General features: G+C 40.3%; 3 protein-coding genes across 4 annotated transcripts; 2 read left to right on the top strand and 1 right to left on the bottom strand.

The window, feature by feature from the left end:
- The first annotated feature begins 3,841 nt into the window (after positions 1-3,841).
- On the top strand, positions 3,842-36,548 carry tspan1 (tetraspanin 1). The gene is made up of 8 exons (XM_003448850.4): positions 3,842-3,972; positions 4,129-4,191; positions 10,654-10,860; positions 11,961-12,035; positions 26,130-26,228; positions 35,284-35,427; positions 36,125-36,208; positions 36,288-36,548. The coding sequence occupies exons 2-8, from the start codon at positions 4,135-4,137 to the stop codon at positions 36,345-36,347; spliced, it is 726 nt and encodes a 241-aa protein (XP_003448898.1). The 5' UTR covers positions 3,842-3,972; positions 4,129-4,134; the 3' UTR covers positions 36,348-36,548.
- A 6,300-nt stretch (positions 36,549-42,848) lies between these two features.
- On the bottom strand, positions 42,849-62,334 carry pomgnt1 (protein O-linked mannose N-acetylglucosaminyltransferase 1 (beta 1,2-)). Of its 2 annotated transcripts, XM_005475627.4 has the most exons (22): positions 62,083-62,334; positions 61,791-61,970; positions 60,868-60,970; positions 59,926-60,041; positions 59,125-59,190; positions 58,667-58,780; positions 58,442-58,559; positions 57,749-57,847; positions 56,144-56,271; positions 55,285-55,355; positions 55,059-55,134; positions 54,046-54,129; positions 53,843-53,884; positions 53,296-53,354; positions 48,625-48,697; positions 48,349-48,477; positions 47,868-47,993; positions 47,644-47,708; positions 47,510-47,554; positions 47,286-47,421; positions 47,088-47,197; positions 42,849-45,332 (listed from the first exon to the last, which is right to left on the bottom strand). In XM_005475627.4, exons 2-22 carry the CDS (start codon positions 61,908-61,910, stop codon positions 45,251-45,253), a joined length of 1,962 nt encoding a protein of 653 aa, XP_005475684.1. In that variant the 5' UTR covers positions 61,911-61,970; positions 62,083-62,334; the 3' UTR covers positions 42,849-45,250. The 2 variants fall into 2 exon arrangements, with proteins under 2 accessions (XP_005475684.1, XP_003448829.1); XM_003448781.5 differs by having other exon boundaries at positions 61,791-62,334.
- A 773-nt stretch (positions 62,335-63,107) lies between these two features.
- LOC100691013 (interferon-induced protein with tetratricopeptide repeats 2-like) lies at positions 63,108-67,062 on the top strand. The gene is made up of 2 exons (XM_005475770.4): positions 63,108-64,149; positions 64,266-67,062. Exons 1-2 carry the CDS (start codon positions 64,145-64,147, stop codon positions 65,563-65,565), a joined length of 1,305 nt encoding a protein of 434 aa, XP_005475827.1. The 5' UTR covers positions 63,108-64,144; the 3' UTR covers positions 65,566-67,062.
- The last annotated feature ends 5,027 nt before the right edge of the window (positions 67,063-72,089 follow it).

The following is a 72,089-nucleotide window of genomic DNA, read 5'->3' on the forward strand; positions in this document are numbered from 1 at the left end:
TTCCCCAGATCCCAATTCGATCAAGCATCTGTGGCATGTGCCTGAACAAGCCCAATCCACTGAGGCTCCACCCTAGAATTTAATGGATCTGCTGCCAATTTCTCTGTTTCAGACACCACAGGAGATGCCCTAACAGTCCTAACAGCTGTTTTGGGGGGCATAATATTAGGTGCAAGATTTTGATTCTGTGGATGGTCAATGTGCATATCAAAACTGTACTTAAATGGTAATATAATAATGCAGTAATATAGTAACAGTCAAAAGTTGGAACACACTCATGGTAGTTCTGAAAAATAGCGTGTGCCAAGAAATGCGTAATAATAACAGGAATATGCTTTGAGAAAGGTTTAATTGTACGAGGCCAAAATTTGTAACAATATTCCATCAAAATTATTCTTTTCTTTTCTTTTGTTTTCATCTTTTAGGTGAGTCATCCATGCATCCATCTAACTCTCTTTTTTCTAGAGAAGCAGAGATGTGCAGACCCCAGTCACCTCATTCAGTGGTGTAGCAATGCATGCTCAAGGCAGCTAAGAGACAACAGCGAGCCTGCCCTGTGTCTGCGTCAGAGCCTCCTCCTGTTTGGACATGCAGGAAACACCTGATATTCTGTAGGAGGTGTTCAAGGGGTTATAGTCGTTTGCCCATATCAGCTCACGTAGCTCATTTCCATGTGAAGAAGTAAGTGCCTGTACTCTCCCATATGACCAAGCCTCTCTTGAAGGGCTGAGATCAACCCCAGGGGAAGACATGCTTTCAGGCTGAGGCTGGTTTTCAAGGCACTGATACTTAATACTGTAACAATAATGGTTTGATAAACAAACAGTGCTGCTTTTTAGACTGAATGGTACACTGTCATTATTCGACTGACGTAATGTTGCGGATGCCCATGGGTGTTCAATCAGGTGTGCAGTCAGTGTTTTGCATTTTAGCTTGAGAATTGTCATACTGTCTTTGCAATAGCCTTTGCTGAGCTGTTATGTATTTTTTCCCACAGTGATTATCTACTCTGCCTTCTTAATTATCCCCCTGTTATAATATTTGACAGATTTTTTTTAATGTTATTTGGAGCCTAAATGTTATGATCATTTTTTAACACAAAGTGACTCCTGTAAAAGACACCAACCATAGATACTTCTCCCAGTATTTCCACCGTTGACATAAAAGTTATTAACTAATCTTTGTAATCAAACATGTTGTTTCGCAACATACAACGAAACCGTCAGGGCCAAAAAATACATTTCCCAAAACTTACAGGTACAGGATATTTTTATGTCTCGCCAACAAATTATAGGTACGGCTCTGCAATTTAGTGTCATAATTTATCTCTAGACTGAAACTCCATCGAGGATTCTGAGAACTTTTAATGAGCATAGGATCACGTACTGGCTGATATTACATCAATTTTAAAATCAAGGTAAAAGATGAGTCAGTGCTCACATGGGATTTACAAGGTATACATGTTATGGCAACAGCCCAGCAACAGCAGATGTATAGCTGTGGTGGCTGCCCTGGAGGGCCACTGATAATACTCAGTCTAAATGACCTCATTAAGAGACCTTTGTTTTTTACCTTTTTCATCTCACTGAGACATCTACAAAGCTGCCACTTCTTTCATCAAACGTGATGAAAAATCACCATTTCTTTTTCCACACACAGCTTCTGCAGAGTGCCTGCGTTCTTGGACGTGAGCAGAGATTATTAACAGTTTAATGGCTAACAAAACCTGACAGGTGCTTCACTCACTGAGATTAAGGGCCAGTAGGTTAACGACCCTGTGGGTGAGATTGTCATAACTCACAATAAGACCATTAAAGTGATATTACTGAGAAAGACTTTGGCTGATATGGACTCAACTTCCCAACAAGGTGGCACTAGATGGAGGATTCCTGTCATTTTTCTTTTTTCCCCCCTCTTCCCTGTAGCGCTGTAGAAATGTGTTTCAAATAAAGACTATCAGAAAGAAACAAAGGAAGACAAGGAAGCTTTTGTTCTTTAAACATAATAGACAATACAGGAAAACTGTCAACATACAACATTCCTAATTATATACTAGGTTTTATTTTAGAGAAGTATTATTTAGACAATTTCATTTGATTGGCTGCTAAAGGTGCACACAACTAGTCAAAATGAAGAACAAAGACAAAGGGAGGCACATTCTTGCACTCAAAGAAAGACCAATTAGCCAGTAAAAGTTGCAGGACAATAGAGACAAAGCTCTGACAGGTACCTCTGCAGTTCACTGCTCCCCTCTGGTGGTCAGGATGGGATGCTGCAGTGCTTAGTAAGAAACAGAACAAAGAAAGCAGAGATGAACAATAGAGTTGACAGCAGGCAGCAGTAACAGAGATCAGATACTGCTGATCTCTGGCTCTGATAGTAACCATTAAACAGCAAAGACAAGGAGAGTGCCAACAAGTGTGGGCAACGTTTTAATGTGGTGACGGTAATTGAACATATGCAGAGTGTGGTTCATCATATAAAATAAGTATACTTTGTGAAGCCCTGTAATAATATTTCCAAAAGGTGCGAGAGAGCGGCTGTGTACAATGTAATGCCGAACAGAGCAGTTTGCAAATCAATTTGTAAATAATGCAAACCTACGAATGTTGAAAACATCAACAACAGGAGCAATAAAATAATGGAACAATTGTATAGTTTATTTGTTCATTTATTAGGATTTACTGATTTCTTAAGACTCTGACCTATTTAGCTGCACAGCCTTCCAAAGTAAAATTGCAAAGAATTTGTGGCTTTCATCATAAACAGTCAACAGTCTTGGTCATTAAAAGGGTCGCATAATCTGGAGAAAGAGAGAAGACTGAAAATCAATGCTGAATTTCAAAAAGTTTAAATTGATGATTATATTGTATGAATTGTATGAATAACTTGCACATCTGTGAAGACACCATTAATGTAGACTGACATATGCAACATATGTTGAGGTTGAGATAACTTCTTCTACAGGGCAGGTCTTGCTTATACAGATGGACTCAAAAATGATGGATGTGGCTGAGGAGATGGAGCAAGTCATCTTGAAGGATCCTGGGGCAAGATAGTGAACCCTAAGCTGGCCTGATGCATCTGTGTGTGTGTCAGCAGATTCACCTTGCTTATTATGCTCTGATTTCAAACACCAAGATGGGAACGGTAAAAATGTTCAGCTCAAGAGTACAAATGGGACCTCAGAGTTGGATGGTAAAGCATATGAACAGCTCAAACATCAACAAGTTTCACACAGCGTGACACAGCTGCAAGTTTTGACGAGCTAGAATTGAAAGGTTCTGACTTCCAAAGTTGAATACTGCACTACCTACATCACCTTTCAGTCTTCACAATAATCTGTTGTCTTAAGATTTGTGGATTGTTTTGATCTTTTCACAGGTCTAAAAGGTCTATTGAAAATTCATTTTTCAATGCTGTGAAAAAACACAAACACATACGTCAAGCCACAATCTAAAAAAAACCTCAATAACAAATGAGTAAACAAGTTAATGACCTCTATCAGTCAGGAAAGGGTTGCAAAACACATTTCTAAGGAGCTGGGACTCTAGCAAACCACATGGACAGCCATTATCCACAAATGAAGGAGATGTAAATGATATATGCAAGTGTGACGAATATGTAAAAAACGGAAAAAAGGAAAAAAAGGAAATCCTCTGCTTTGAATGTGTCCCTGCCCCCTGCAGGGTTCACAGCTGCTACCTAAGCAGCACCACACCTTCACCTGCTGTCACCTGTATCCTCCAAGACACACCCAGCACTCCTCTCACTCCACCAAGAGGAAACAAATTTCAGATTTGTGATCTCAGACACGCACTTTTTACCTCCATCTCTGGATGTTCCTGGAAAGAGATAATCTAAAGAGACAGATGATCATTTGTATTTAAGTTTCTGCTGCATTTTTAGTCACTATTTAATTCAGAAACCCAACTAGTTTAATTTTTCTCTACTTTGGTTTTACAGAAAGAGGTAAGATCGCTGCCACTTTTGAACACTATCTTTTCTCTAATTTTCCTTTTCTGTTTTCCATAACCTTCCAATAACATTTGCGTGTGTGAGTGTGTTAGGTACGAGTCCTCAATAATGTAAGTACAAAACCCTAAAATTAATTTCCTCCTTTTGCAGATTAAAATGTGCTCCTTCATGTTTCTCAAATTCATGATGGTGTTATTCAACCTCTTTATCTTTGTAAGTATGTTTCCACTCTGATTACACATACAGCATGACTAGGAAGAAGATGTTGTGGCGTGATTGTGAGACACTGATTTACTGAGTGACATTCGTACACAAAAAGTAAAAAACAAACAACCTGGAAAATAATTTCCCCTTCCCATTCAATGCAAACAGAGATGTTACATAATCATCTCTGACCACTCTGAAGGCCTAAATAATATTCTTTCTATACCAAAGATTTTACCTGGTTGTTGCAATTTTTATCTCATTAACTTTAAAGGCTGTACATTAATTATGCCACGTACATCTTCACCTCAGTCTTACCAATGTTAAGATAAGTTTGCTTGGGGTCTGGGCTCACTTGGGTTCTTGCTGTTAAAGGTGAGCTATAGATGAGATATAGCATGAGCCATTTTCCTCAAAATGGAAATCTTCAGCTGAGTGCTCCTTGATAAATTTGGTGCAGCAGCTCTCAAGGTGCAGCGATTGTGATGTCCCTCTGAAATCTAAGACAGCACAGGAGAATGATGTAACAGTTATTTACAGGTCATAAAGATCTTGCTTTAATGTGAACGCTCAAACATATTTTTGCAACTGCAGCTCCCTTCAAAACATATCTAAAGCAGACACTTTTTCAAGAACTAAGCCCTGTTGTTTATAGTGGTAGGAGAAAACTGTAAATAAGTGAACACGTATAGGAACATTAAAGGATAGCAACTCAGACTGTGTTTCCTTATCTTCAGTGAAAAATAAATAGTGTGCATGCAAATGCATAAGTAATAAATGTAGTAAAAGCGAGAGCTATGAGCACACAAGCCCCACCCTGCTGTTTAGGTGCATGCAAGGTCCAGGTAATCAAATGCTAGTTAAAGAGAGATAAATCTCATAGGGAACAGGAAAGCAGCTAAAATATTACTTCGGACAGAGAAGTGAACTGAGGGCAGCTCAAAAGCCCAGTTATTTCAAAATGCTAATCATGCAAAAACTACAATAGTAGAGTCCAAAAAAAGATATGAATCTCACACTTAATAATCAAAGTGTTTAACTGCTCAAGATTGTGGGCGACTGTGGCTCAGGGGGTTGGGAAGCGCACCTGTAACCGGAAGGTCACTGGTTCGATCCCCGGCCTTTCTGTCCTGGTCGTTGTGTCCTTGGGCAAGACACTTTACCCTACTGCCTACTGGTGTTGGCCAGAGGGGGCCGATGGCGTGATATGGCAGCCTCGCCTCTGTCAGTCTGCCCCAGGGCAGCTGTGGCTACAACCGTAGCTTGCCTCCACCAGTGTATGAATGTGAGCGTGAATGAATAATGGGTGCCTTGCGGTTGCGCTATATAAATCCAATCCATTATTATTATTATCTTAACATATGATTTGTACTTCTCCACTGAATCTTCTAATCTGTGAATGTGTTGCTCATGATCAAAACACTAGTTAGTGGTGGAGTTTCTTACTTTGAGTTCATTCACTCTTTTTCCACTCAATTCAGATAAATTCATGTTGCAGAACGTCATATATAGACTAAGAAATGTGTTAGGAATTAAAATGTGCCACATTGTTTGGTGGAAATCAAAATTATGAACTAACAGAGCACTGAATTCAAAGACACCCCTGAAATGAAACTGAAAAAAGTAGTAGTTTGTATGGCCCCCATATGCTTGTATGGATAGCTGACAATGTTGATCCATGCTCCTAATGAGATAACAAATGGTCTCCTCGGCGTCCTCCTACTACAACTCAGCCAGATCATCACAGAGCTCCTGGATACTGGACTGAATGGATCAATTCTTATATAGCACTTTTCTGCGGCAGCACTCATCCTGTTGCGCAGAAGAGGAGATGCCTATCCTGCCGATGGGTTTAGGACCCTCTACAGCCCCAACTAACTCCTTGATTAACTGCATTTCTCACTGAATCTCCTCCATGCTCTTGAGAGTGTGCTAGGAGAAACAGCAAGCCTCCAGGATGGCACATCAATATGTTGCATTGTCAGGAGTTGGACTACCTGTCCAATGTCTGTAGAGTCCACGTAACACCTCATGCTATCAGTAGTTACAGCGGCCCTAAATGGAAAACTGGTGAACTAGTGGGGTTATCTCATTGTCCCACCTCTAGTGAACCCGTTGTTAATTTTATAAACACCAAAGAAGCTGAAATGTATTAACAACCCTTTCTGCTACCAAAATGACCACATCAGTACTGACTGATGGTATACTCTGAATAATAATTGAGATATTGCACACATGCAAGAATGTAGTCCTACACAGTTGTTTAATGTTCGCATTGAAGGAGATATCCTGGTTAAAAATGACTCCAAGATTTCTCACAGTGTTACTGGAAGCCCAGGTAATGCCATCCACCATGTGTACACCAGGTTTTTATACACCAAGACTTTTAGGGAAGAGTAGAATACTCATGGTTTTATCTGAATTTTGAAACAGGAAATTAGAGCATCTAGGTAGGAATGTCTTAAAGACATAACTTTAAGACTTTCCTTTAGTTTAAGTATTTGATGTGCTTCATTGATAGATAAAGCTATTCATCATCTGCATAGCAATGAAAATGTATGCTACATCTTCTAATGATACGGCCTTAAGGGTCTTAGCACAGATACCTGTTAACCTCAGTGTGTGAAGAAAACTCCCCATTTACATGAAAAAACTGGAGTCTATAGATGGATATGATTCAAAACACTGCAGTGCAGCAACTTTATTACCTATGACATGTTCTAATCTCTGTAATAAAATATTATGGTCAACAGTGATGAAAGCTGCACTGACCTCTAGCAGGACAAACATAGAGATGAGTCCACTGTCAGAAGCCATAAGCAGATAATTTTTCATCTTCACTATTGCATTTTCTGTATGTGATGAGTTCGATCAAATCAGTTAGCTGTTTTACAAGTACTCTATAATTTACCTTATAATTAGGCCAATATCCAAAATTATAACTCCCGGGTCAAGTGATGGCTTTTTAATGCTGCCACCTTAAAGGCCTGTGGTGCATAGCCCATTAATATAGATACATCTATCGGTCTATCCTACTATCACTTTCCAAGCTTTTCAAAGTGAACTAATTCCCCTGAGGTTGTTCTTTTTCACTCCCACTGTAGCTTTCTCTCACTTCACTCTCCCCTTATTGGAGCCTTTATTTCTCATTCGGCAGCCTATTATTCAGTCACAGTCCACTAACTGTAAGACTCTTTCTATCTCTATGACAAAGACATTGTTTCTCCACCACTACCACCAATTCTCAGTCTCATAAAACCTAGTTTACTCCCAATCCCTTTGCAATGTAGCTCCTGAAAAAGACATCCAAATGCATACAGCACACCGTCAAAGGTCTCAAAAAGGTGAAAACTGTGCCAGCTATGATACGTGTATTTATAGATGGCACACTTTTCACCTTTTTGTAGATGGGGCATGTTTCTTGCATCACATTTAGTTGACAATGCTATGATGTACTGAACAGGTTGAAGAGACACCCCAGAGTAAGAGGTGGAGAGTGAAAACAAGAATAAATGAGAGAGTCAAAAACAAAGAGAATGTGCAGGAAAGACAAAGACAGGAAGCAGGAGATTTTTCCCATAAGGGACATGTCAGTGTCTGACAGATGTGGAGTGCTGGTTCCTGATGTGGAGCAGAAGGGGGTCCCATGACTGAAACCAGTCTGATAGAGCCTGACTGCTCATATGAGGCTTCAAAGTAGGGTGAGTGGAGGGTGAAATACACAGAGGGGATGAAGAAGGTTAAAAGGGTATAAAAGAAAGTGAAGAGAAAGTCAAAGATGGAGAGATGAAGGAGAAGCCGGAGAGATCATGGCAATGACATTTTATTTATAGAGCACATTTCATCATACATACGTATAGTTAGAGTTCTGCAAAGATAGCATTACAGTAGTCTGTTAGCAAATGCAGATAGAAACAAAGTACAACAGCTATCTGGTGAACAGAAATTCACCAGAAAGTATCACACAGCAGTGTAATCAGCAATTGAATAGACTACTGACTTATGACAGCAAGACTGTAATATGAAATGTGATCCAATTCTAAATTTGCCATGACTCTTTGTCATGTTAATGAAAGTGTATTATATATTTTTTCATCATTAATACAGCAGCAGAACAACATCACATTTAGCCCTTATCATATTGACCTTTTTTCACTTGTTATCCATATTTACCTATCTCACTCACCCAGACCTAGAGACTAATAGTCACTGGGCTTCCCTTTGATGTTGTGTTGTAAATAACCTGGAGATAACAGTTTCTGTGAAGTAGCGCTGTTAACTACTAAGCTATTCGGTGAATGCCCATGGGGATACTGGACACATACGTAGTGTCCAGTTTTTGTAAAGCTGAAGATGGAAAAATTACACTGCAGTCCATAAAATTAATGGAAGATGGTAACATTCTCTCTTTGTTACTGGCAAAGCCGTAATCCTGGAGCCCTCCTCCAGAAACCTGAAGGCTGGCTTTCTCAAACAGCATTAGATGGTTATTGAATCGGTTCCTGTTCAATGAGCCTGTGCGAAATAAAGGTAGTGACATAAAGATGCTGTCATTTTGTTCACACAGTTTTAAAAAAGGTGAAGTTTTGACTTGACCCAAGTCCATAATAGGAAGCTCTGGCAGCAGCAAAGTTAACAACAACAACAACAACAAAAAATAAAAAACAGCAAACGCAGATGCCTTCACGCAGGTCAGAGAAACCCAGAGGGAAACTGAGTTGTCAGAGCAACAAATTTACAACAAATATCAAGCACTCATATAAAATGAGTGTAGAAACAGAGATATTGATAGAATAAATATTAAGAATTTTTAAGAATATTAATTGTTAAGATAAACAGATAAATAGAGATAGGTATAAATATAAAAATACATAAAAATAAGAGCAGCGGGAAGGAACGACCTACTGTAACGTTCCCTCAGACAGCGAGGTTGAAGGAACCTGTTCCTGAAACTGCTCTTCATATTGTCCAGTGTGTTATGGAGGGGAGTCATTGTCCATCATTGCCTGCAGTCTTGCCAGCATTCTGTCACTGATCACCTCCTCCAGGGTGGCGAGCTTCATGCCAAGTCTGCCTTCTTGATGAGTTTGTTCAGTCTGTTTGCGTCCTTTGCTTTGATGCCTGCACCCCAGCACGCTACAGCCAAGAAGATGGTGCTTGCAACAACAGACTGATAAAACATATAGAGCAGCCTGCTGCATACATTGAAGGATCTGAGCCTTCGTAGAAAGGACCCTTTTGTAGGCAGTGTCCTTGTTGGCAGACCACTCCAGCTTGTGATCCAGTTGAACTCCCAGATACTAAGGCCGGCTCCATGGTACAGTTAATTGGGATTTATATAATATGGAAAGAGGAAAAGAACTTTTATTTTTACCCTTAGGGGCTGCTGGCATGAAATCTACACACAAAGACTACTAGACTGTCTAGTGACATCTCTATTTGGATTTATAAGACATCATTAAATAGTCAAAAATTGTGGTTGAAAGAATGCATCTGCTGTCTGTAATGCTCACGCATCACTCTAATTGGTGCAGCATGTAATGTGATGTAATGTGGTCTTTCAAGTAACAGCAATGGCTATATCCATAGGGAGGCTTACTTGATTGAGACACTACAGGTTGAAATCTTAAAATCTTCATGAATCAAGCAGGGTTTTTTTCATATTTTAAGCTGGTTTCCTTCTATTAGGCTACATAGCCATTTTTCCCATTAGCGCAAAGAAATATCCAAGATACACATTTGGGTACTTATTTGACTTCACTCTGTGTATTGGAAATATATGCAAATTAGTGCATAATAATGATGATGGCCTTATTTGCCTTTTCAAACATAAAAAATGCAGGAAACATAAGGAATGGTACAGGTAAGTTTCATCGTAGTAGTTATTTCATAATTTCTTTTTACCTGTAAATACTACTTTACAGTAAACATTACAATGCATAGCTTAAGCTACAGTCACCCTGGGGGAAGCAGTAATCTGATATAACAACAAGATCAGTGTGAGGCTGTCTGTCTGAGATTATAACTTGGTTGTTTTATCAGCTCTGTAAAAAACAATGTAACTAATTAATGTATCCAATGATACAATTTAAATGATTCTGTACTAGTAGAATAAAAAATGACAACACTAACGAGACAAAGCTGATCAGACAGTTAAAGGGAAATAATATTAATTATTAAAAATACACCATATTATACTAATAAGTGCACAAACATTACCCAACAAATCTTACATTGAAAATAACAGTGAGAGTGGGTGAAATAGAAACTGATATACTCTGTTAAAATTGATGCACTGCGCTTGACACATGGCTAAGTAAATGCAGAAGTCAATGAAGAAATAAAAAAGTGAACTGAACAGATTGTCCCATCTTCAGTTAAACAACTGAATGTACTTATTTTTGTCAAATGGGAATAACTTGCACATACTTGACAGACATTTGCACATGGACACAATTGTTTCTCCTACAGATGGGTGGCCTCTCTCTGCTGGCCTTGGGGAGCTGGGTGAGCAGTGATGGGGGTTCCTTGCTCCAGATCTTGGGACCTTTCTCCAAACAAAGTACCCCGGTGGTCAATGTTGGCTTCTTTTGCATTGTCATCGGGGCTGTGCTGGTGATGCTGGGACTCTTGGGCTGTTATGCAGCCCATAAGAAGAGCAAGTGTCTACTCCTTACAGTAAGTGGACAACTCCTGCTTTAGACCGTGGCTAATAAAATAGACAAAAGGACAATAAAGATGCATGAGTAACTGAACACTGGCGTAACAAATGAGTGTGTAGCAAACAGTAACAAAAAGGAAAAGAACAAAGACAGGAAGGAAAACCATAGCGTACACCCAGAGTCACTCCCTGTGTGCATTCAGACGGAGAAACTCACTTGGTGTGCAGAACTTTTAAGCTGATAATGAGTCGCTAACAGATTTCCCGGGCTCTAGGTGCCTAGACAGTCTTCTAATATTTTTACTACCCTGTCATGTCAGTCACTAATATCATGCACAGTTTCTGGTAGTCATTTCAGTCTGTCTTCAGAGTTAATAAAAATTTGTCACCTGTAATTGCTTAAATATTATTTCAGTGGAATCATATCTCAATCATATCTAAATGGAAAGTTTGAGCAACTAAAGAAATACGACTGAATGTTAAACTTCAATTCATTAGATGGAATCAAACAGCAATCATGGATTGATAATCTATATATGTATTGCCTCACTGCTTTTAAATGAGGACACTGATATTAAGATCAAAATCACTAAAAATGATACTGTGTGGTTTCATGAAGTGGCCCACATATTTTGGTATCCCACCCATCCTTGCATTTACACTGGGTTCATCAGTGGCTCAGCACAGCCACCCTCCTTCCTCATCCATATCAGCAACACCACCAACCCTTGTACAACACATTGTACATTATTACACTCATTAGTGAAGATGTTAACTACCTCTTAGCCCACTGCCGTGAGTAATGAGAAGCACAGGCAGCACATTTTCCCCCTGCAGAGCCCCCATCATGTCTACATCTCCTGGCGAGTTGAATGACAGCAGAGGAGTATATTCTACAACTGACATCACAGTTAACAGCACATATTTGGCTTACCTGAGAAACTGCTGTAATGAACTAAACATAGAAAACGAGGATGGATCATCAGCTCTGTCCTTTTAGCATAGACCTGTGTACTCACTGTACATTGATTTTACAACAATACGATTTTAGATAAGCTTTTTTTATCAGTATATTTGAAAAACCTTGACACATTCCCCTTTTCTTCTCTCCCTGCAGTTCGCCTCCATCATGCTCATCATATTCATTTCTGAAGTGGCTGCTGGAGTCGTAGCTTTGACCTACACCTCGTTTGTAAGTTTTCATTTCCTGCATCCATCCCTTTTCTCTTTGTCCATTGCTCTCATTCCTTTTTCTTTTGTCTTTTCAATTTTTTTCATCTAGTTCTGCTTTTTCTCCCACCCTTTCACCTCATTGTACCATTCTCTGAATTTTATCTCCATATAAATTTTCTATCTTAGCAGTGGGCTCTTATTGAATTATGGGCTTTATGTCCACCTCACTACATTTCTGCTACTTAATGACTCTGGAATAGCCTGGGGCTGTGTGCGCTGTCTCTCACTTTGAACAATATATTACTCTGAAATATAAAACCTAAAGCATTTTATATGCAAAACAGCCTATTTAGATATGTGTTCCCCTCTGTCTGCCTTCTCTCTCTCTATCTTTCACTCACATACACACACACTCACACACACACGCCTGCATACATGCATGCTCCATTCTCATTTAGTGCCACACCAAGTAAAAATTAAAAGGAATTCAAAGGAGCTGTGAAAAGGGAGGTTAGTGAAGACTGGGGTCCTAAGAGAAAATCGGTTGTGCCTGAAATTCTAGAAGCAAGAATGGTAATCTAATACATGGCTTTCTGCAGCTGGGAAATGAGGAACAGAGCTGAGGGAACTCTGCAGTGCTTGGAAATTTCATTTAATTTGTTTGAACTTCTGCTGTTGATAAACCAGTTTAAGCTGCAGGTACACACTGCAAAAGGTATCACAAAAAGGGACAAAAAAACAAGCAAAAACAAACAAAACAAGCAAAAGAAAGTCCTGTAGATTATAACTGCTGAAATATTTCCCAAAACCAAAAACTGGAGGACGTATGACTTTTTGGTAGTCTTACGTAGCTACAACACATGTTACACCCTGATCAAATCATTGCTGGTTTGAACACAAAAAGTGATCAGACTTAGGAAGTGAATACTAAGTTCAGTTTGACTGGCTCATTATGATTTGCCAAGTGGCTGCTGTATTTATTTCTTTAACTTACTCTAAATTTCTACTGATTCTTCTCTACTAATTCACTCAATCACACACACATTCATACAGTGCTTACTATTCTATGACATAACATTCTCATACTCTCATTCTCACACACACTGACTCCAATGAATGTGGTTGTAACTCAGAGGGCAACTCATTATTTTGCCCAAGGATACTTCAACATGCAGACTGATCCAACCATATGTTCCAATTAGCTGATGACCTACTGTACTGAGCCAGAGCTGCCCCATATCATTGGATAATCCAGTGAAAACAACTATCTCATGTAGAGGCCTGCTGATGATGTCAAATGGTGTGCTGCCTGGCTAACATTTAAAATTGGTGACAAAGGGCATCTGTGGTGGAAACCAAGCAGACTTATTGTTGGCCATTATAATTTACCATTAGCCAGCCAGCAGGCCCATTTCACAAGCTCTTTTTAAATGACCATAACTCTGTTACTGTTTTTGAGACAAAATGCTTTGGAAAGAGGAAAAAGTGAGCTTTATGGGAATATTGTGTATATCATGGTAACAGAAGACATTCACAAGCTAGTACTGTGAACATGGATGGGAAAAAAATCAGGTCTGATTAGATTATTTCACATGCGCTTCAGGTTTTCATATTCCTCAACCATCTTGGGCTAGAGAGAAAATTCAAATGGTTCCTTAAAGATTTAATTATTTTTTCATTTTGCACCCAAAATAACAAAATAATTCCATTGGACCTGTACAAATCTTGGCCAATAAAGGATAAACTACCTCAGTGAGGAGCACCCCCTGTACATCCCTGATTTTTTGGCTTCAGCTACTGCTGAGCCACATTCTGTTTGGCTTGCCTGTACCCATGAGCTACCTCTGAAGTCCTACAGGGTAACCCGCTGTTCCGACCAGTTACACCCCTCCAGGTCTCACTCTTGTTGCCCTCAGTGTTGAAGTCTCCCAGTAGGAACACTAGATGGAGCACGCTTGAGCACCCCGCTCAGTGACTCCAAGAAGGTTGGGTATTCTGAACTGTCATTCCATGCATAAGCACAAATGACAGAACCCATTCTCTGACCCGAAAGGCAAAGGGAAGCGACCTTCTCGTTCACTGGCGTATGTGTGTACAAACTAACCTGACAAAAATTCTTTCAAACTGAGGCTTTTGAATCAGCAGTTTTTGAACTAAATTGATACATATACATATATATACACATATACATACATACATATATATATATATATATATACATATATATATATATATATATATATATATATATATATATATATACATTTTTTGTTGAGTGATTTTAAATTTTTATGCAGTTGCGCTAATGATCTGTTAAAGATTATCTTTTGCAGTGTCCAGGTCTGCATTTAACTTCTTTCTCTGGGTGGAATCCAATATATTATGTTCCTGTTCAATCCTGAGTGTGCCACCTATCAAACACAGAAGCTATAGGCAAGTGTAGCGGTGGTGGTTGTCCTTGGAGACTGAACAGGGAGCTGCTCTCCTGCTGTCGTTCTCTGAGTATGTTAAATTCAATCTCTCCGCTCTCATTTTCAAAAGTTGAGCAAACCAAAGCCAGCCATGTAAACGACAAGTGGTGAGTGACGCTTTGACAACACAGAGCATGCCTGTCTAGGGAAAGTGAGGAGTGGGTCCAAGCTATTGCCTGAACCCCCATTAAATGTAAGACATAACTCAGCTTTGTTCTCATTAAGACGACTTAATGTGCTCTTTGCTATCTTTAGCGCCATTTGTTCATTGCAGACATGGTGAGTTCCATCGTGGATATTAATGTGTGAGACCAGCTGTCCATCTCCTGCTTATCATAAGACACAATAAACACTATACCAGTGGAATAATGAAAATGGACAACATACATCTAATATGCATATATATAGCTGCCTGTGTAAATATGTAAGAGACAGAGGTGGGTACAAATAAATTAGGATATAAATAAAGCCCTGATCTATCCTGTATTACTTATCTGCAGCATAAATCTGCCTTTCGGTTTCTGGGTCTCTGCCCCCCATCTAACCGGAAGTCAATAACCTTCAGGTAGTCAGAGTAACTGAGATTTCCAGCATGTATTATGAGAAGCTATCAGTGGTCATTCTCATGGTTCTGTTTGTACAAAGTGACCAAAGTGGAGATATATTACAGGGCTGATATGATATGAGTTTTGAGTACATTAGTGAAATAGATGTGCTGTGATGTTTGGTGAGACCACAGCTGCGCCACTTTAATTCTTATTAGTTAACCTTCCTTAGAAAATGCTTGAAAACCAAACGCCTCAAAATAAAACAAAAAAGAAAAACAAGAGGAATAGAAATGTATGTTGTACTGATACATGTACAACAGATTTTTTAAAAAGTATTGAACATGCCACTAACATGAAATTCTGATTAGATATTGGTAACAGCCATTGTAACCCACACATGCATTAAACCAAAACATACATCTCCATAAATTAAGTATTGAGTGCATGAAGAAAGGGAGGTGTGAAAAGGCATGGAAAGCCATGACACCAGCTGAAATATATCAGTAATCATGAATGAAAGCCTGCCACTTAGTGCAAATTAACATCAGCTGGTTCAGTCCCAACTATTAACCTGTAAAAAGTTGTCTCATTACCAACGTTTGACACAAGAAACATCTCATGATGGGAAAAATCAAGACCTCGTCTTTCAAGATCTTCACAACCTTATTTTTGGAAAACATACTGATGGCACTGGTTACAGAATTACAGAATTTCTGGTTCCTGTGAGCACTGTTGGGACCATATTCTGGAAGTCAAAAGAACATAATCTCACCATAAACCACCCATGATCAGGTGTTCCCCACAAGATTTCACACAGAGCAGTGAACAGAATTATCAGAAGAGTTTTCCAAGAATCAAGGACTACTTCTGGAAAGCTACTTCTTGCTGGCACGTATGGACGTATCCAGTGGCACAGTACTCCCAACTACGGTGCACCTTTTTGTGTTTTTTATGCCTTTTTATTGCATCTTCCAGCAATGCACTGATCACTTTTAGACACTGACCTCAGATAGAACCCAGACTTTACTTTGGATTGGACAGACAGTTTGTGAGACCACCGAGTGCTCTGTGGGTTGTTGTCGGAACAGAAGGCAACGCAGATGGCGCAGGGAGAGGAAACAAAAACAAGGATGCAGAACTGGCTATTGTATCCAGCTGTGAAAACAACAACACACACCCGTGCTTCCATCCATTTTCCATCCACCCCTGCCATGGCGAGATGTTCCTCTCCTCCAGCTACAGGACTGTTTTGATCTGACAGACTAGTCCAGGGGTCGGCCGCATGCGGCTCTTTAGTCCTTATACTGCGGCTCCGCCTGGTTTGGGCAAATAAATTAGAAGTATTTAGCACAAGTATATCTTTCAGACTGCAAAAGAAATTTCTCTCGTACCGACCATAGCTGGACTGGCCATCGAGCATACCGGGCATTTGCCCGGTGGGCTGATGGTGATTTTTCGTTTTTATGGGCCGATGGGGTTTTTTTTCTAACGGTATGAACAATGAAAGGTGGTGGATTGGCCAGATGCTGGCCGATGTGTAAAAATAACTCAGTTGTTTGGTGGTGGCTGTGGCGGAGCTTCCTCATAGGCCAGCAGGTGGATGAGGGAAAGGGCAGGCAGGAGGAGGAGAGACCCGAGGCGGCCGCCGGTCCGAGTGTCAGGTGAACTGAACTTCAGGTAAGAAGTTATGAACTGCAGTCTATCTGGGTCAGATATAAACCAAGTTTAGGTGTAGTTTATTTTTGTTGTGCTGACTTTTTACAGTCAGTTACAATAACTCGTACTGCGTACTGGCTAGCATGACGGAGTTTCTATACAGCTGGGTGGGTGCTATGATGTTATGATAGTGAACTTTATTTTGTTCATAAGGTTAGTTAGTAGAGTTGCCAACCGTCCCGTAAAAAACGGAATCGTCCCGCATTCAGAGAAAATATTACGCCTTTCGTATTGAGGTGAAAAGGAACACAGTTTGTCCCGCACTTCAGCTAGGATGGAAAAAGACAAAGCTGGAGTTATTATGCGTCTTTACCTTGAGCAGCTGCCTCTTCTCCTCTCATTCTCTCCCCCTCCCTCTTCTGTTGCTACTTCAATCATGAAACTGATCAATGATCAGCTGATCGGCTTTTCTCTCTTGTTTGTTTATCTCCCACTTTGCGCCAGAAAGAGGAAACCAGCAGATGTCGCGCTAAACAACAGCAGTACGTTTAAGCTTGATCAGCTGTTGTTAAAATTTATTTAATATTAATTTCTAGTATCAGTTGATGTTTGCTGGAGCCACAGCTGTAAAAGCTGCTGGTCATGATATTGGTTTGGACATGTGGTGAGAGGGAAACATGAAGATGAAACCAGGAGATGTCCTTACTGAATCATCAGAGCTGAACAGGTGATGGAGAAACAGGTTAACTTTTTAGGTGACATGAATGAGTTGAAGGGAAGGTATGAACTGTTTCTGAGAGACAAATAACACCAGGATCCTTTTCTATGTAGCTGAAAGCTGGTAACTGTGCAGGGGCGGGTCTAGCAAAGTTTTGCCAGGTGGGCCAGGTAGGGCATTAACAGGGAAAGGGGGGCACAAAGAAATATTTTCTTTCTTATTCTCATTTAAAATGTCTAGCTTTTAATAAATAATTATCTGAATCTTACAACCAAAGTTTTTATCTGATGTAAAATGTATAGAAATCATACATATACCAACAAGACAGTGTACATCACTGTCACAACAGCGTTCGTTTTCATTCAAAGGCTTTATGGTTTTTCCTATAATACCTGGTGGGCCGATCTCTAGTCAAAATGCTGGGGCCAATTTTATGTTTCTTTAAGCAAGTTTTTCATAACTGAGCCAAGTGTCCTCTTTTTTGGAAATCAAAATATGGTCACCCTACCATCGGGGAGAGCTACTTGAGTATGGTCTTTGTAGACTACACCTCAGTATTCAACACCATAATACCAAACATCCTCACCACCAAACTGGACCACCTTCAGGTTCCCCTGCCACCTGCTCCTGGATCAAAGACTTCCTTACAAACTGGCCTCAATCAGTCCCACTCGGCCCCCTAACTCTCTCCTCCACTGTCACTCAGCAACAGATCCCCACAGGGGATCCACCTAACGTTAATTTTCTTTGTTACTTCATTATTTTCTTTAAGTTAACATTACTCAGAAATAATGAGTACAGTGGTCCCTCACTATAATGCGGTTCACCTTTCGCAGCCTTGCTGTTTCGCGGTTTTTTTGTGCAATTTTGCATGTTTTTTTTTTAAACAGCACATTGTGTTCTGCGTCCTGATTGGTTGTAGACCATTGTCAATCAATCTCGTGCCGTGTCTCCAGTACAGAATGCGTTCATCTTGTCAAATTTACATAAATCTTCGATTACTAGCAGTGTGACTCTGAAGTGCTGTACTGTATGTTTGTAAGTTTTCTCCCCAACAAACGCAACAATGTCGACAAAACGTTTTGCACTGTCAAAGACACCTGTGGTAGCACCCAAAAGGCAGCGTAAGATGCTAACCATTGCACAAAAAGTTGGACTTCTGGACCTGCTAAAGGAAGGTAGAAGTTACCCTATTTTCCAGATTATGAGGCGTAATAACCGAAACAAAACAGTCAGATAAGTCAAACTTCACTCAACTCATTCTTCTTGCTTCCTCTACTTCCATACCATTGAGTCATTAATGTTTAATTCTCTAGCAGCTGCTCTGTTCCCACGTTCTGGACCTAAAAACAGGGTTTGATCTATGGTTTCATTCTATAATACTGGACTTATTTTTCTACGAAGGTTTGAACTTTGAGGGTGCTTAAACAAGAGAGAAAAATGTGAAAATGTTCATGCCTGTCTGAGAAAAGTGTATGAAGTGTGTAGTGAGGGGTTTTACAGCCTTAAAACATCTATAATAATTGTAAAAAATAAAGCTGGCTACTTTGCGGAGTTCCCCTATGGCAGGTAATTTTTAGAACGTAACTCCCTCAATAAACAAGGGACCACTGTAATATGCTATTTTTACCACACAATCAACAGTAACTTATTAAAAGCTAATAAAAAGCATATATTTTCCATTTCCAAGTAAGCTACTGGAATTTTCTGTGTACAGTAACAAAACAGAGTCAAAACTGAACTATTTAAAGAAAAATTTTAAATTTGCAACCAGACGCTAACCTAGTGGTTCCCAAACTTTTTTTACTCGGCCCCCCTTTGTTTTACAAGAAAATCGTCACTTTCTTCAATAGAAGAAGTTAATAAAAGATGACGGTGGAGATTTTGATCATGTCTAAAATGTGTTCATACCACTCTACATTAATAGATGTACAGTGCTAACACCTCCTGCATCACTGAACTGTGTATTACTTCAAGCTCCTTGTTGCTGGGGGGGCGCTCGTGTACACTGATGGAGTAGGACGCACTCTTCTCAGCTCCGCACTTTTCTTCTTATTTTCCAACACTTAACGTGACACCCTGCCTCTTTACTTAACTGTTCAACAGCCCTTCTGATCTGCATCGACTACGATAAAGACTGGTCGACATGCCGCCTAAAAAAGACGCAACACACTGCCAGAAAGCAGTAGCTGAAAACTCTGCTAGCACCGACGCCATTTTAGCAGCTATCGCTAGCCTAAAAATGTCTATGGAGACCCGCCTTGACACAATTGAGTCTACTTTGTCTAAGCTCCAGGCAGATATCCGGTCATCCGAACAGCGTCTAGATGTTATCGATGAGTCGCTTACTACAATGGACGGCCGTGTTTGCATGCTTGAAGCTACGTGCAAGGAACTAATGGCGGCCACCGACAACCTGCGTGACAAGCTAGGCCAGATGGAGGCGCGCTCGCGTCGGGCCAACATTAGGATTGTTGGAGTGAAGGAAGGTGCTGAGGGCGGTAAGCCTGCGGACTTTGTTTCATCCCTGCTGCTGGATGTGTTGGGGAAAGACAACTTTATTAAGCCGATAAAAGTGGAGAGGGCACACCGCACCCTTAGACCAAAACCAACGGCTGGCCAGCGACCGAGGGCTATCATAGCCAAGTTGCATCATGAGAAAGACGTGTGGCATGTCTTGCGTCTGGCACGCCAACGTGCACCGTTGAGCTGCGATGGAGAGAGTCTGTCCATCTTCCCCGACTACACTGCGGAGGTCCTTGCGCAGCGGATGGCCTTCAATTCGGTCAGGAAAAAGCTTAGCGCTTCCGGAGCGACGTGCAGTCTGCGCTACCCGGCCCAGCTTCGGGTAGTTCACAACAACATCACTAACACGTTCAAGTCTCCTGCTGAAGCTGAACGTTTTGCGGACTCACTGTAATCGTGACCTGGTAATGTACTTGTTCATGTTGTTGATGCGGCTGTGTTGTTGAACATTCTCACTCTTCTCTTCCTATAGTGAGAGTCGCGATTCGTTCAATCTTTTTTTGAATGCTTCTGTGGTGATAGTTTTCTATCATGTTTTTTGTTTTTTGTTACGACGTCTTAAAACTTTGATCTATCGTGAAGTACTGAGATCGTTTATATTATAAATTTGGTTATACACAAGTCATTTTATATGTTGGCGTCTTTTTTTTCTAACCCAATCAGTCGATTTATGGGTGTAACTATTGTTTTGATTAATGGAGTCTGGTGCGGAGCTGCCCGATCCGAAGGATGTTTTTTTCTCTTTTTCTTTTTTGTTTTTTTGTGCTCCTCTTCCCGGCAGTCCCCTTAATGCACGCTGGGATGGGCCGCAGTGGTTCTTGTTCTTTTTTGCGGCCTTTTTCTTTTTGGGGGATGGGGTTCAGTGTTCTTGTTGTTAATTTTGTTTTAACTGTTTTTTTGCCAGTCCTTTGTATTATTTGTCACCTGTCCATATGTCACTCCACCTCTCATTTAGATGCGGGGTAACAATGCTACTGGTTTTGGAACATGTCCTTTGACATTTACATCCTGGAATTGCAAGGGCTTGGGCAGAGCTTTGAAACGTGGGAAGGTTATGTCACATTTGAAGCATTTATCTTCTGATATAATTTTTCTTCAGGAAACTCATATTCACGCCAATGAACAGAGACGTTTAAGAGCAAATTGGGTGTCGCAGGTCTACCAGTCCACTTTCACATCTAAGGCCAGAGGTGTTGCTATACTCATAAGGAAAACCACTCCATTTATATTTGGATCCGTCGTTACTGATCCGGGTGGGAGATTTGTTTTGGTCTCTGGGTCCATTAACTCTTTTCCACTGGTTTTGCTAAATATCTATGCCCCTAATTTTGACTGTCCTGACTTCTTTTCCAAAATATTTGACCTAATTTCTGAATATAATATGTCTAATATAATAATTGGTGGCGATTTTAACTGCTATTTTGATCCTGTTTTGGATAGATCATCTACAAAAATAGCCCCCACTACTAGATCCACGGCAGTTTTGAACAACCTGGTGAAGTTACACAACATGGTTGACGTTTGGAGGCTTCAGCATCCAAATGATAGGCAATATTCTTTTTTTTCACCTGTACATCGTAGCTTTACCAGAATAGATTACTTTGTTACAGATTCTAGACTATTACCCAGTATTATCAGCTCTGCTTATCATCAAATCTTGATTTCTGACCATGCCCCACTTACCATGAAAATAGATTTTAATTTACAGCCTCGAATTTTCAATTGGAAATTCAATTCTACCCTTCTGTCAGACAAAACTTTCTCCACTTATGTTTCCACTGAGATTTCAGATTTCTTAAAACACAACGACAACGGGGAGGTCTCTGATTCCACTCTTTGGGAATCATTTAAGGCAGTATTGCGTGGCAAGATCATCTCCTTTCAAACATTTTCGAAAAGAACTAGATTAAATCGTCTGTCCCAAATTGAGTCTGAATTATCAACATTAGAGGAGGCACTTCGCCAATCTGATACTGAAGGCATATCTAATGCCATTCTAAAACTAAAACTTGAATACAATCATATTTTGGGTACCCAAGTCGGAAGCGATATTATTAAATTGAAACAAAGACACTTTGAGTTGGGAGATAAACCCCATAAATTACTTGCCAGACAATTAAAAGATGTGCAAGCCCATCGGACCATACACAAAATTGCCTCCTCTACTGGTGAATTAATTACTGATCCTAAGCTGATTAATGACAGATTTGTTGAGTTTTTCAGCACACTGTACTCTTCTAAATCTAACGCTACTGACTCTGAGCTTTTTAGCTTTCTTAACTCTCTGAGCATTCCGACCCTTACAGAATCTGCCGCCCAAGCGCTTGATGCTGACTTCAGCATCACAGAAGTCAGAGCTGCTATCCTTTCTTTCCCTAGTGGTAAAGCCTGCGGGCCGGATGGGTTCAACATAGAATTTTATAAAGCCCATATTGATATAATCGCTCCACTTTTACTCAGAATGGTGAACTGCTCTATTGCACGGGGCTCTTTCCCTGATAGCATATATGATGCCCACGTTTGTCTTCTCCCTAAGAAGGACAGAGACCCCACCAATGTGACTTCATATCGCCCACTTAGTTTATTAAACTGTGATCAAAAAATCATTGCAAAAGTCTTGTCTTCACGTCTTAATAAATATTTGGGCACTTTAATTCAACACGATCAAACTGGGTTTATCCCAGACAGATTTGCTTTCTCTAATACCCGTCGTCTATTGAATGTATTGTATGGAACAAATTCTCCAAATTCAGCTGTTATTTCATTAGATGCACAACAAGCTTTTGATCAAATTGAGTGGAAATACCTGTTTGCTACGCTTGAGAAATTTGGCTTTGGTAATAATTTTACAACTTTGGTACGTATGCTTTATGCTCGGCCAAGATCATCGGTACTGACAAATTTTGATAGATCACATCCGTTTCTACTTCACCGGGGGACTAGGCAGGGCTGCTGTTTATCTCCACTGCTCTTTGCTCTAGCTATGGAGCCTCTGGCCATTGCAGTTAGAAGCAGCTCTGATATTGTAGGTATATCCTGTGGTCCTGTCAACTCTACTATAACTCTATATGCAGATGATGTGGCTCTAACACTGTCTGATGCCAGGGTCTCCTTGCCTCCCCTGCTTCATCTCATTAACAAATTTGGACAACTCTCTGGTTTCACAATTAATTGGGACAAGTCCATTTTTATGCCACTGGCAGATGGGCTTGACTCTAGCTTCATCTCTAGCTTACCTTTTAAAACCACCAGCAGTCACTTTAAATACCTAGGTATTAACATTCCCAGAAACCGTAAGCTGCTATTTAAATTGAATTTTCAGGTCCTCGTTGATAGTATTAAAGCTAAGATAGATAAATGGACTCTTCTTCCACTCTCTTTGATTGGACGTGTCAATATTATTAAAATGGTAGTGCTTCCTAAATTTATTCATCTTTTCCAAAACATACCCATCTTTCTCACTTCATCCTTTTTTAAAACTATTGACTCTATCATTTTGTCTTTCATCTGGGCAAATAAACCCCATAGAATTTCAAAGGCACACTTGCAGAAACCCTCCTCTGAGGGCGGATTAGGCCTCCCAGTTTTCAGGCACTACTATTGGGCTTGCAATGCCAGAACATGGGTTTTTTGGAACAGTGTTTCTGCTGTTCAGAAGGGATGCGGTCCTTCTTGGCCTTTGATAGAGGCACACAATGCTAAATCAATTTTTGGTACATCACTTGTTGCTATTCTGTTTTCTAAGCCCAACATACCTACCAAACTTTTAAGTAATGATTTTGTCCTAGGTCATTCTCTTAGGATCTTAAAGCAAGTTAGGGGTGCTATGTGCCTTCCAGACCTATCCATTTTTGCTCCCATAACTGAAAACCTTTCTTTTTCACCTGGCTTGATGGACCCTGTGTTTAAGCTTTGGTCAGCATTAGGTCTTCACACTATTAAGGACCTCTACATCGACAATTGTTTTGCTTCATTTGCTCAGCTGCAATCAAAATTTATGCTCCCCTCTGCTCATTTATTTAGATACTTACAAATTAGGAATTTTGTTAAACAGTCTTTTGCCCATCTGGATAAGCCCCCTGCTCATAGTGACTTTTATGATTATTTGATTAAAAATCCCACTTCCAAACACCTAATCAGCCAGTTTACTACACTTTTTACACTTACAGCACCTACTAACCACATCAAGGATGCTTGGGTTAAGGACTTGGAAGTAGACATATCGGATGCTTTGTGGGCCAATGGGTTGAAGAATATTAAAGAATGCTCTGTTAATGTCAGACTACAACTTATACAGTTCAAGGTCCTTCATCGTTTGCATTTTTCTAAAACAAAGCTATGCAGCATTTTTCCGTCTCTTTCGTCTTTGTGTGACAGATGCAAAGCATTGGATGGAACCCTTGGTCACCTTTTCTGGTCTTGCCCCACACTCAGGAGTTTCTGGGCAGAGATATTTAATATATATAACCGGGTTTATGACTTAAAATTAGAGCCGGATGGTGTACTTGCAGTGCTAGGCTGCTCCCTGACCTCATTGGCACTTAGACGTCCTCTTCAGAAAGCTTTAATGTTTGGCATGATTGTAGCTAAAAGACTTATTCTTAGAGCCTGGAAATCACCATCTCCTCCATTGTTCAGGGTTTGGCTACGTGAGATGATTGCATGTTTGTATATTGAAGAGGTTCGTTATCGTTTGGCTGACACCCATGTTAAGTTTGTCGAAATCTGGGGCCCTTTTCTCAATCATATTGATGGGAATTCAACATAAATTTTAACTCATTTGACTGCACTTTGTGTGAAACTGCACTTCTGCCGGACCCTGATTTCTTCCTGGACTTGTTTTCCACATCTTTTGGTCTTGGTGAACTCTCTGTTGCCCTGTCTAAACTCACACAGTAGATCATCTTTTTGGACAATGGTGTTTCTTTTGTACTTTTGATTTGTACTGGCTAACTGGTTTATTTATTTATTTTTTTCTTTTCTTTCCTGTTTTCCTGTTTGCGGTTTTTTTTTGTTTGTTTGTTTTTTTTGTGTATTTGGTTTTTGGTTTTTGTTTTCTGTTTTTTATTTTCTTTTTTTTTCTGTGCTTAAATATTATTGTTTTTGAATCTTATGTCATTTGTCTGGTGTGATGTTATGTAACTTTGAACTTAAAATCTTATAAATAAACATTTAAAAAAAAAAAAAAAAAAGCTCCTTGTTGCTTATCCACTGTGTGTGTGTGTGTGTGTGTGTGTGTGTGTGTGTATGTGTGGGCGGATGCACATGCACGCACCCAACAGAATGTGACAAGGTGCAGGGCAATTGACAGTGTTAAATTAGCCTCCTAGTAATATATCTTTCTGATCGTAGCCTCACTTGGGGGCCAAGTTTAATTGTGACTCATATCACAGCATCCCCTTGGGATACCCCATGTATCCCATTCACTGTGCACGCATTCAAACATGTCCACGCACACAGAGAAGCTAAAAAGAAAAAAAAATACAGCTGTACATGGCTACATGCATTTAAGGTATATTTCTGACCCTCCCAACCCATCAATTAGGTCTTTGTGACAGTACTTGATAGGATTATTTATCAAAACAGAAAGAGCAATCTGCAAAGGAAAGGAAAAAAAGAGGGGAGGGCATGCGGGCAAGCTATCCTTGTCATGATGCGGCTGTGTGCAGGCAGTACAAGACTCAATCGCAGACTACATGGTGTACTCAAAAGGCAGCTTTATTGCTGCCACAAGGGGAAAATGGTACAAAACTAAACTAGGAAAATATAAACTAAACACACGGAGAGGAACACAAGGAAACACACAGCCATGGATAGTGACAATGAGCACAGGAAGACACAGACACTAAATACAAGAGGATAACGAAGGAAGTGAGGACACACGGGGACACAGATTATCTAGACACCACAAGACACTAAAACTAAACATAACAACCTAGGGAGTATAGAATAAACTTTAGACTAACAAGATAGACTCAAAGCATAATACATAATGACAAAACACAAGAAACTCAAAACGCTGGTTCAAATGACCCAGGATCGTGACGGGATTCTTTCCAACAAAGGAATCTCTCTTGTCTCAAACCTAAGTGCTCCCTTCCACTTTAGAAACAAAATATAAAATTCAGACTAGGTGTGTCCAGTGAGGATATATTTGTTTATATATGATGTCAGTAAATCTTTTTTTTTTACAGGCTGAGGGGATCTTGAGAGCGTGGGCGACTCCTGCTCTACAGAAGCAATATGGTCATGATCCTGCTGTCACTAAGCTCTGGAACAGCACCATGACACAGGTACAGGATATTGGAAATTCTGTGTGTTTTCATATTCTTGTTATATGTGTTTAGAACTTTATATATGAGCTGTATATACATTCACTACTGATTTATGTATACCTGCTCTGTTCTGCCAATCACATGACAGAAACAAATGCATTTAGTCATGTACAAAAGTGGTTTAAGTGACTTGAACATGGCATAGCTGCTGATGCCAGACGGGCTGGTCTGAGTATTTTAGAAATCACTGATTTACCTGTATTTTAGAACATAGTCATCCTACAGACAGTGATCTTCAAAAGAGAAAATATCCAGTGAGTGAAATTCCTTGTTAATGTTGGAAGTCAGACACAGTTGGCGGGGTTGCTTTGAGCAAGGCTTCTACAGACAAAAACATGGCTGTGCCATGGGCTCCCCTGTGTCACCTATTGTAGCCAACTTTTACATGGAGGAAGTGGAAAGGAAGGCTCTTGGCTCTTTCAAAGGAAGAGCACCCAGCCACTGGTACAGATACGTAGATGACACCTGGGTCAAAATCAAGACACAAGAAGTGGAATCCTTCACTGCGCACATTAACGCCGTGGATAAAAACATCAAGTTCACCAGGGAAGACACAAAGGATAACTGTTTGCCTTTCCTGGACTGCGCCGTGCACATTGAAGAGAATGGCAACCTCAACATCGAAGTTTACCGGAAGCCCACACACATGGACCAGTACCTCCTCTTTGACTCCCATCACCCTCTGGAACACAAACTTGGAGTAATTAGGACCCTACACCACCGGGCAGAACATGTTCCCTCTAAGCCTGAGGGAAAAAAGAAGGAACACACACACGTAAAGGAAGCACTCAAAACATGCGGTTATCCTAACTGGGCGTTCATAAAGTCAGCAAAGAGGCACAGAAAAGAAGATCAGACACCAGCGAGGGAGGATAAGAAGGACAGACGCAACAACATTGTCATCCCCTATGTAGCCGGTGTATCAGAGAAACTCAGGAGAGTTTTCTCCAAGCACGACATCCCAGTGTACTTCAGACCCAGCAACACACTCAGACAGAAACTGGTTCACCCGAAAGACAAAACTCCAAAACACAGACTTAACAACGTGGTGTATGCTGTACAGTGCAGTGAGGAATGCCCAGACCTCTACATTGGCGAGACCAAACAGCCACTTCACAAGCGCATGGCACAACATAGAAGAGCCACCTCCACAGGACAAGACTCAGCAGTCCATCTGCATCTTAAGGATAAAGGTCGTCAAAGGAGTTTGCAAAGAAAAGCGTCTGGACTTCTTTAAGTTGCTTGAAGACGTTTCACCTCTCATCCGAGAAGCTTCTTCAGTTCTAAGGTCAAATGGCCGAGAGTCCCAGATTTAAACCCAGTGGGAGTATGCCCCCAAGGAGGCCAGGTTTCACAATGGGCTCACCCGAAACCCTGGCTGATTAGGTCCCACACCCGCTTTCACACTTGGGCGCATGTGATTAGAGGATCACCAGGGGGTCCTTTGTCCGTCCTTGGGGGGATACTCCCACTGGGTTTAAATCTGGGACTCTCGGCCATTTGACCTTAGAACTGAAGAAGCTTCTCGGATGAGAGGTGAAACGTCTTCAAGCAACTTAAAGAAGTCCAGACGCTTTTCTTTGCAAACTCCTTTGACTACAATGACCTGGATGACTGAGAACCTTCACAGACAAGGATAAAGGTCACTCTTTCGAGGATGCCAATGTTCACATTTTGGACAGAGAGGACAGATGGTTTGAAAGAGGAGTGAAAGAGGCCATCTATGTCCACTGTAAGCGACCATCTTTGAACAGAGGTGGCGGTTTACGACACCAACTGTCTGCCATCTATAATCCAGTTTTGAGTTCCCTCCCCAGACGCCTTAACGCCCACTCACATCCTGGGCCATCTGACCTCAGGAATTCACATGACAAGGTGCGGCCAGGTTTCACAATGAGCTCACCCAAAACCCTGGCTGATTAGGTACCACACCCGCTTTCACACCTTGGCGCATGTGACTAGAGGATCACCAGGGGGTCCTTTGTCCCTCTTTGGGGGGATACTCCCACTGGGTTTAAATCTGGGACTCTCGGCCATTTGACCTTAGAACTGAAGAAGCTTCTCGGATGAGAGGTGAAACGTCTTCAAGCAACTCAAAGAAGTCCAGATGCTTTTCTTTGCAAACTCCTTTGACGAGCTGGTAGGAAAGCAACACTAACTCAAATAACAGACAATTGGAAACACATTGTCTTGTCGGATGAGTCTGCATTTCTGCTGCTTGAACAGGATCTAGTAACCATCACAGTGTCAAACATCCAACAAAGAGTCTCAAGCATGTCTCAAGAATGAACAGCACGAGTTGGACAGTACCATGCCCCAACTTGATTCACATCTGCTTGCTGAAGAACTAACAGCACTCCATGAGCACCTGGCAGCAGAAATGAACCGGTTGCTAATGGACAAGACGTAGCTGGAATGGCTAACTGAAGGCTGGACAGTGCTGATCATCAGAGGGGCAAAGCATCAGCTACTGGTAGACAGAGCAGTTGTTCAAGATGCTCTGCCCCCACTGTTGTTCTCCATATGCTGAACTCTTTCATCCCAGGTGATTGACAGGACTGATTACACACACTGCCAGTGACAGTGACATTGGAATGCTATTCGAACTGGAGAGGGAACAAACAAAGAGAGTGAAGGTAGTCAGAACTGAGGGGATTGCAAAACCAAAAGGGAACATTGCAGACACCAAGGATAGCGACAATTACCTGGCAATCTCACAGGGATATGGGAATCACGGAGAGACTGCCAGGAAAGTTGCAACCACCAAATACCTGCAGAGAGTAAGGCAAGTCCTGAAGAGTCAGCTGAAAGGGAAAAATGAGATTCAGGCAAGTAACACCTACACCCTGCTGGAATATGTGTCCAAAAGAGGAGATTGAAACCACTAGCATCAAGACAAGAAAGTGTCTTACCATGCATGGAGGGTGAAAACCTCCATGCATGTCCAGCACACTGAGATTGTACACCAAGAAGAAAGAAGTAGGCTGAGGAGTGTTGAGTCCCAGTCCCACTGTCCACAATCCAGGATGAGATTGATGAGCAAGAAGAGGAGTAAGAATAACCATCATGAAAAGACAGATCCCTGCATAGCATATACTACATGCAGATAGAAGAACTGGCTGATCTCAAGAAATCATACCAGTGGCTGGACTAACCTCTACTGAAAGACAGCACAGAGGCACTTATCATGGCAGAGCAGGAACACCCCCTAAGAAGAGATTAAAAAAAGAAAATGCTATGTAAAGTTTCCTGTCATTAACACTGACAGATTTGAGTGTGTGGAGAGCTGTCTGTCAATAGAAGAAATAAAGAAGTACCTATGGAAGTGAAGATATTGACAAGAGCGATATAAGGCAAGGCAAGGCAAGTTTATTTATATAGCACAATTCAACAACAAGGTGATTCAAAGTGCTTTACAGAGACATTAAAAACAAAAACAAATAAAAAGCATGATTTAAATTTGATTAAAACAAACAAACAAACAAACAGACAAACAAAACAGTAAATAAAATCAAATATCAAAACAGTAGATAAAATCAGAACAGTAGATAAAATCAGTAGTTAAAAAGTAGGTTTTGAAATTTAAACTTAAGTGTGGATTTGGTGCTTTATTCAAATGCAGCTGAGAATAGGTGAGTCTTCAACCTGGATTTAAATAAACTGAGTGTTTCAGCTGATCTGAGGCTTTCTGGGAGTTTGTTCCAGATATAAGGAGCATAAAAGCTGAATGCAGCTTCTCCGTGTCTGGTTCTGACTCTGGGGACTGATAACAGACCGGATCCAGATGACCTGAGGGTGTTAGGATGCCTGGGTCGTTGACCCAGGGCTTTTGAGTTTATTATATTATTTATCATTTCTAGTCTTTGGGTTTCTTAGAGTTCTGTCTTATGGTTTATGTCTCTGTGTTCTATAGTTGCTCTGTCTCCCCTGTCGGCTGTATCCCCTTGTTAAGTTTGCGTCTCTGTGTTATGTTTCCTGTTTTACTTTGAAAGTCCGTGTTTCATGTTAGTGTATCTGGTTTTGCTTTCCTTGTCTCGTTAGTCCTGATTTGCCCCAGCTGTGTTTCCCTCCTGTTCCCCATTCCCTGATTGCTCCCTCTATGTATTTAAGCCCTGTGTTTCAGTTTGTCATTGTCGTGATCTACTCTTATCTACCCTCACTCATGCTGTGTGTTTTGTTTTCCGGCCTGTGTTAATGTTTGTACTTTGGAAGTTTCGTTACCCTTTTTTGAGTTCAGCATTAAAGCTGTTTAAGTTCACGTTTGTCTCCGGAGTCTGCACTTTGGGTCCTTTTCCTGCCTGCACACAGCCTACACCTAACAGAAGATCGCGACCAGAACATGGACCCAGCAGACTCTGTGTGGTATCGGAGACCTGCAGTTTCTGCCTTCCTCAAAGAGAGGGTGAGGCAGGAGGCTAAGCATACCCGGGAGCTCGAGTCACCCTTCTATGGGTCACGTTTGGCTTGGGGAGGGCCCCGCAGCCTCCAAACTGCCATGACTACGGCTGAGCCGGCACCTATGCCTCGGTCTATCAGATTGAGCACATGCTCATTATCTCCAATCACTACACCTTCGTCTCCACCCCAGGTTTTCCAGTCCGACAAGAGGGTTAAGCAGCGGAGGAAGAAGGATTACATGACGCCGGACGTTAGACTCACTCCGCTGCAGTCCTTCGCTCTGTTTATGGGTCTGCCACGTTCTGAACTTCACAAACTCTCTGCTTCCTCATCACAGCCTGGTCCTTTTGAGGATTCGCAGCCCGGTTTGCCACCTCCCACTTCCCGGAGAAAGCGACACTCACACCGTCGCCACTCTGTCTCTGCTGGGCCTGCTCCTCTGCCTTCCTGTGCTCCTGCTCCCAAGGCAGCTGCGGTCCAGCCATCCCCTGCACCTGTATCAGTTCCTCGGGTGAGGGGGGCCAGGGCCCAGTTGATCCCTGCTCCAGTTTCCAGGCCAGCTGAGGCTCTGCTAGTCCCTGCACCCGTACCTGTTCCTTGGGTGGGGACAGCAGCTGCCCAGCCGTCGCCTGTTCCGGTTTCCAGCGTGAGGCTTGCCAGGACACAGCCTACCTCTGCACCCGTACCTACTCCTCGGATGGGAGCGGCTAGTGCCCAGCAGGCTCGTGCACCCATTCCTGACCTTGCTGGAGGCTCTGGTGAGCCCGTCCAGCCGTTTTTCTCGTGTTCTGGAGGCTCAGGAGAATTAGCTCAGCTACCTGCTAATCCACCACCTAACCCACCATTGCTACCATCGTTACAACAGTCAATAGAACTTCAACTTCTATCCATAGCTCAAACATTAGCTCGCCTCTCACCTCAGCCTTCTGTTCCCGCTGGGGGTTCTGGAGAACCGCACCAGCCTTTGTTCGTCTCCGCTGGAGGGTCCGAGGGGCCCGTCCAGCCTTCTGTTCCCGCTGGGGGTTCTGGAGAACCGCGCCAGCCTTTGTTCGTCTCCGCTGGAGGGTCCGAGGGGCCCGTCCAGCCTTCTGTTCCCGCTGGGGGTTCTGGAGAACCGCGCCAGCCTTTGTTCGTCTCCGCTGGAGGGTCTGAGGGGCCCGTCCAGCCTTCTGCCTCCGTTGGAGGGTCCGAGGGGCCCGTCCAGCCTTCTGCCTCCGCTGGAGGGTCCGAGGGGCCCGTCCAGCCTTCTGTTCCCGCTGGGGGTTCTGGAGACCCGCACCAGCCTTTGTTAGTCTCCGCTGGAGGGTCCGAGGGGCCCGTCCAGCCTTCTGTTCCCGCTGGGGGTTCTGGAGAACCACACCAGCCTTTGTTCGTCTCCGCTGGAGGGTCTGAGGGGCCCGTCCAGCCTTCTGCCTCCGCTGGAGGGTCCGAGGGGCCCGTCCAGCCTTCTGTTCCCGCTGGGGGTTCTGGAGACCCGCATCAGCCTTTGTTAGTCTCCGCTGGAGGGTCCGAGGGGCCCGTCCAGCCTTCTGCCTCCGCTGGAGGGTCCGAGGGGCCCGTCCAGCCTTCTGCCTCCGCTGGAGGGTCCGAGGGGCCCGTCCAGCCTTCTGCCTCCGCTGGAGCGTCCGAGGGGCCCGTCCAGCCTTCATCGCCACCACCTGCGGCTCCCACGCCGTCGCCTGCAGTGCCACCACCTGCGGCTCCCACGCCGTCGTCTGCAGCTTCGTCCTCGCCTGGTCCAGCTACGGCTTCAGCTCCGCCTTCGTCTGGTCCAGCTTCAGCGTCACCTGCAGCGTCACCCTCGTCTGGTCCAGCCTCCGAGTCTTCACCCTCGTCTGGTCCGGCCTCCGTGTCTTCAGCTTCGCCTGGTCTGGCCTCCGTGTCTTCGCCTTCAGTGTCGCCTGGTCCTGCCTCGCTCCGTCTAGCTTCGTCTGCGCCTGAGGTCTCCATGCCGTCTGGTCCTGCTCGTCCTGTCCGTCCTGCTCGTCCTGTCCGGCCTGCTCGTCCTGTCCGGCCTCCTTCCAGGCCTCTGATTGGACGTCCTCGCTCTGCTCAGCCTGCACGTCCTCGTCCTGTCCGGCCACTTTCCAGGCTGATGGCGGACTGTCATCACCGTCGTGGACGGCCCCCTGAACTGCGTCGCCGCCGGTGCCTCCCGCCCGGCCGGCCTCCTGACCTGCTCCGTCGCCGCCGGTGCCTCCCGCCCGGCCGGCCCCCTGACCTGTTTTCTGGGCTCTTGGGCCGTCGGCCTCCGGACCTCCTTCGCCTGGCTCACCGCCGCTGCCCTCTGCATGGCCGGCCTCCGGACCTTCTTCGCTTGCCTCGCCGCCGTTGCTTTTCGCACGGCCGGCCTCCTGAACGACCCAGGTTTGGACTTTGGTGCCGTCAGCCTCCGGGCCGGCCCCCTGAACTTTTTTTTTTTTTTTTTGGCACTGTCGTGTGCCTGGTTTTGTTTGGTTGTTTTCTGGGCTCCAGTGTTTTCTGTTTTTGGTCTCTGGGTTGTGTTTGGTTTGTTTCGAGCCCTCCGTCCTGGACCCCCACCGCCCACCCTGGTTGGGTTGTTTTTGTTTGGTGTTTTGGTTTGGGCTGTCTGGGAGCCAGCCTTTAGGGGGGGGTACTGTTAGGATGCCTGGGTCGTTGACCCAGGGCTTTTGAGTTTATTATATTATTTATCATTTCTAGTCTTTGGGTTTCTTAGAGTTCTGTCTTATGGTTTATGTCTCTGTGTTCTATAGTTGCTCTGTCTCCCCTGTCGGCTGTATCCCCTTGTTAAGTTTGCGTCTCTGTGTTATGTTTCCTGTTTTACTTTGAAAGTCCGTGTTTCATGTTAGTGTATCTGGTTTTGCTTTCCTTGTCTCGTTAGTCCTGATTTGCCCCAGCTGTGTTTCCCTCCTGTTGCCCATTCCCTGATTGCTCCCTCTATGTATTTAAGCCCTGTGTTTCAGTTTGTCATTGTCGTGATCTACTCTTATCTACCCTCACTCATGCTGTGTGTTTTGTTTTCCGGCCTGTGTTAATGTTTGTACTTTGGAAGTTTCGTTACCCTTTTTTGAGTTCAGCATTAAAGCTGTTTAAGTTCACGTTTGTCTCCGGAGTCTGCACTTTGGGTCCTTTTCCTGCCTGCACACAGCCTACACCTAACAGAGGGATCTGGAAGGTTCATACTGGGTCAGGAGATCACAGATGTATTTTGGTCCTAAACCATTCAGAGCTTTATAGACCAGCATCAGAGCTTTAAAGTCTATCCTCTGACGGACAGGCAGCCAGTGTAAAGACCTCAGAGCTGGACTGATGTGGTCCACTTTTTTGGTCTTAGTGAGGACTCGAGCAGCAGAGTTCTGAATGAGCTGTAGTTGTCTGACTGATTTTTTAGGTAGACCTGTAAAGATGCTGTTACAGTAATCAAGCCTACTAAAGATGAATGCATGGACTAATTTTTCCAGGTCCTGTTGAGACATCAGATCTTTTATCCTTGAAATATTCTTGAGGTGATAGTAAGCTGATTTTGTTATTGTCTTAATGTGTTTTTCTAAGTTTAGGTCTGCATCCATCACTACACCCAAATTTCTCGCCTGGTTTGTGGTTTTTAGGTGTAGAGATTGAAGTTCTCTGGTGACCTGTAATCGTTTTTCTTTGGCTCCAAAGACTATTACCTCAGTTTTATTTTTGTTTAGCTGGAGAAAATTGTGGCACAACCAGTCATTAATTTCCTCAATGCATTTACCAAGAGCCTGTACAGGGCCTCGGTCTCCTGGTGACATTGTGATATATATTTGTGTGTCATCTGCGTAGCTATGATAGTTTATTTTGTTGTTCTTTATAATCTGTGCCAGTGGGAGCATGTAAATGTTAAACAGAAGGGGTCCCAAGATGGAACCACAGATACCACAGATATAACAGCTAGTTGCCTTGCCCAAATTATCAGGGCAAACATGTTTCCCTGTTAACAATCAATAACATGATTAACAAGACATTTGTGTATAGCTTATTTGGGAAACGTTGAGTACGTTGACACTTTTAGTTGAGCTGTTAAAGGAAGCTATAATGTTGTGAACCTAACTTGCAAGTCTAAAAAGTATAAACATTTTTTTTTAAAGATTTTTATCCCTTATTCTGGGGGCCTAACCATTCTTTTCAGTTTTATTTGATTTGTAATTCTTATATATGAATTATCATTGAATTTAAGAGTTTAAACTTTCACTCCATTCACTGACTTCATTTATGATCAGAACGTCAAAAGATTCAGAATACTTTTAAAAACACCAGGCTGCAGTTCATAGAGCCATCTAAAAAGAAACTAGTATGCAACAAAAAGAAAATAACAAAGGTTCTGCTAGTGTCTTTTAAACCATGGAACAGAATAATGGCGGAAAGGAAACTTTTTAGAGATATTGCAGAGACTTTATTAGTGGTTTTCAGTGGTTGAAGGTTTTCGGAGCTTAGTGTAATACAGCCAGCACTACTTTGTTCTGAACAATTCACATAAATTGTTGTGCAGCAGCCTGGTTCAAGGTTTAACCGATCAAAGTTGACTATATTTGGACCATTATGTAAATAACCCTCTTCACATGTTTTCCTGTGGCATGATAACACAAGAATGTCATCCTTCTTTCAGCTACATTGCTGTGGTTTCTCCAACTACACTGATTTCATGGGCTCCAACTTCGAAAATGCAACTGGAGGCAGCCTGCCTTCCATCTGCTGCAGGACCAACAACAACACTTGCACCCCAGCCCAGGCAGAGTACAGCAATGTGCAGGTGAAATTACCACATTATACATTGTGCAGCTTTAGCATGCAAACAATGACAATTCAAACAAGCTAGTGTTTAGCATAGACATAAATGGTGTTAAGCATAAATAAAGTGTATATGCCTGGTATTGAAACCATGCCACCCTCAGTTTTTGGCAGAGCTTTACAGACTCCACATTGTAGTTCATAACTGACACATGGAGTGGTGTGAAAATGTGTGGAACATCCTGCCCAATGACAACAATGTCCAGTAAAAACAATGAAAACTGTCTACTGCAACAATTTTTTGGGTTTTTGCCATGCGTTTTTAAGCTTTTTTTTTTTTTTTTTTCAGGTTAACTTATCTTCAACTGGAATTTGCTTGTAGCCCCTGCATGGATTTAATTTCCACAGTCATTTTTTCTGCATAACCTTAGAGCTATGCAAACAAATGAAAAACACCAAGACGTCACTAAGATTTTAACAGTGGGAGACCATTTATGTCTAAATGCTATGACAGTAACAACAGTTAATATATTTGATTCTGGACCAAATGTTGACTGCCCCAAGCATCTTGATTCTGGCCTTGAAATGTAGTAGTTTTTCAGCCAGCCATTATTTTGCAGTTTTGTGAATGGTATTTTTGCATTAGTGTCTGCATCGGTTGTCAGCCATGAGTGTTATGTTGATGCATTAAGAATTAACCAGAGCCCATTTCCTATCAGGGCTGTTTTCAGCAGATCCTGATGATCATCAAAGGGAACGCTAGCACCATGGGAGGCACTGCTGCAGGAATTGGATTACTGGAGGTAAAAACTCATGCAAAGCTTAAGGATGCATTCATGTTTATGTCATTCTGTTTGGACTCTTACACTTTTGTTTCTCCAGATTGCTGCCATATTGGTGTCCATTAACTTGTACCGCCACCTGGATAACGAAGATAGCTGAGAGCTCTTCACAGAGAACAATATGGGTGTGACAGATAATTTAATTAAAACTAAACTATATTAACATCAATCTTATTCTTTTTATGCAAGAATTGGCTATAAAGTCATATTTATTATGTAAAAAAAAACATCATATATAAGTCTCTGTTAGATGTAGTAAACTTTTACCAATATCATCCTTGGTTGTCAATGTTGCCTTTTCAAAAAGAATGTGTATATATAAAATAAAATATTTCAAACATTTATTGAATGTGTTTCAGTGTTGGGTTATTTTTTCAACACCTTTTGTTTTTTTTTTCTGATTTTTATCCATTTTTAGTGGCCAGTTTCAGTTCAGCAGCAAAAGTCAGAAAGTCAGCTTAGTATAAAGACCTAAAGGTAGAAGCAAATGAAAAACCGTGAGCTGAAGAGGTTCAGTCAGCTAGCACCCAAAACAAAATGTTTTAGTTTAACTAACAAAAAACCTTACTTGCAGGCAGTTTTGCCGGACCTGCACTGCTTTTTTAGATTTTTCATTTCATATTTAGTGGTGAGTCAAACAACAGTCTGTTGTGGATACAAATTGCTTCAGGTGACATGATAAATGCGATGTGAAAGACACGTAAATGGCGGACATAACATCATATTGATGATGGAAATGAAAATCTAAAGAACTGGAATTTACAAAAAATGTTTTTTAAAAAACATATAGATGCTAATTGCTGCTTTGGTAATCATGTTTGTGGAAAGTTTCATGCAGATTAGTAAACCTCTTAGGAGTTTCTAGGGTACAGATATAGACATATGTACATAAATATGCTAAGGCAAGGCAAGGCAAATTTATTTATATAGCACAATTCAACAACAAGGTGATTCAAAGTGCTTTACAGAGACATTAAAAACAAAACAGATAAAAAGCATGATTTAAAATTGATTAAGACAAGCAAACAAACAAACAAACAAAACAGTAGGTAAAATCAGTAGTTAAAATGTAAGTTTTGGAATTTAAGCTTAAAAGTGTGGATTTGGTGCTTTATTCAAAAGCAGCAGAGAACAGGTGAGTCTTCAACCTGGATTTAAATAAACTGAGTGTTTCAGCTAATCTGAGGCTTTCTGGGAGTTTGTTCCAGATATATGGAGCATAAAAGCTGAATGCAGCTTCTCCGTGTCTGGTTCTGACTCTGGGAACTGATAAAAGACTGGATCCAGATGACCTGAGAGATCTGGAAGGTTCATACTGGGTCAGGAGGTCACTGATGTATTTTGGTCCTAAACCATTCAGAGCTTTATAGACTAGCATCAGAACTTTAAAGTCTATCCTCTGACGGACAGGCAGCCAGTGCAAAGACCTCAGAGCTGGACTGATGTGGTCCACTTTTTTGGTCTTAGTGAGGACTCGAGCAGCAGAGTTCTGAATGAGCTGTAGTTGTCTGACTGATTTTTTAGGTAGACCTGTAAAGATGCTGTTACAGTAATCAAGCCTACTGAAAATGAATGCATGGACTAGTTTTTCCCGGTCCTGTTGAGACATCAGATCTTTTATCCTTGAAATATTCTTGAGGTGATAGTAAGCTGATTTTGTTATTGTCTTAATGTGTTTTTCTAAGTTTAGGTCTGCATCCATCACTACACCCAAATTTCTCGCCTGGTTTGTGGTTTTTAGGTGTATAGATTGAAGTTCTCTGGTGACCTGTAATCGTTTTTCTTTGGCACCAAAGACTATTACTTCAGTTTTGTTTTTGTTTAGCTGGAGAAAATTGTGGCACAGCCAGTCATTAATTTCCTCAATGCATTTACCAAGAGCCTGTACAGGGCCTCGGTCTCCTGGTGACATTGTGATATATATCTGTGTGTCATCTGCATAGCTGTGATAGTTTATTTTGTTGTTCTTTATAATCTGTGCCAGTGGGAGCATGTAAATGTTAAACAGAAGGGGTCCCAGGATGGAACCTTGGGGAACTCCGCATGTGATACTTGTCTGCTCAGATGTGAAGTTACCTATTGATACAAAGTATTTCCTGTTTTCTAAGTATGTTTTGAACCAGTTTAGTACAGTTCCTACAATCATATATAGTAAAAAAATTCAGAAGTGTTCTGTTTGGAGAAGGGGAAGCACTGGAATCCTGCATAAAAACCTGATACAATCTGTGACATACAGTGGTGGAAGCATGATAGCTTGAGCCTGTTTTGCTGTACAACACCAAGGACAGGTCACTATGCTTGCTGGAATTGAAAAATATGTTGTTAATTGATCTTAACAACATATTTTAAGCGATGGATTCAGGGAAAAGTTTTTTACGTGTGCTTTTATTTATTTTTTTTTTTAACCTGTCCCGTTTGGTTCTTTTGCCATCAGAATTATTGTCTAAAGGCGAAGAAAGATGCCCAACGGATTTACTTTACCAAATGGACCATCCCAGCCTTGCCGTAATGGTCCATTTGATTCACCTTTTATTGTTTATTTTATTTTCACTTGCTGAATACGGGACAGACTTGACTGGTGGAAAGAAAGGGGAGAAAGAAAGAGGGAAAGGAAAAAAAAAAAAACCTGAGAAGAGGGACGGGGGAAAAGGGCAAAAAACAAAAACCAACAGAATAAGCAGACAAAAAATACATATATCGATCACCTGGATCACCTGTTGAGAAAGAAAAAAGAAAGCAAGCAGAAGAAAACGAGAGTAATAAACAAGATCACAATGATATATGGGAATATGACAGTAAATACTAAATATTAAACATTATGGTGCAGCACGTGAGATCGACAGCGCAGTGTGTGCTTTGAGGTAGGAGCCAAAAAGGGTGTAGTTTGTGTGTGTGATCACCTGTGTGTACACCTGTGAGCATGAATGCGCTTGTTTTTAAAAGGTTCCTTCATGTAATGATCTGCTAGAGGGTGTGGGGGGCCACTGCCCCGTCCTCCAGGGCATGAAGCAGGTATGGAGGAGATCAAAACTCCAGACATCCAGAGGCCCCCAGAACACAAGAGACCAAGGAAGACCAACAGAGGGGCAGCCGCGCCACTATCCCAGAAAGAGCTGAGGAGAGTCCCAGATGAGGGGACACTCAGCAGCCGCGGAGCAGAAGCCGGGGGGGGCTGCAGTGACGTGCCCGTGAGCTCCGCCGGCAGCCAGCTGTGCCTGAGTGACCGAGCCCGTGTGCTTTTAGATTTAACAGCTGCTTTTGACACAGTGGACCATAAAATTCTCATCTCCCGACAGGAGGCGTGGGTGGGCATCACTGCCTCAGCTCTGCAATGGTTTAGGTCCTACTTCTCTGATAGGAGGTTCTCTCTCATGATGGATGATTTTCTTCCGCTGCCCTCACCTGGGGGGTACTTCAGGGTTCCATTCTTGGTCCTCTAACTTTTCCCTCTGTATTTCCTGCCGCTTGGTGCCATTTTTAGAAAGCATTGTGTTCCATTCATTTATATGCTGATGACTATCAAGTCTATTTCCCTTTAAAACACGATGGCTCTGTTCAACCTCTCCTTGATTGTCTCAGTGACATCATGAGGTGGATGGCACCGAATTTACTTAATTTTAATGAAAAAAAGACTGAGGTCATGGTTTTTAAATCCAGTGGCTCCAGTTCTATCCATCCCTTCCTTTTATCTAAAAAAAAGGAAGAACATCATAGAAAAACATCTAACTGATCTGCAAAGGAAATGTTTAATAGAAGACTTTTGGTTGGGTTTCAGAACTCATTACAGCACAGAAACGGCATTAGCAAAGGTCACAAATGAGCTTCTTATGGCCTCTGACAGTGGACTCATGTCTGTGCTTATTCTAACAGACTTCAGCACAGCGTTTGACAATGCTGATCACAATAATTACATACATCTAGTAGAAAATGATGTAGGTATTAATGATACTGTGCTGCAGTGGTTTAAATCATACATTTTTCCTCTATTTTAATTTTGATGGTTTATTCACTGCTCTTGAATTAATGCTTTCAAACATTATCCATTAGCCTTGTTCAAACAGTCATTTACAACAGAAAAAAAACAGCAAGAAGTACAGACATGGCTGACTCTCAAATGAAATAGAAACAGCAAGATATTTGATCAAATTAGATCATGTTATATTTATTACACAGTTATACTACAAGTTGTAGAGTTTTGTATAAATTGATTGAGTTCCCTCTGTCATGGCTGCAGTTGTGTAGTGAAGTGAGAGTGAGGAGACCCTTAAATTTTCAGCAGCCAGCCACACTAATCTATAATTTAGATGATGCATGAACAAAATGTCTTTGTATGCTATGAAACATGTCACTCATAGTGATGAATGCACAGAGAATTTCCATTCATCTCTGCAACTGCTCTTGCTCCCACAGAACCCCCCTCATCTGCACCATTCAAAGTTTAACAACTAACTGATCCGAGACCATGGGTGAAGATCTTTTGCTTTTGCTACAAAGTCAGTTGAATTCTAAAAAAAAAAAATAATAATAATAATACATGAAAAATTAAAGAATATTATCACTGACCTGCATGGACTCACCCTTGTCATGCCCAAATAATCTTAGTGTTTCAAAACATTTCACATGACGTTAAGCAGTAGTCCTTTAGAGAGGTGTATGTCCTCTGAGGCCTCTACAAGCCTAACTCTGATGAGTTTAAATCCTCAGATCTGTTTCATTTTGATTGCTGGCTTAAATATAAAGCAGAAATTAAGACTCCTCCATCAGAACAGAAATGTCTCTACAACTTCAACTTTTAGTTATACTCACATGAATGATGCAAGTCAGCCATATGGTTGGTCACTTGGACATGATCAGGATGCCCAAATTAATCGCACAAGTGCTCAGTGAGGTCATGGCCACAGGCAGGCCATTCCATTCTTTCTACTCCCAAAATCTGGAGGTACTCCTTGATAAAGGGAGGGCTCGCTGGGAGCGAGCGACTTGGACAGGACAGTGAAATGGTTTAAATAACAGATACTCCTGATTTTTCTCAATACTTTAAGCAAATAGTCACAAAGGACAAGTGCAGAATATTAATTTTATTAACCATTTATTATTGAATCACTCTTCTTTCTTCAGCCTAAACCTTTAAGGGCCTCAATCCTATCCCTAACATCCTCCCTAATGACACCAACCCTCTGCATGTACTCCTTCACTACATCCATGAACCTTCTCCATCTTCCTCCATCCTGAACACTGTCCAATATATCCACTATCACTCCTCTGTATATGACCAAACAATCTTGACCTTGTCTCTCCAACATCATCTCCAAACTGTTCAACCTGAGCTGTCTGTCTGATATAATCATTTCTAGTTTTGCCCATCCCAGTTAAAATCTTCAGCCTACAGTCTTTTTTTGTGTGTGTTACCGTCTCCAAACCATCCAGGGCTAAGTATTGTCTGCACCTGCTCACCATACCTCCACTCTCTTCTCTTTTGCTTTGGATGGTTGACCTCAGGTATTTAAATTCATCTGCCTTTACTCCCTCTACTACTTTCAAGTTAGGATTGCACCTCCTCTTGCTCAGTTATCTTTAATCCCTCTTCTCCAAAGAATACCTCCACCTCTTTCACTTGGTCCTTACTCTCACTACAGTTGTCAGCAAACAGTGAACAGACTGTCCGGCCTGACCTCACACTTTTCAACTTTAAGGTATGGTTTCTCAAAAAATTCAGCTGATATTTGTAATTGAACAAGCCACCTGCAATCAGCTGAGAATGCTACAAAGCATATCTCTTTTTACGTCTGTAGAAGTCTGCCTCCACACACATGCATGCATCAGAACATGTGGCTCTCCTTGAACAAAAGAAAAGACTGATGTCAGGGGGGTAATCACCAAAAACAAACAGTTTAGCTGCAAAAGCTGTACCTCAAAGGATAGGAAGCCGCACTCATCCTTGGTCAGCCACAATGAATACAGAAATCCACCGAGTCCTGAGGATTTGCATACATTTCCCTATGAGGTTTTTGCCTCTCAGTTCCTTTGCATGCCTCTCATGGGAAATCTGGAGGCAGCTCCCTTTCTCGCTCTCTCTCAGAACAACAAGAGCTTCTAGTTTATTCCATGAATATTATAAACACACACAATAAATCTTTATTTATGAATTATTAAAATGATGTACAGTACAGCCTTGAGGGGGGAAAAGGAAAAGCAAAAAGCATGAGTGTGAGTTTAAAAAAAAAATCTTTATTCATCTCCAAGATAAAAGAAACTCATACATGTCAAACTGCATTCAAGTCCACAGATCCTCCTGTGTCACTCATACGAAGCACTTTCCAGTATTTTCAGAATCCTGCCACAGCATTAAATTAACTGTATTGCTATGGAAACAATGATTCAATTCAATTTAACCCTTGAAACCCAGAGAAGCAGTAACACCAAAGTGAAATGAAGAACAATCAAGAGAGAGAAAAAAAGACAATGTGCAGAGATCTAAAACCAGAGAAACACACTGGGACTTAAACTTAGCCCCAACTTGAGTGGTTCAGTCTGACAGGTAAACACTGTCCAATCAAAAGACTGCAAATACTAACAGAGCATTAAAATAAATGCAAATTCATTTGGTTAAAGCATTCTTACATCAGCTGAAAAGCACATGTCCAGTATCTCTTCCTCACACACACACACACACACACACACACACACACCCCTCTCTCTGTTAAAATGGTTAAAAACTCCACATTCTTTGAATACTTCCGGCAGTATATCAACATCTGGATTAAAAGTCAGTGTTTTTAGACCTTAAGTGAAACAAATGTTTCAATTATCTTTCTATTTTTAATTGCCTGAAACATCCATAACAGTTGTTTGATAACATAACATTTGATAAAGATAACATGACCGGTACAGAGTTAATAAATTATTAATCAGTTCTATAGTGTGACATTCAAAATAAATGTATCCATGAGCAGATAATACTTGGTTTGTTTTTGCATTACTTACCATAAATAACAACAACATTTTCTTGAAGGGTTGGGTTTCTATTTGACCACCAGTTATAAAAACTACAAGAGAAAGAGCGGTTCTCACTCAACCATACACCCACACACTCTCTCTAAGCTGCATCTCAGGGCATTGAATGCGGCCAGTGAGATTATCAAATCTCACTTTTTCACTACTCTTAAAAATGGATAACACTGCAATGAGGAACTCAAAAATATAAACATGCGTAACGAAGATTTAGTACCTCTTTTCACATTGCTACCTTCAGTGGATGGAAGTGGTGGAGCCTCTGGCCTCCAGGATGGTTGAGAGAGACCAAAATTGACATGCATACTAAGAAACTAGAAAAAAAATTAAATAATAGAAATAATTCAGTTTTTTAACACATATGCTGCATCCAGGAAGTAGCTGGTTGCAAGTACCTGCCTGCTGTGATGTCTGACCCACAATGACTTAATTAATATATGACTAAAGTGCTAGTTTGGGGATTTCATTTGGTACAAGCAGAGAAATTGCACTCAGTTCTTTAGGGTTTATACCAGGTGTTCTTGTTATCCAAGCCCTTCTCCTGTGTGACTGGATGGCTGTGTACAAAGTAGGTTTTTAGTAGCTTCAGTAGTTGAACACTGTTCGATCAGGAAACAAAAGAAGCAACTGGATGTTCAGCACCTTATGCAGCTGCCGCTGTCACTTGTATCTCAAAAACAGCAGCAAGCACAGAAAAAAGTGTGTCTGCCTCTGGAGGGAAAAAAAAAAAAAAAAAAAAAAAAAAAAAAAAAATATGCGTACACACGTAAATGCAGTGCTAGGATACAAATATCCTGAACTGTTTGTTTAGCACACAAGTTTGCATATTTAGCTCTGATCCTAGACACGGATTTTCCTGCATTTTTGGGGGGTACACAACAAAAGGGTTTCGTTCCTATTGATTGTTAATTATGATTTTCATTTCCTGTGTCAATTATTACTTGTTGGTACTGGGAGGGCCACACGCTTTTTTCCCTGACAGAACAAAAGCCCGTAGTGAACTTTACCAGAAACAGATAATTACATGGAAAAAGGTCAATTTACTAAATAAAAAAAAAAAGAAGAAAAAAAAAAAAGTTAGAATTTAAAGCGGTTTGTTCAATGTGCATCATTTTGTAGGTGAGCACACATTAACATCACAGCCTTTGTAATTTTTCTGTTTTTAGATGCAGCACATGTTGTTAAAAGTATGACTTTTCAGGTTTTTGTCTCGCGGCCACCTTTCAGATTACATCATCAACCTAATCAGAGGCAAGTGATCTAAACAGTCAATAACGGTACAAACCCATGGGGCTTTTACACTCGATATCCAATGCTGAGAAATATGCCAACCTTTAGATTTTAGACACACGCACACACACAGATAATGAAACGTTTATATTTTTTCATTGTAAAAGTTAGACTCTTAAAAATGTATTGAACTTGATCAAAGTGGATTTTCTTATTTAGAAAAAAAATCACTAACTTTTGACAGATGTAAAATAAATAGAGATTCGTTAAAATGTATGTACAAAAATGGACAAACACTCAGTAGTTAAAACACCAAACTATGAGGAGCACTGGCTTCATTCAGGTCAGTGTGTTTGTGTCAGTTGTACTGTTCTGTCAAAGACGTAGCTTAGTGATCGATCCACAAAAAGACACAGCTGTTGTGGCAGCTGTACACTGTTGTGGTTGAACAATCACAATTAACTATAACTAGTTTTAGCATCACTGCTGGATGGACTCACCAGTGCTGTTTGTAGTGTTAATTCTTCCTCCAACATAAAAAATAGACTCAGTGTCCAGGTATCCTCTTGTACCCAAGTCAGACCTGTAGCTCTGGGCCCCAGGCTGGATAATTAATGTTCGTTGTTGGAGAGAAGTTGTAGTGTTAAGGCCAGGGCTTGTTGAAGTCTCTGTTTTTGTGTGTGTGTGTGTGTGTGTGTGTGTGTGTGTGTGTGTGTGTGTGTGTGTGTGTGTGTGTGTGTGTGTGTGTGTGTAACATCAGATCTACATCTGCTCCACCGGTGCTCCCTCTTCTTTAGGAGGAGGCTCTAAATGAATGGGAGTAACATTCGCTGGTTTCCTCACACTGATCAGAATAAAAGAAGAGAGTACACATGAGGTTAAAAAAAGGAAGTGGAGAGATGATAACATCAAGCACAGATCAAAACAAGAGAACATATAGAACTGAAGAAGCTTCTGCAGTTCTAAAGTTTAGAACCAAAGCTTCTTAGATGAGGTGTGAAACATCTTCAAGAAACTTTGTTTTCTTTCCAAGTTCCATAGACTCTCTGATCTGATCTAGGTGACTGAGAACCTACACAGAAATACATGTGAATTAACGCAAATTGTTTTGTTCTTTTTATCTGGCGCGAATTTACCCAAGATGGTCATTAAAATGAGAAGTAAAAGCAAAAGACTTTAGGAATGCAACAGTAGTTGGCTGTTCTGGTGTTGTGAATTTGAAGCAGATTAATGAATCACGGTGATTTTTTTGCTCTTGTGGTCACTGACAAGGAGAACATATATTGATAGGAAAAATTATCACTAAATCAGTAATTAATGCAAAGAGAGGATGCAAAATTCTGAGTCCAACAAGAGATTCTGTTAAAGGGCTTAAAGTTATTTTACTGAAATAAAGTTTCAAAAACAAAAACAATTTAACCGTTGAAGAAAGGAAGTGAAAACAATAACAGGAGTTATCATATTACTAATAAATTCCCTTTCTCCCTCTGAGGACTTGCACAGTGCAGCAGGACTGACTTTATTTAAAGTAAAGTTATTGGATATTCATGATTCTTTGTATCTTATCGTATTCACATAAGGTGGAGTTTATATAACCTTTATATAATTATATAAATTAAGTTTATGGGCAATGGAAGGAAATCAAACATTTTCTTCAAATATTGGTGCTAATGAATTATTTATGAATTATTCCCTCCTCTCTAACGAGGTACCTCTTTAAAAGAAATGAGCCAGGGTACTCAAGAGTGTTTCAACAGTCTTCCTTCCTGAAATGCTCTTCTCATTAAAAGCACCAGTTATAACCAGTACCTCCCACATGAACCCTTAGATCCATCATTTAATCATGTTTACAATTAATAAATCTGCTCCTTGTGTTGCTATGAGAACCAATATAACCATAAACAAGTGAGAGATGCAGCATCTCAGCAAAATATCAACAATCTGGCTAAAACTTAAACAAACATACAGAGAATGAACCTTCTAAGCATTTCAAAGCTAAATGCCAACTGTGTAACAGAATGTGTGCTGGACTGCCAATCACTTGAGACCTGGACCTGAATACATCCAAGCCAACAGAAGACTGCAGGTGGTAGCAGACTGACTGCCTGATATAATAGGCAGGTAGCAGAGACAATATGTTGTTTAGACTCCTTGAGTTATTTGCATAGCCCTTTATCTATCCAAAGTACCTGAGACTTTTCCTTTCTCCCTTTCCTGTGACGTAAAAGGTCATTGTTTGCGTGTGTTTCCACTGTGAAAACCTTGAATTATTCATGCAACGACCAGGCCACATCTCTGCTGTTTGCATCCCTCTCCATCTCCATTTTCTGTTCTGCATTTACAGGCCGTCACACAGACCTGCTGCTCTACCACAAACAGAAGCTGCTCTTAGGTAATAAACAGGATCTTTTTTCGTTTTCCTCTCAGGGTTGTGGAAATGTTTCAGCTTGTTTCATACTGTATTAGGGTGCAACTGCTGTAAAACATCAGAAAATGGTCATACGATTTCCCTGTCTCTATCTCTGACACATTTCTTGTTTTCCCAGAAAGCACAGAAAGATTATAGGTATGGGCTACATATAATCTGAGAGTTACTTACGAGTACGGAGAGATCGGAACAGCCACGACCAACACGTGGTTCCTTTTTCTGAAGAGCCGCCATAAACCTCTGTGGTATCCCCGAACATCTAGATCCCAAACGTGCAGGCACTAAACAAGAGACATGATAGAATTTATAAGGGCTTAAATCACTGCCTGTAAACATCACAAGCAAGACCACTTATGTAAATATGACCACCTTGGCAAGCTCGGTCCAAGTGGATGTATCTGTTTCAGACTCCATCTTAATGAACATGATGTAGATCTTCCCCTCAGAGTCAGGCAGGAATGAGTCCTCACATGGGTTTTTGGTGTGGTCTAGCACCTCTGCCTCTCTGGAATCACACACACACAAAATGTACTTTTTGTAGTTTACAACAACCATAAGCAAACACGCTGAGTGATGCCAGAGTCTGTACTCACTTCAGCAGGTTCTGGATCTCAACTTCATAAGCATCTTTCTTCAAGCTGTGAAGCACAATTAAAACCAAGTCTGTCACCATGTAGCCAGATTACTTACTGACAACAACAGCAATTAATCACATGGCTGTACACACCTGCCCACGTTCTTCAGTTGTACATTGGGAACAGTGTTGAACTTGTGCTTTTTGAAATACACCTCCTATGTGACACAAAGAGACAAAACAGCAATCTTTAACAGCGGGCTAAAAAGATACAGCTGACTTAACTGCTCTAGTGCTGCCTTCAGACCCATCGCTTTGGGTCACGAATACACAAATGAAAAGCTGATGACAATCAGCAGTTTTCTTTCAGATCTTACGTGAAAATAGCCATTCATGTTGAGGCCGATGATGCCGAAGTGGTAGGAGCGGGACACGTCAGGGATGATACACTCTCGGCCTTTCCTCTGCTCTGGCATTCGCATCCACATGTCCCAGTCCCACAGCTACAAGCCAGAAAGAGCACAGGCACGCACTTAGTCAAGGTCTTTCAACACCGCCTCACACACACCGTGTTCCTGCATTTGTTTTTACTTGTCAGCTAGACACTATTCTTTTTAAGCCCTACATAAGTATTATTAAAAAATTTTAGCATTACAACATGACAGTAAAAGCAACAACATAACATATTAAAAATCCTTTCATGCAGCTCCTTTTTAATCACTTTGCTAAATGACAATCAAACTTTATTCATATTTAAAAGTTACTGAAGATTATTCACACTTCACATATCTATTATGGCCAGTGGAAGAATCAATCAGTGACTAAATATCACAACAAAAGAAAAGACAAGTCCTGCACCTTTTCGGGTGTAGGCCATTTTGGCTCCAGCTCATCTTTGTAGAGGCTTTTCTTCAGCACCCAGCCCAGGCCGGGCATACTCTCCACCCTGTAGAGCAGGGCCGGGTCCTCTGCTGTGTGCTCATAGCCCTGATCAACACCACATATAGAGGAGCGTTATCATCTACATAACAAAGACTGGCGGGACAATGTTCATAAAAAGCAGACTTAGAGAAGTCAAATAGAGAAGTCATTTAAGTGTGAAAATAAGGAATGCAGATGATAGTCAACACTCACCTGGTCGTTCCAGGCTGAAATACAGTACAGGCTGTCATCCTCATCCAGCAGGTGGATGGTCTGACTCAGGAAGCTACAGAAACAGAGAAAATATTGATAATATAACAGTCTTCTGACAATAGTCTGCATATAAAAGGTGTCTAGTTGGCAGTTATGATTTTAGAAAAAAAACAACCATGAAGAAAACTTTGATCTAAACAGAAGACCTGAACATACCGATGTCTGATCACTGAACAGGAACATTGTTGTGGTACTTCAACAGATTAGACTGTGATTGAAAGCTGACACAGGCAGCTGTAGCATACTGTGGTCTGATAGTGTTAGACTCCAGAGCAAGCATGCTGCTGTTGCGTTTTGGAGCATTTTATTGGAATTATCTGACAATTAATATGCGCTATCGTGAGGTACAATCCTTCTGTGAAGTTAGCAGGTGTGTGTGTGTAGGTGTTGCATAAAATTTCTAAATGTTAGGTCCTAATGTAGTACTCCAAGGCATTTCAGACCTGCAAAGCCGACAGATTTTCTTTGTTTTTGATAGAAAAAACTCCAATGATGTGTTAGTCTATGGGCTTCTCTCTCATTCTCACAGTTGTGGTCGGTGTAATGCTTTTTTTTTTTTTCCTCCAGTAACATAATGTTTGTTGTTATGGATTGAAAATACTTTACTTGTCTATTGTCAGCTTCAATCCACATTCAATGGCTTTTTCTACAGAAGTGCACTCAGCAGACGAATGCCAAATATGATCAATTTAGTTTCTTAATTAAAAAAAGTATAGAAAGCAACGTTTACATTGAGCCTGACGTGGTCATACACATAAAGAAATGAGTCTCTTCCTCACAGTGAGGATTACAGCTCATTAATTTAATAAGGTATTAGATCAATATCTATATTATATCAGAACTGGAAATAATCCATGCATTAGGAACTAACTGGAATGCACAGGTTGTAATCACAGTCTCATTTAAAATGATTGCGGCCGATATCAGATGTTTGCTACAGTTAAGTATTTACATTTACTACTCCTGAACTGGAATTGTAGATATTCCCTTAAGAAACTACTACTATTGGAAATAAAGAAGAAATAACAGGCTTGTTTTTGTCAATAGAAGCAAGCTTTAATTTCAGTGCTCTCTAACTGAAAGCTTGAAGCTCAAAAGCAAACTGGCGCAAACACAGATGATGGCCGCAAGTTCTTCTCCACTATTTGAAGTGAGAGCTTCAAACAGATTGGTCAGCCCAGGAGGGAAGCTGGAGCTTTCACAGCAGCAAACACACAGTTCAAAGCACAGCCTGTTCGACAAAGGAAGGCTGGAGGTTCTAACAGAGCAGAGCATTATTATCACTGTGGGTCTACTGCCATCTGGTGGTGAATCTCGCAGGTCAGAGTGTTAAAAGGCAGTCTCAGCTGACATTATAGAATCAAAAACATCTTTATAATGTCACGGAAGAGCTGAGGATGCTATGCAGAAAGTTCTCTTTAACAAAAAAAATAAAGATGCATTTCCACTTGATCTCCTCCTCATCTCATCATTAAATTGTGGCCAACTATAAATCACAGCTTGCTGCAAAAGCAACAGCACATAGTTTGGACACATATTCCTAGTATACATTTGAGTCCTTAAGAGTTACTATCCCATTTAATGCACAAGCTCTTTCTCTTGGAGAAAGAGAACGAGCACCAAGTTTGAATGTGTGCCTACATTCAAACCCAAAGGTGGCTTTGTCACACGAGGACTGAAACAAGCAACATGGCTATTGTTCATTTTAACCTTCACAAGAATGTGCACCTAGTTCATCTCCAAGGTTAAAAATGAAAATACAGAGTTCTTTTCGATGGTCCTGAAGTGTCTTATGACGTGATTATGCTTCACATCCCCACCCTCCCAAATGGAACGACTAAAGTACTGGTGCAAGTTGCTGCTTTGGTGTCGTTTTGTCCAGTTGTGCATCTCTCAATTTGTCTAACTTTATGTGTTTATTCGCTGCCGCTGCAGCCAGGACAAAGATACAAGTGTAGGATTTTGTCAGTTTTTACTATCATTTTAGTAACGCCTCAGTACAGAAGCTCAGAGATTCACAAATTATACAGAGAGATGTTGCAACAGTTTGACTTTCTGTGATGTCTTTACTAGTTCTAGTTTTGACTTCTTTTCCTTTTATAACAGCGCTGACAAGTACTCAGTAAGTGCTAGTATAAATGGTACAGCGCTGTGGCGGCAAAACTGTCAGGGTGCAAAGCAGCCAATGTGGCAGGAGTCACGGGGCCCTTGTGGAAACCTTTTAAGAGGATCACCTGGAATGGACCTAATTGGTGTTTATTATCTGGCTTCATGTATAGATAAAGCTGGGTATCATCTAGTAATTAAAATGTATGCTATGCCCTAAAAATGATACTGTCCAAGGGAGGTTTGTATTGTATACATTGTTTAGGCAAAGTTACACACTGATGCAACATTAATTTTAATGACCTCCAACTGATGTAACCAGGTGTTATTAATACCAACAGGAATTATAATATTACAGAATTTATGTTTATCCTTAGCCAACACTTTCAGGGTTTCTTCAGAATCGCCTGCTCTGGGCCCTGGAAGACAATCTATTATGGTTGCTGGTGTCTCTAATGTCACGTATCTGAAAACTGAATCACCAATAATCAGAGTCTGTTCCTTGGCGGGTGTGGTGCTGAGTGGGGGGAAAAGAAAAAAAAAACAAAAAAAACCCAAACAATGCAAGATGGTGGAATACCGTGAACTTCTGTTTAGGGCTATATTCATCCTAATCATCACCTAGCCAGCCTGATTTACAGGCTGCTCAGGACAATACAAGGGGAGGGCCACCAATCGGCCAAGCAAGAAAAAGTGTAGGGGGCATACATTTTAGACTTTTAACTGTAGTTTAAAGCATTTACAGCTTACTACACTGAAGAAATTAAGCAATACATAAGCAATTAAATAAACTTCACAATAACATTAAATGTTAAATCAATTTAAAGGGAGTTTGCTCTGAAATAATGGAGAATTTTTAGCATAGATTGCAGAAGCATGAGTACAGTCTAACAGAATGAGAACCAAAAACAGCAGCTGCATAAAGAGGTGTCAGTAGCAGTGTTGGGCAAGTTACTTTGAAATAGTAATTCAATTATAGTTACTAGTTACTTCTTCAAAAAAGTAACTGAGTTAGTAACTGAGTTACAATATTCTAAAAGTAATTAATTACTTGGAAAAGTAACTATTGCGTTACTTTAAAAAAACAAAACAAAGAACGTTTAACCCTCTGGGGTCCAGGGTATAATTGGCCATTTTTTTACTACTCTTGATTTTCCCTCCACATTTTACCTTTAAAAACTACTTGCTTTGCCTTGTTTGGTATCATTCTTTTTAGCGCAACCTCACGTGCCTGAATTTACAGTTATGTTCTCATTTTGTCATACTGTATAACCAGAATTGATCTAAAATCAGACAAAAAACATAAAATCACAGTAGAAAAGGTTATATTTTTACTGTAACAACCATAAACATGTTTAATGAATCATATTTCATAACTTCAAATGCAAATATTAATTGTCAATTTTAAAATCCTATGCACAAGTTTTGCAAACAACAAAGTTATTTGCATCCATTTACCTTGATTTTTTAAATAACCATTTCAAACTATTTACAGAACAATCAGCTGTTCTTCAATAAGATGCCACACAAATTATTTGTGCCACTCCAAAAAAATAATTTCTGTCCACTACAAAGGAGAACATCACAGCCTGATACCTGCAGGTCTGACAGCAGCAGGTGTATCACTGCTGTTTCTACCTGGAGACAGCAGTCGCCTCATTGTTCTGACACACAACACAAAACTATCCACAACACTACACACTAACTACACAAGACAACACATTAACTACACACTCCAAACACGCTAAACGTCACAAATCTCACATCTCAAAACTCGCTCTCTCCCTTTTCCTGCTCTCCCTCTCTCTTTCTCCCTCTCTCTCTCTCTCTCTCTCTCTCTCTCTCTCGCCGTCACTCCTAAAACTTTTTTTTGTTTTGTTTTTTTGCTCATAAGCAGAGAGTGCTTGCTAGCGCTAATGTGGCGAAACTATTGAGGAAAAAACGTCACGTATGTATTGTTTATCATGACTCTGGTTTTACGTGGCCTATCGACACAATTTATAAACTGGTATATATCACCTTGTTGCTTTGTCTTTAAGTGGTCATGTGATTGGCTTACCACGACTACTTTATTCTTCCTCAGTCAAACAGCAGCACTCATGCGATTGTTTTGCCCCCTGAGCTCGTGATCGTGATTGCCGTCCGCGGGAGCGCGCAGCTGCTTAAAGCTGTAGCCTCCAGATTACTTACAGCTACTTCCGTGCAACTGATATAAGTGCGGTAAGCTGAACACAGCTTCAACCGTCTGTTTGTTGAAAAATAGTAACGGACCGCATTTCCTTGTTAGTAACTGTAACGCCGTTGTAACGATAGGAATAGTAATTAGTTAGATTACTCGTTACTGAAAAAAGTAACGCCGTTAGTAACGCCGTTACTTGTAACGCCGTTATTCCCATCACTGGTCAGTAGAGAGTGACCAGATATCAATTAGTAAGAGCCCTTTTCTGGAACTAACATGGACATCTGGCTGCTTTTAGTAGTGGTTATGTAGACTGGAAGAAATACCTGAAGAAGTCAATGGATATATCAAGATCTTCTTCTAGTACAATGGCATAATTAGCATCCTGGGAAAAGATAAAACAGACACAACAAACTCTAATGAGCGCATACATATGGTACATACAGACTCTACCCCAGGCAACTGCACAATAAAACACCTACAGTGCATTCACAGAGTTCGCTGCATAAAATCATAATGTCAGTGTTGACAGTAAGAGTTTCAGAAGTCTCATTAATATTGAGTGGAAGCAGAAATTTACATGTATACAGCTACAATTCAGACTTATGTTAGAGGGTTTACCTCTGGTTAAGTTGCAGGTTAGTGCAAGTTATGATGGTCAGAGAAACAAATGAATTGGAGCAACTGAGTGTGCACTGTGAAACCTCTGTTTGGACGTGTCAGATGATTTCTTTTTAAATTAAAGAAATGCTGAAGTGCAATGTAAAATTGAGGCTGTACAATGCACATATTATAAAAGATGAAAAATTCAAATAAGAGTTATAACAAGCTGCATTAACATGATAAAGATGAGTGTTTGATGTTGGTACTTACTGGGTGAAGATTGAAGGTTGCAGTCAGACTCGCTTTGTAGTGCTGTGGTTGAGGAAAGAGATGTTCGAGTTTCACAGTAACAAAGAATAATTAAATAAAAACACTGCTGAACGTTTCTGTAAAGGAAACATCGGTCCTTTAAAATCTAAGCTTGTATTGCTCGCAATTATGTGTTAACCCTTGAATGAGAAGCTGTTGCTTACCTGCGACACTCTGGCATTCTTGATGCTGATAGGTGTGTGTTGAACTCCCTTCAGTCCAAACAGGTCAACAACATCCATTGGCTCCTGAGTCAAAAAGGCAGATGTTTGAGAGCTACAAAAAGATTCTTTAATAATTTGCAAAATTTTTCCCTGAACAAAATCCACTGAGGTGGTGAGTATAACCTGAAATGACCATTCTGTTTCTAAAAGAAATAGAAACCTAAAGAGAGAACACATAAAACACAAAAAGTGGATTTCTGTAGTTCTAGTTTAAATTGTTGCAATCTCACACAGAGTGCAGTTTAATCGTATTTTCATGGTAATTATGGCGAAGATACACTGTAAAAATTCTTCTTTTTTTAACATTTAGGTAAGATAATTAATTCATAGATTCAGTTCATTCATTTGCTAAAACACACGTGATCGTTATAAGTCAAACTGACTCGCAATAAAAAAAAAAAAAAAAAAATTGGGGGCAGTGGTCAGTGGTACCCCTTCGTCTCCTAGAGAGAGATAGTATTAATTTTAAAAGCCTTGTTTACAAGTTATCGCATTCACAAGGCTTTCTAAAAAACTTGACCTCTGACCTTGAGGTCACTGAGATTCAAACTCATCCAACATTTTTATTAGGAGCACCAATATTATCAATTTCAAATTCCTACGAGTTACCTAAGTTATCGCATTCACAAGTTTGGTGTTCACGCTGCCTGCCCGGCAGGTTAACAACAAATCCGCATCAGCCTTTTACAGCCAAGGGGTAAAAAGTTACCCATAACTTTTACAGTCCGTGACAAGGGAAAAGATATTTATAGATATCTAAACGATCTATAAAGACTTCTGCAAATATAATTGTTTCTTGTATTTGTTTAAAATAAGGTATTGAAATATGATGTCTTGATTAAGATCTTAAAATTGTATGACTCAACACATGCATGTACACATATACAACAATCACTGGCAAACCGCAGCAATAAAAAAAAATATTATAATAATAATAATAATAAATAAGGTACCTCATAATATCCATCAATGAAGACTGTGATCATCTGTGGGTTAACACCATGAGCTGAAAGAAGTGACCTCAGCATGCTAAACAACAACAAAAAAACAAAAACAAAAACCTGGTTATATTTTTACTGAGATTTATTACCTTGTTCTGTACCCCTGTATGACTACCATTCGTTCCACTTTAACCACAGAAGAGACTTTAAAATTCTGCCAGTATTTTTCAGATCTTACCGGTAGAGATAGTTAGGTCTGTTTCCTGCAATAACGGCCACTGGGACATTGAAAACATTATTGTTGGGGAGCTGCAAGGACAAAACAGAGTAAAAATGTGATCATACTGAATCTACACTTGCACACATGAAACTCAAATTAGTGGACAAGAAGACAAGAATCGGTAAAGCATACACCTGATTACTTAAATAAAGTATATGAGCATTTCAAGAATGACACTTTACATAGACTATACAGCCTCATGTATTTGGACAGCTGGCCAGGTAAATCCTGCAATTTACCTTCATTCTTTTCCATCTGTCTAAGAAGTGGTTTGTTAACTACTGGACTTTTCTCAGCTAACTCTGTCCTTCCTGTTCTGTGGCATCCTTCAGGCTTGTTTGTCAGATGAAGGCCCCTTATGTCATTCAACTGTCTTGAGTCCCTCGCAGCATGCTCAGACAGATTCGGGCTCCACCATTTTTGACTGCAGATGATGACAGTCTGTTCTGTTCTGTTCCTGAGATCCACTGCAAACTGGAGGGTCACTCTAACTGAGCCTGAAGAGCACTAACGCCAATATCCTGAGCTCACTACAGAGCAGCACAGGAAGTATCATCGAGACAGTGAAGTTGAGCATACTCAAACATACGAGCAAGTGTGCTCAGTGCCTCACTACTCGCTCAAATGCTACTCTCACTTCTGTGGGATTCTGTCTTCATCCAAGACCAAAAAAACCATACAAATTATAGCAAAATAAATAAATATCATTTGACTGATGACAGGACATTACTCCCTCCTTACAGCTTGGCATTCCTGTGCTTCCCCACACAGGAAAAACATGGTGAAAATAAAGAGTCGTGTCTGTTACGTGTCTTACAGGGTCGGGATTAAACTCTACGGGTGCCGGATCCTTGCAGCTGCAGATGCTGCCGTATCCTTCCACCTTGCTGCAGAAGAGTTTCCTCCTCCTGTTCAGCTCCGTGTCTGCCCAGTGGCACTCTGCCTCTGCAGAACATAAGATCACATCCCAAATTATTTTACAGTGTTTTGTAACATATGAAATTATTTTGGCAAGAGGCTTACTTCAAAGCTGGAGAAGTAAATAATGCTAAAAAGATACAGCAGGAGGAACATGTCGGAATACATTAGGTGAACTGTCAACAGGCCAGCAACATGACTGGGTATGAAAAGAACATGTTAGAGAGGCAAACTTGTATCTGTGTCATCCATAAATACAGCTTAAAGCTCTATCATGCAAAAGAGGAAGATGAACATGAACATGAACATGCTCTGAGCCAAAGCTCACGTAAATTGACTAAGGCAAAGTGGGAAACTATTCTCTTGTCAGACAAATCCAAATTTTAAATTATTTTTGGCAATTCATACAGGTAACGAGTGGGGGACAGAAAAGCGTCTTACAGAAGACGTTACAGGTCTGTGGGAGCCAGAGATTTTCCATGTTTGAGGTGACCAAATACTTATTTGCCACCCTGATTTACGAATAAATTCTTTACAAATCCTACCATGTGTATTCATGGATTTTTTTTTCACATTCTGTCTCTCACAGTTGACGTGTACCTCTGGTGCAAATTACTGGCCTCTGTCATCATTTTAGGTGGGGGCACTTGCACAATCGGTGGCTGACTAAATACTTTTTTGCCCCACTGTATAGATGGGTGCATTAGAACTGGCAGCTTGCACATCTGAAAAGGTGCTATTAATGCTAAAATGTGTACACAGGTTTTAGAGCAACGTGCTCCCAAAGAGAACACTTTTTTTTTCTTTTTTTTTTTCCCATGTGAGGCATATTTCAGCAAGACAATGCTAAACCACAAAATACATTGGTTAGAATTATAGGTGTTGAACTGGCCTGCCTGCAGCCAAGACCTTCAATTAGTTAAAAATATTTGACACATGATGAAATGAAAAATACAACAAAGATGACACAAGACTTTTGAGCAGCTCGGCTCCTGTATCAGACAAGAATGAACAACTTTCCTCTCCCCAAAGTTCAACAACTGGTTTGAACTCATAATTTTTCTCAGTTTTAACATTTGTGTTATTTTGTGAATAAAATGTGATTGAGACTTTCAAATCATCATCTTGTTTTTAATTTACATTTTACAGTTTCCCCAACTGTGGCCAAAATGCTCATGCTAAACCTACAAAATGTGAAATCCAACACTACCGGGTGACTACAACCATCATTCATATACAGTCTTTGGCTCAAACTTTTAACCCATCTGGTCCCTACAAGGTCGGGACTAAAATATACTAATATAAGCAGAAGCAACTCCCCCACTTTGACTTTTTTCTCAAGGACTTAACTTTTACTGCATGTCATCGCACTTTCAAAAGATTATTCATAAAAAAAGATACAAGTCTTTTAGTGAATAAAATACTTTTTTGTGTGTGTGCATGAGAGGGGGAATCAAGTTTAAATATTTCACCCTTTGTCAAGCATGCTAAAACTGGCGCTTACCTTCAGAGGCAGTAAGTTGCACTTCAGTCTTGAGCAGCACTGGGTCTCCCCAGGTAGACAGAGCTGGAGACTTTGAATGCTTCTCTCCATAAACTTGACCTGAACACGAAAACAACGTCAAGTCAAGAGAGGTAATCTCAGGGCAGTCTACTGACAGCTTTATCAGTAAAGATCAAAGAGGCCTTTTTTATGGTTTATACTGATAACTTCTCAACAAACTCCAAGTTTATGTAGAAAATAGTGATGAAAAACTGCACAGACAATTAAATATATCCATCTCTTTTGTTACCTGTAAACCAAAGATGATTAAGTTCAGCCTAAGAGAACGTGTTTAACCATTAGTGACAACACCTCAAGCACAAAGGTCAAGACACAAATGTGAATATGTAGAACAAAAAAGTCTTTCTTTCAGTCATACACAGTAAAGTTGTAGTGGCCCAGAAAACAATCTAAGCTGATCCTAGTTAAAAAAAATAAATAAAATAAAAATCATATGTCAATCAACGATAAAATGGTGCACTTTGGGCTGACTTTGTGAAATCTCATAATCAAATCTTCTTAATGTTTCTAAACAACCAATCATAATTCTCCCCAGCTCCTCAGATGTTTTGTGACTGATCGATTTAGTGAAGCTCTTCCTGTATAATGGCTGTCCTCAGTGTCATTGTTAAAAATGAAGGTCTGCTTTTCTACCTCCTTTCTTCACCACTAGAGTCCACATGTCTCTCCAGCTCAGATTGAGGGACACCTGGCTGCCCAGACTCTTGAGCAGGTTCTTAGCAGCATCTTTCAAGTGGAATGTGCCCTCATCCTGCAGGACAAAAAACCCCCAAAAAACAAAAACCACAGTTACGGGTATGGTTTACGACTGGAACATGAATATCCCCTCCACTCCTCAGACAGTTAGTAGCTCCTGACCTTTATGGTAAAGATGAGGATTCGACCACGAGTCACCATATTGAGGAACAGGATCATGGCTTCATCCTCATGGGGAGAGTAGGTGTCAAATATCCTCTTGGCCATCACATGACCCTGTGAGTGAGTGAGTGAGTGAGTCAGACAGACAGACAGACAGACAGACACACAGACAGACACACACACACACACGACCACTTATTGGCTTACTGAAAAATCAGAAATTGCTAAAAATCTACTACTGACATTTGATAAGTTTAACTTCGACGTTGTTTGTATTGTGATAAATACAGCTATAAAAACAGTGAAACACAGTTAGCAAAAAATTATGATAATATGATGCATCCATTTTTTCCTCCCACCTCTAGTATGTACAGTAATTGCAGTTTGTTATATTTACATATGAGTTGCCAGTGGAAAGACATGCATCATGATATGAAGAATAAGCAGCACATGCTCACAGTTGCTTGGTTGAGAACTATTACATGGATCCCTCTGCCTTGTTCTCGCATGTCATCTTCCAGCACCTGCAGGAACAAGTAAAATAAAGAAAAATAATATTTTTACTGAGCCAAGTGTGTCAGACACTAATCTTACCCGGGCAGGCTCCCCAGGTATACTCTACATTGTTTTATTTCTATTTAAAATACAAAATACATTTGATTTATTAGCGGGATAGGGACTTCATTGCCAGTGGCAGTCTAAGATGGTAAAGTTATCCACATGATGAGAAACTTACTGGAGACTAATTTGTATTGTTGTTGCTGTACATGGTATTATTTATTAAATACAATACAATTCTGTGAGAAATGTGGCATGTGAATGCTCAGCCAGAAGAAACAGTCTGATGCTTTGTGTCTATCATTAACCAAATTAATTATAAAGGATTATTACCATTTTGAACATGAGTTCAATGACATTAAAAAGCCAAAATTTAAACACCTTGCATTGCAAATATTTCCCTTGACAAAACAGAACTCAACTGAAAACCTAACAATAAAATGAAGGTTAGTGGGAGGAAAGATTAGTCTAGGATGTATAGATTGTCTTGAAAACTGGGATGGTGAGAGGCCCAAGCAGCAGCAGCTTACTCGGTCTGAGTAAGATTGTTGACGTCTTCAGGCACCTGGAAAGTTAGTGAGACCAAACCCTCTGTTGTTGTGCGAGTCGATTATATTAGCTAAGCCCCTTTGAGTATTAAAGCAGAATGTCTCAAGTAACCTGTCAGTAGGCATCAGCCAGTTAACCAGTTATTCACCCACCGTGGTGCCATCTACTGCCACGTAGACCTTGGAGCGGCTGGAGTACACCTCAATGTCGAGGACTTTGCGTCCATTAGCTGGCCTGCGTGCTGTCTCCATGTTAGGAATAACATCCTCTAAAGAGAGAGAAAAACAAACATCAAGATCAAGATGATGCACTTCATAATAAAACTAAACTTTAATGGAACACTTTCACTTCGTGTATCAGAAGGTTAATGAGTGATGGGTGGATCTGTCAGATAGCAACAGACAGATCAACCCTCAACTCTTCTATTAAACTGAGTTTGAACATATTTAAATACTGACTGTTACATTAACATACAGTAAACGTTTCAGAGGAATTGACTGAAAGCTGCATTACTGTCCAGAGAGTCACAGAGTTAGACATTTGGGGACTATAGACTGTGCTGTATACTGTATACATATATTGTAGATGAGATATTTTATAGAATCACCTTGAGGAAACTATATAAATAAAACTGAATTTAAATCCATGACAAAATTGCAGTGTCTGTCCAAGTATACTGATGGGTGAGAGAGTGCATTTAAAGTTAACTCTGAAATCACAAATCAAGATAAAAAGTTCAAGTTGACATATCAAAGGATGAGACGTCCATCTATCAGGCCGATAGGCCGAAATACTACTAATCACAAAAGTCTGCTACAACTCAAAGCTAAAGCTGTGGTCACTCGCCAACATTCATCATGGGTAGAATACCATGGTAACGAGTTGCTTGTAGCAGGGTTTTTTGCAGAGTTATTGTACAGCACAGACTTTTAAAGACTTAGAATTAGATGCAGAAGTGTGAATTCATTTAGGATTTTCACTAATCCACACAGGGTCAAAATAGTACATACAGGCTCAAATTTATACATACACTCACTTAAACCTGAGTGTACTAAGTATAAGTAAGTAAAATGACATGTGAACATGTTTCTCACCATATTCTTGGGCTGCTGCATCTTCACTGGCAACTCTTCTCGTATCCAGGATGAGTTTAATGTTGACTATGACGGTTATCAGCAGAAACAACACGGCACCAGCCTGTAGGATAAAAAAAAAAAAATATGTATCAGTGTTCATCTTGATGTCTGTAGTTAGTTAATTTTGATATTATTAAACTCTACAAATGGTTCACTTAATTGCTGATCTGCTGGCACTAATGAGTCTTGATTTCTGCTGTGAGATTCAGATGGTATTTATTTTATTGTCATTTAAATGCGACACCCAACAAGTATTATTGCAGGCCACATCCCTCCCTCTATGACTATGGTGTGCTTATTCTGACGTCTGTTTACGGGACAACAAACCATGTTACAAAGCTTAAATCAACTCAAACTAGTTTCTTGAACATGACAATAACCTCAATGTACTCAAATGGCCTCCACAGTTACCAGATTTCAATCCAGTGGATTGCTTTGGGATGCAGTGGAGTGGGAGATTGAGATGAATGTACAACCAACAAATCTGCAGCAGCTGTGTGATGCCATCATGTCAATATAAATCAAAATCACAGAGTGTTTCCAGAATCTTGTTAGATCTATGCCATGAAAAATGAAGGAAAATAGGGGTCCAACCCAGTACGAGTAACATGTACCCTACAAAGTGCCCAGTGAGTGCATCTAGGACCAGGCACTGACATAATCAAGCCAGGATATGTCTTGTAGCCTTTACTTTGAAAGAACACCTGACATTTCCTTTACCAAAACTTTTTGGCAAGATGAAACCTTTAAATATGAGCTAATGTGGCTTGTTAAATGTAAAACAAGCGAGAAAACAGGACAATACGTTTATTTTACTGATTTACAGCAGCAACATCACTCTTTAGCTGAGCTCTATCAGTACAGACCGTTTAACTATTTACCTGACAGAACCGGCGAATCGTCCTCTTGTTGGTCAATTTGTATTTCCAGGTGAGATAGAGACTCCTCTGCTGGCGGGGGATGAAGGGCTTAGCTCGGGGATTGGGGGTCCAGGTCTCCATCCCGGACACCGACAGCCGCCTGGACACAGCTCACGCCCTCCGCCTGCTCTCCTCCACTTTCTGCAACCGGGACATGCACAACTCCACACCACCAAAACACGGCTGACTCTTACATGCTCACCTGAGTTAAACAAGAGACGCGAATAAAAAGGCACTGTGCACAAATAGTCACCAAGTTTAGCCGACGACACCAAACTGCCATGTGACTGTACGGGGCTTTAACATGCTCCAGCCGCTTCTTTTCTCTTCACGTATGAACATCATTAATCACGGAGTGTTCAGTAAGTCTTGTAGTGCCATTTATATTCCATAGTAAGCAGATGCTTCCAGAAAAGTAGCTTTAAACCGCAACATACACAGAGTTTCTGTCGCAGAGCAAAATACGTCACAGAGGTCCTCTTCCTTCTTCGTTTTTTAAATAGGCAGAAAAGACATTGGCGTATTTCTGCCCTCTACCGGTTGTTATTCGAGTTGACGCTTATGATTGACGTTAATTTGTTTGTTTTAAAGTAAGTAAGGTAAGTAAGAGCCCGCTTTCCTACGTATTTTAAAACTTAGAAGGACTTAATGGGAGCAATAGCATTGTGTATTTCAAGTTGAAATGTCACAACAAGGCAAGGCAAGGCAAGTTTATTTATATAGCACAATTCAACAGCAAGGTGATTCAAAGTGCTTTACAGAGACATTAAAAACAAAAACAAATAAAAGCATCTTGATGTATTCTTATCCAGGAAAGTAAATCTCCAAAAGTTGATTCTGTTCATCTGGACGTGGGCAAGGATTTCAGTCTGTAGATGTGCAAAGCTGGTAGAGACATACCCTAAAAGACTGGCAGCTGTAATTGCAGCAAAAGGTGGTTCTACACAGTATTGACTCAGGGGGCTGAATAATTACGCACACCCCACTTTGCAGTTTTTATTTGTAAAAAATGTTTGAAACCATGTATGATTTTCGTTCCACTTCTCATGTGTACACCACTTTGTATTGGTCTTTCACGTGGAATTCCAATAACATTGATTCATGTTTGTGGCTTTAATGTGACAAAATGTGGAAAAGTTCAAGGGGGCCGAATACTTTTGCAAGCCACTGTAGGTGTCCTGAAGCGGGGGGAGAGCAATCCTGCAGCAGCGTTCTGCTGTACGGATCACTCTCTGTATATATAAAATATAATAAAGAAATATAAGTTGAGAAACAGAAAATTAAAAATATGAGATGAGGTGCAACTCCCCACTCCAACCACTCATAAGAAAAGGGCAGCTTCACAGAACAACTGAAAATACCTGGCACTAATTTATTTGGGACAATGCCAAAACAGCAAACAAAGGTTTAAGTTCCCTCGTCTTCCCTAACTGAAAATAAAAGGCAAAGAAAGACTATTTTTATTACCTATGCTCCTAACCAACAAAAAAGAGACAACAGGATTAAATAAAAATGGCTTCTTACTGCAGTTTATAACCACCTACTGGAAATAAGTCTGACTGCTGGCATTATAAACCAAGCTGGTACATAAAGGTACTGAATGACCAGTGATGGGTCGCCCAACACCCCATTCCCATACATAGAAGGGATGCCTTCTATGAACATGGTAACAAATCAGGACGATTTCTAGCTAACCAGTCAAAATAAATTAAAAAATGACTATATGTGCCATTAAAGACTCATCTGGAAGCCCTGAAAAGTATGCCCAATAATAAACATAGATGAATGAATAAACATAGATTACTTAATTTGATAGACACAGTAAAAACACTGAAACCACAGTATTGTCTCTAAATGTAGAAAAAGCACTTGATAGAGTTGATAGGGTAGGGCTCAGCCTTTAACTGTGTGAACTTCATTTATTTAAACTGCACTTTGAATGGAATGACTTTGAAAAATAATTTCAAGAGGAATTCAGTTTAGACATCACCTAGTATGACCTCACCTGGATTTTAGCCTTTTGATGGCTTAAAATATCTTAACTCAGGTAAAGAAATAAAAAAAGTATGCAATCAACATTTCAGTTTCCTGACTAATACTTTGGGTAACACCCAAAATTAATCATTTGCTAACCTATCTTAAGTAAACATAGACGTGGCGGTATTTTTCATGAGAAGTAATAGTTCACTAAGTTCAAAGTTCATCATTTACAACAGTACAGAAGTTAAACATGACTGACTTTTATGGTGCCACACCCAAAGAAACAGTCCAAAGAAAGGACACTAGTGCTATTTAGAAAGCAACTGAGTTAGAAGATGAGGTGAGCAGCTGCTTTTGTTTTGTTTTGTTTGTCTTTTGGGGGGGTATGTGATTTGAATATTTAGAGAACATTATATTTCTTGAATGTGCATTTGTTTTAATTTTGAATCCCCATAGTTCTTCTCAGAGTCTGTCAACGCTGGAGTCCAAACTGGAGGCTCTGCAGTGCCACTTCAACTGGAATCTGGACTGTAGCAGGTCCACACTTTTCCGTCTCAAGTACAATTTGGAGGACATTGGCACCGAAGAGGGGAAGAGCTGGTTGGGTCACATTTATAACTTGCAGGGGTTCATTCACTACCAGCTGGGCTTCAGTGAAGATGCCCTGCGTTTCTTCAGCAGGGCCACAGAAGCCTTCCGTCAGATGAGAAACACAGTATCAGATGAGGGTCCCTGGCTGGTAGTGAACTATGGGAACCTGGCTTGGCTACACAACCAACAGGGAGAACAAACACAAAGTCAGAATTACCTGTCAAAGATTAATGCACTGATGAATGAATACCCATCTCCATCCCAGGATGAACTCCATCCAGAGATTTATGCAGAAAAAGCCTGGACCCTGATGAAGTTCAACAAAGAAAAAAAGCTGCTGGCTATAGATTACTTCCAGAGAGCCATCAGGATGCAGCCTGACATGGTGGCATGGCAGACCAGCTATGTGTTAGCATTAGTGAATGCTCATAACAATAGCGACCATGCCATCTTGGAAAAAATGAGAATCGCCAAAGAACATGATCCAGAGAACTTGTACCTTGCTGCACTTTACCTTGATGCATGTCCTCAAAAAGGAACAAAAATGAAAGATGAAGTCTGCACATTGGCCAGAAGAGTTTTAAAAAAGCCAGTTAGCAGCTACAGTGGTATCAATCCAATACTTATGCTTTACAGTAAATATTTATCTGTACATGAAGCTATTGATTTGATAGAAGAAGCTCTGGAAAGACATCCAGATGAACGTTACCTGAAGTGGTGTGCTGCAAACTGCTACAGAAGTAGGATCTTTTTCAGGCAGACAAGAACCGGTCTGCTCGAGCGCAGCATGATTGACAAAGCCATCAGTCTCTGTAAGGAGGTGATTTCCCTTTACCCTCATTCTTCACTTAACATGAAAATAACTCTCGCAGACATATATGTAAAGGTAAATAACCACGACAAAGCTGACCAGATATACAATGAACTGCTAGAAAGTGACCTGGAATATAAAGAGCAACAGATGCTTTACAACAAATATGCAAAACATTTATATTTTAATGGAAAGTTGATTGATAGACAAAAGTCAATAGAATATCACAAGAAGGCAGCAGCGATACCACACCAATCCTTGTATCGCAAAAGCAGCATTATAATGCTGGAGAAATACACTGAAAAATCTGGTAGCAGAGAAATAGAGGAATTTCTAATGAAGCTGCAACAGTAAGAGCTCACGCTAAGGTTACGGACAAGAAAGAGAATAAAGATAAAGAACATTTACTATGCTGGCAGTCTAAATGTTTGTAACGAAACTAATAATTAATTATTATTGATTCAGATATTGTTATAACAGTAACAATAACATACATGACCTGAAAAAGAACTGTACTGATTTTAATATTGTTCCATTAATGTTGCTGACTCTTACCCAAGTTTTGCAGTTTGCATTTGTTTATTGTTCATTCATTTAGTTGTGTTTTACATAAAAGGTCTAATTTTGAAAAAGCTGAATAATTTTTTTTTTAAGAGCTTTTGTATTTGTCTCTTGTTATCCTCTGCGGCTGAGACAATCAAATGAAGTTACTGGAAAATGATCTGGAACACTATGACACCTTCTGAAATGAGATCATAACAGTTATGTGTAAAGGAATGCAGAGTGATCAGCGGACATCTCCAAGCTGGCACGGGCTCATGATGCGAAAAAAGAAGTGAGCAGATGCACGGTGGATTTCAAGCAGTACTGTCCTCAGCTTCTCACAGACAGTTTACAAAATGTGCACATCGACAAAGACTGAAGCAGATAGTGCAAATCAGGGGTATCAAACTGATTTTACATCGCAGGCCACATACAGCCACTTTGATCTTAAGTGGACCAGTGAAACCCTCTTTTCTGTTAGTGTAAAGAAGTCACATCTTTAACTGCTTTTCTATATGATAAAGAAAAAGCTGAGAAAAAAAGAAATCTGTCAGCACCTCTCTTTGGACTTGAATTGTAAATAAATGTGTAAAATTACTGAAAAAGCTCCGGTCCACTCTTAGAAAGAATAAGTTAAACATTTTTTAATTCTAATATAATGTGTAAAACACTAAATATTTTAAAAATGTGCACAGTTTTTGTGTTATTTTCAGAATCCAGCAAAAGCAGGATCTAAAACAAGCAGTTCAGTATTAATGTGTTTGTGTTTAAGTGTATATTAACTATTATATTCTAACAATATAAATTGAATGAATGTAAATATCCAATTATTGGTCTTTTTCACAGTCCTACCCTTTTAATTTTTATCAAATCATATATTTTATGATTTAATGTGGGCCAAGGTGTGCATGGTATACTAAATTTGGAAGAATAGGTAATAAATTAAACTAAAAGAAGCTTAAACACACACGCTGGAAAAATAATCTAATTTTGCCCAGGAACATGACATATTAGTAGCGGGAAGGGGGCGGTCTTTCTTCATGCCACTGAGACAAAGGACACAAAGAGGGGGGCTGCCTGGCTTGAAATACTGTAACACCCTACAGTAAGTATCCCTTAGTAGTTTAGCTTAATGTAATGAAAAAACATCATAGAAATATGAAATTTAAAAAAAATGAAAATACGTATTTCTGAAGGCATGTGATGTTTTTAGAAAAATCATCGTTGTATGAGGAGTTTTGAGTTCCTCTAACTGGCTAGCTAACTAGAGAGCTAAATGAGGGTTAAAACTTATTTATTTAAACAAGCGATTTCACACTGAAATTCTAAGTTTTGATGTTTAAAAAATGTAAAAGAAATTTAAAATGTGTTAAAAACATGAATTATTTTACTTTGAATAAATTGTTTTCTTGCATTTATTTAGTTTCACAATTTTTCTGTTTCACTTTCTATTTTATTTCAAATCTAATTTTTTAGTTTCAGACTTTTGACCATGAGTTTGTGTAACATCAAAGATGTTGCAAGGTGTAAAGGCGTTTTCAAGTGGGGGATTTTATATACCTACCAAACAATCAGATCACAGTATTCCCTGTTGCTGGAATAAATTGTTTTCCCTTCACATGCTCGTTCTCATATTCAGTGTCAAGAAGTCTGTCACACGTACCAGGGCTCGCAAAATTTCAAAATCTCTGGTAGCCCTTCGGGCAGGCACTCTTCAGTTTTTGGTAGCCCAAAATAAATTTAAGTAGCCCGAATAAAAAAGAGAACAATTTTTTAATGTTTTGTTTCCTTTACAATATTATACATTAAAGTATAATATTGTAACGGAAACAAAAATTAATCAGAAAATTGTTAAAATACAAATCACAACAACTGTGTAAAAATTACAATCATCAACTCAAATACTTGTTTCTAATTGAACAGAAATTTCTATGAACTTGTAAGAACTGTGTAGAACATGAATCAGTCTGTGTCAGATCCTGAATCTGAAATTTCCACTGAAGTCAAGGGTAAGGGGTAAGTGGAACCAAGATCGAGGCCATTTGCTTTTTGAAGTTTGCAAAGACTGCTAAATTTTGACAATGGTAGCTCACTCTTTGCAACATAGTACGCTTTTGAAAGATTTTTCAGGACTCCTTCTTGTGCTTGGTTTATTTTTAGTATGTTTTTTGCAATTGCTGTTTGTTCTGGGAAAGATATTGCAGACTGGGCAATAATGCATTTCTTGCATTTCTCATGGGTTCTGATGGGGTCTTTCTTCAAATTACTGGTCCCAGTTACAAAGGCGCTTGTCGACTCAAATGAAATGAAACTCACGACACACCTGGCAGAACATGATGTTATTTAGCTCGTCATATTCCAGCCACATAAATTCTTTTGTCCATGAAACCAAAAAAGCTGAGCTTTCTTTTTGCCTCATAGTCTGATTTGTCATAACTTTTCCGTTTTGTGGTAGGTTTTTATTTGGCTGCCCCTTCTTCACCCTGACCTGTCTTATTTGGCTCAGCAGAACTAAAATACCGGCGTAAATCCATCTGCTTTTACACGCACTCACATAACGGTCAGCGATTCTCTGCGCAATCAACCTCTCACATGTTTAAGCTTGCTGTGGGAGATTTCACTTGTCACGTTTGAATAGTACCCTAAGCTAATGAGTGATAAGACGATGTCAGAGGAATTGGTGCACAATTAATCATCACTCACCAATCAGTGCTGCCGCTCTCTATACACCGTTCGCGCGATCGCAAAGTGAAAGTGAAAGCAAAAAACAAGCGCAAATTCAAACGCGATTTCAATATGTCACATATTGACAGTGCCTCATCGATGCCAATAACATACTTACTCAGCTACATTTGCGAAAGAAAATGCAAAAGCATTGACACATATTTTTCCTTCCTATGATAGCCCGACGGGCAGGGCTGAAATGGATTTTGGTAGCCCGACTGGAAAAATCGCTAGTCCCGGGACGTTGGGCTAGCGATTTTGCGAGCCCTGCGCACACATATATTAATGCTATTTTATGATTACTTGTTACAAATTTCATACATTGTTTGTCACACTTACACTTAGGGATGGGTATCGTTTAGGTTTTATCCGATACCAGTACCAAACTGGTACTTTTGAAACGGTGCCAGTGCTTAAACGGTGCTCGAACCGGTGATTAACGAATGGAGAACACAAAATTGGTCCAAAAACCTCTCATGTTCAGCTGTTTTTTTGTAAAAAGATAACAATGTTAGCCTTTTCTGCAGCTATAGGGGATTTATGGTATCACTCTTGGCTGGAAGCAGTGCTTAAACAATGGAAAAAACACCAACTTTGTCCAAAAACCTCTCATGTTTAGCTGTTTTCCACTTTTTCTTTAGTCATTTTAGCCTTTTTGTGCCAGGGTGAAGGGAGTATCTGCCATGAAACAAGAAGACAGCCACATGTAACTACGATGGTGTTTGCTAGTTCACCTTACGTGCATTAATTTAATAACGTGGTTAGCGTACTCAACGTTAATTATACACGAACAACATTAAGCTACTCACGCAGAGAAGAACGGCTGCTGCTGCCATCATCATCCGTCATCATTTCTGCTACACTGGCAGGGCTAGGGGCCAGGACTCTACTCTTTGGGTTTTTGGGGGATGTTGCTAACTCCGGGTCCGATAACAGGCAACCCACCCGCAGTAGATGTGCTCGGTGTGAGGTCTAAGTTCGTCACAAAGAGGTTTATATATTTATAAATGCTAATATTCTCTATTCCATTCCGTTCTGCTTTTTTATTGCTCAGATTTTAGTTAGCCTAAAATTGTCTATGTCAATAGATACGTATGTCACAAATAAAAGTGTCTTGTAAATTGTGTTTTTTTAAAGAATTTTCTCCCAAATCTCTTACATGCTAACTGTAACATGTTATTTCTGCTAAAACCTGAACTTAAATGTGTATATGGTGTTTATCTCTTTTTCTCTCTGTTTTAGATGCAAATATCAATTTGGAATTCTGCTTCCAATTGCAGGAATTGCAGGAATGCACCACGTGTTGGCTGTTTCACTGCCCTCTGTGCCCCACTTTCAGCCCTACTGTCAGGGCAAAGGTTGAGGAGCATATAAATGGACACATTAGAAATGCTTTTCCTTTCAAAGGTATGTTGGTATTAAATATACCTCACAGTTTAAGTTATAAATATGCACTTCTTTTCAGCACTTCTGCAGTCTCTTTGTTGACTTAAAAGTTGCTTTTCACATTGTACAGTTCAGTTCATTCATCAGCAAGAGAAAAAAGTGTGTTTTCATTACATTTTTATTCCTGTTCACCACATTTCTTGACAGCTCTTGTGATCCATACCATTTTGCTTTCATTATTGAGGATGGCTTGGATATTTTTGTTAATATGTACAATCTGATTGTTAGATAAACTGATTATATTCTATACAACTGCATTTACATTACATGTTGTTGTTTTTTCTTTCTTTTTTTTCTCTCTTACAGACAAAATGATATGTCGGTGCACTTTCACTGCCCTGTCTGTACCATGACAATCATACAGCATGGGGATATGACAAGGCAATTATTGTCATGTCAGCATTCAGGACTGCTCCCCACTGAACTCTCCGAGGAGCCCCGCCTCTCTCCCGTTGCACTCTCCGTGGAGCCCCATCTCCCTCTCGATGTCTTGTCTCCAGCATCTAAACCATTTTCTGAATCTTCAGTAGAACATTCATGTGCTCTACCCTCTGCGCTAAATGAAACTGTGGCTTGTGGAAAGTCCATGAAAATGAAATGCCCTCACTGTGGTCTTACTCTTCTTACAAAAAAAACTTCAAGGCTCACATGATGAGGAGGCATTCAGACAGATCAATAGATGTTTAGTTGGCCTGTCATCTGCAGTGTTTTTGTGTAGAGGGACTTCTTCCTCTTTGTTTTTCAGTTTTCAGAGGACATGCTTTTCAAAAGCATGTGCTGACAAGCAGGGACTATGGGTCAGTGCGATGTTTGACATTTAATGGACAGATGAAGGCCCTGGCTGTTTGTTTGTGTTTTTTATGTGTTGTTTGTTTTTCAGTGTACAGAATTCCAGTTAAACTTATTGTAAAATGTTCACTTGTTTCCATACTTATAGTAAAAAATTTAAGTGTAAATGTAACAGAATTGTTTATACTTGTAACTTCAGAGTAAAAAACTTACTGTTGATATTAACATTAATGTATTACCCTGTAATCAATAATATTTTCATACATTTTACGCATTAACCCTCTGGGCTCTATCCTGGCCATTTGGGGCCACTTCACTTCTTTTTTACTACACTACTACACTGCAGTGGACCAAAAGAATGACACAGGTTTGATCTTAAGGATCTAATAGTTGTGTGTGTATCTTGGAATACAAGCCTTTGTCCCATGAAAACCACTTCACAGTAGTAGGAGTCCACTAAAACCTACAAATGAAGAGTGATCCTGGAAGAAATAGGGCGCACACTAGTGACCTCAACAATTGCAAGACAGCCTTGTCCCTGATGCTTATATGAAAAAAAATACGAAGATTTATGAAACCATTAGGACTTTATCACTGTTTTCTCTGAAACGTTACTGGTTATATATAACCTAACTGGCATTTAAAGTGTAAAAAAAAGAATGTAGATACAATTTTGATTTTGATGAAAAGGATTGGTGCTATTTTAAAGAGTCAAGTCGGTAAAAGTAGATAAATGTTTTAATAAATATACACTTTACAGCATTTTGTGAACATACACAAAAGTGGCCATTTTTGGCAACGGACAAGCTGAGAGAGAGTTTTAAATTTTTTGCTCTCCTTGAACAAAAATAACAGTGCATAATAATGTTGATGTTAATCAATTAGATGTCCCAGACTCTACTATTAATAATACAGCGGTCCCTCATTTATCGCAGGAGTTACGTTCTAAAAATAACCTGCAATAGGTGAAATCTGCGAAGTAGCCTACTTTATTTTTTACAATTATTATAGCTGCTTTAAGACTGTAAAACCCCTCACTACATGCTTTATACACTTTTCTCAGAAAGGGATGAACATTTTCACACTTTTCTCTTTTGTTTAATCTGCTGCCCTCAGGTGAATGTATGGCTATTCACCCTATGCAGCGAGCTTAACATAAGAGGAGATGGTTCCAGGAACGACAGGACACATCACTTTGTCTTTGTGTCTTTAACTGAAGACCGTTTTTTCCTCTTTTAATTTGTAAGACTGTGAACATACAGTAAAATAATACGTAAGCATCAGTATCGACATATTTTGTAACCAAAAACAGAAGTTAGCAACTTAGCTTTTCTTATGCTTTACATTCACCATAAACATTTTTCCTTATACGTTCA

This window comes from Oreochromis niloticus, linkage group LG17, assembly GCF_001858045.2.
Source record: "Oreochromis niloticus isolate F11D_XX linkage group LG17, O_niloticus_UMD_NMBU, whole genome shotgun sequence".
Lineage (NCBI taxonomy): Eukaryota > Metazoa > Chordata > Actinopteri > Cichliformes > Cichlidae > Oreochromis > Oreochromis niloticus.

Bases quoted from the DNA above. Each gene is read 5' to 3' on its own strand.
- pomgnt1 (XM_005475627.4), bottom strand. From the start codon at position 61,910: ATGGAGACCTGGACCCCCAATCCCCGAGCTAAGCCCTTCATCCCCCGC. The intron at 53,885-54,045 runs GTAAGCAACAGC...CCTCAACCACAG, and splicing joins AGAATGCCAGAGTGTCGCAG to CACTACAAAGCGAGTCTGAC. The intron at 47,198-47,285 runs GTGGTCATATTT...TCTCTTGTTTAG, and splicing joins CTTGGACCGAGCTTGCCAAG to TGCCTGCACGTTTGGGATCT.
- tspan1 (XM_003448850.4), top strand. From the start codon at position 4,135: ATGTGCTCCTTCATGTTTCTCAAATTCATGATGGTGTTATTCAACCTC. The intron at 10,861-11,960 runs GTAAGTGGACAA...CTCTCCCTGCAG, and splicing joins GCAAGTGTCTACTCCTTACA to TTCGCCTCCATCATGCTCAT. The intron at 26,229-35,283 runs GTACAGGATATT...TCCTTCTTTCAG, and splicing joins GGAACAGCACCATGACACAG to CTACATTGCTGTGGTTTCTC.